Source organism: Lutra lutra, chromosome 7, assembly GCF_902655055.1.
Source record: "Lutra lutra chromosome 7, mLutLut1.2, whole genome shotgun sequence".
Taxonomy (NCBI): domain Eukaryota; kingdom Metazoa; phylum Chordata; class Mammalia; order Carnivora; family Mustelidae; genus Lutra; species Lutra lutra.
In genome coordinates, this window is record NC_062284.1 from 88,773,868 (window position 1) to 88,845,956 (window position 72,089).

The following is a 72,089-nucleotide window of genomic DNA, read 5'->3' on the forward strand; positions in this document are numbered from 1 at the left end:
TTGGTTATCCCTGCCTTGGGGTTCCTAAAATTAGTGTCTCCATTGACTGAAGTTTAACAGGTAAAGTAATGTGAACAAAATATGGTCTCATAAAAACAAGGTCCTGGGACTAACTTGAAAAGGGATTCACTTCCAAATACATAGAAGTATGTGGCTTCTGAGAGCATACCAATCTGACTCCAGTTATGACTTTTTGTGCTATTGATTATTCATTCAACAAACATTGAAATATTAACCACCGGAGAGGTACATGAAGTGTATTTTTTAAAAAATATTCCTATTTGACCTAAAGTGGACAAAATTTGAAAATCTCAGGACAAATTATTTCATTTTATAATGTATTAGAAGTGCCTATATTCCTGCAAATATTCTGGTATTCACTCAGGGAGCTAACTTTTGACAGTATTTCCTACTCTAATTTGATGTTTCTTTGGTGAGGCATCTGACATTTTTTCATAGCTCTTGTTTAATACTGACACTGTTCTTTTAATTATTGGAAAAGCCACAGGCAATGAAATGTAATTATAATGAAATGAATTATGGACCCCTAGACCAGCTAACCTTTTACCTTGTATAAAATTGTATAGTCTCAGCATTAAAACATCTGATGGTTATTTCTGACCTCCCTATTTGGATGAGGTGAGGAAGATCTGATTGAGAATTACCTGTTGTGCTGCCCACAAAACGAATTTTTGCAATTGCTCTCTGTATGCAGGTATAGTGTGATGTGTTATCCTGCTTCAGATGCGCTACCTGCGGGGAAAAAACCAAACTATCTTTTAAGTAGTTAGTATAGGGGCCCCTGGGTGGCTCAGTCAGTTAAGTGTCTGCATTCAGCTCAGGTCATGATCTCAGGGTCCTAGGATGAGGCCACATCAGGTTTCCTGCTTGGAGACTGCTTTTCCCTTCTCCCTCTGCAGCTCTGCCACTGCCACACTCTCCCTCTCACTCTGTCTCTCTCACATGGATTTAAAAAATCTTAAAAAAATATGTAGTCAGTATAGTCTTACTTCTTTTGTTAAAATTTAAGTAGATGTAAATGCTTACATTCTAGTACATATTTTTAGTACGTATATTTATCCCAGTCAACAAATAGTTTAGGGAAATTAGCAGTGAATTGATCTTGATGATAAATATTTAGCTGATACAACTAATTTTGAAATTTCATGAATAGATCACCTGGACAAAATGAGAGTTTAAAGGACTGGTACTTAAAAATTTCTTACTCTAAAGAATATTTTACCCACTCTGAGGGTTGCTTCTTGAGTGAGGGAGTTCTGAAGAGCAACTTTTTTACCTTCTTTAGACAGTTCTTCATTTGGCAGGTTTGGTGAAGTGGAATTAGGCAGATACTGAAGCTAATTAACTGCCAAGTTATTTAATAGAACCAATTTGTTCTTTGATTATTCTTATGTTCCTAATCTGTTCTTGAAGAATTAAATTTCACTCTTTTTTTTTTTTTTTAGGAGCTATTTAAAGGTCTGTCTTAGAAGGATATACTTACATATAAGCTTTAGCCTTTTACTTTCTCATCTTGGAACTATCTTCTGAATTAAAAACACATCAGAAAGGCGAAAGCTTTGCTGTAGAAGAGACTCCAAAAGTGATGTTTCTCAGCTGATGAGATGACAGATTCTCTACTGCATGGATGGGTGGGCAAAGTGGAGAAGATAGCAACAGGAAAAAATAGCAATCAAAGAGAATAGGCAGAAATTAGAAAGGAAAGGTCTCTAAGGAGACTGGGAAATGAAGGACATGGAGTTGAAAAAGAGGAGCACACTACCAGAGAATAATCACATAAACACTATTTCTGGGGTCTGAACTTTTTGCTTGCTTACCTCTAATGAAAATTTAGAAACAAAAACCTATACTCACGTATTTTTAGACAGATCTAATTTTTTTATAACTTTAGGTAGCTGTGAATATAATTTTCAGAATACTATAAATGTTGCCAATTCAATAAACTCTAATATATCCAATAAATTTTTTAAAGATTTTACTTATGTGAGACAGAGTATGAAGTGCCAAGTTGGGGGGGGGGCAGTCCGAGGAGAATAGGGAGCCAGAGCAGGCTGGGTCCTAGGACTCCTGAGATCATGACCTGAGCCGAAGGAGCACTTAACCTACTGAGCTACCCAATGCCCCTCCAATAAATGTTTTTAATGTATCTAAAAAATTTAGATATAACATTGATAAGCCATAATTTAAAAATACATAAATGATTATATTCATGTCAGTAGTCAAAAGCTTTTTATCATTTCTTGTTCCTTTTTGAAACTTATATTCCTTTCCATTTGTCCAGTTTTTTTTCTAAGGTAAGTGGTTTATGCTTGGAATTCTTTCATTGACTATATTTTGTTTTGCAAGAAATTATTATCTAAAATAAAATTAAATTTCCAGTGGCAACATGGCTCTAAATGTTAAATTTTCTTCTTGATTGTCATCATTATTCACAATTGATCAAAGCAGCATAAATATAAATGATGAATTGGGAAAAAATGGTTACTCAGAATTCTATTGGAAATGCATCTTCATGAATTAATGGTTTAGTTCTATACCTGTAATGAATATTATAGAATAAAGAATACTAACTTCTATTTCCATAGGTGGGACAAATGGAAACCTTATTTATATAAAAATGTAGAATAGCTTTGTTACAGAACTTACTTATAATAACAAGTGCTATTTCTACTGTTTCTTGTTCCTAAACTCAACTCCCTTCTTCTGTAGGATACAGGGGCTGGGATTCAGAATTATGTCTGCTAGCTGGCTTCTAGGGGAATACTAGATGGTAGGAAGAGGGGGAGAAAGGGAATTCCTGATTTCTCTATACTTACCAGTGACACCCCAACTATGGTGGTTGATCCTCTAGTTTTGCTTTGTGTGGTTTGTTGTTGTTGTGAGTATCTGATTGTTTGTTTGCTTTTGGTTTTTTAGGGGGTGGCTGATTGGTTGGTTGGTTGGTTGGTTGGTTCTAGAGTACCACAAAAACAACCCTGCCATGCCCTACTCCTCCTAAGAGGTACTGTGTTTAAGAATACCAACTCTTCCCCAGAGGTCTAGGTACCAGCTCAATGGGGCCCCTCTTCTGAGCCTCTAGGTTTGGGCAGATCTACCTCTGCCCTTTGGTAAGTCTAATCCTGGGGTTGTAGCAGTTTCCTGCAGTTATGTCTGAATTACATCAAATTCTTTTGCTCTGATAGCTTTAACAACAGTGAAACCAATTCCCTATACTAAATAATCTGTTTGAAATATCTAGTTTTATTTCTTCTTTTTGACTGGACTCTAGCTGACATAGGAATTCAGAAAATCAAATGACCTACTTACAAGTTACATGCTAAAAGATCACACCCATTACAAGTTATTTCTAAATTTGCAGTTGGCTCACAACTTAGTAGATTTGCTTCAGGTTTTGTTTGTTTCTTTGAAAGCCAAGAATCGGGGTTGGGGAGGGGGGAGAAAACCTCAATTCACAGAAGTATTTTATTCAATCTTTAGGACTATTTTTCTCAATTTCCAAATATAACTTACCAGTTTATGTAATGGTACCTTGTTTGTTAAATGTATTAAGGGATTGGGATCTATTGTTAATTTCAGTACACCTTTGCCACTATCATATTTTTGATAAAATGATTTTATCATATCATGTACTCTATAATTTGACCTAAGATGAACAGAATTATAAACCTAAGGTAAACATTTGCCATTAACCTAACTGAAAAAGTCTTTGTCAATAAATGAAGTAGGTAAACTAATTTAACCATTTTTAAATTTTTGGTGAAAAACTTATTTTCAAAATTTTTTCTACTAAGTAGTAATAGGAAATGTTTGTTTTCTCTATGTGGAATGTTTACTATGTTTTATTTGGAAAAATTTCCTAAGAGATAAAATGAAAAATAGGCCTTTGTTCTATTTTATGATGCCTTTGTTCTTATATTGGGCACTAAAGTTGTCCTGGAGGGTGGAGGAAGGAGAAACAGCAAGAAAATTGTTTCAGGTTTCTTAAAGATTTACTAAAAAGAGTAGAAAAATTTATTTTCTCCAATTTATGCTTCTAAATACTTAGGAGGGAATTTTTCTCATTCCTGATCGGAGAAACATATAATTAAAAAATTCTCAAAATGGATACCACTGCAAAATGAAAATCTAACTTATTCAAGAGGAGAAATATACTTAAAGTGTGGACATGTAACATGCGGTATGAATACACATATGGCTGAACGCTGCCATAGTGCTAGCCTCTAAAAAGTAGCATGATATCCTGGGGCACCTGGTTGGCTCAGTCAGTTAAGCCTCTGACTTTTTATTTTGGCTCAGGTTATGATCTCGTGGTCATGGGGTCAAGCCCTGCACCTGGCCCAAGGCTCAGTAGGGAGTCCGCTTAAGATTCTCTTTCCCCTCCTTCTGCTATTCCCCTTGCTTGTACACCCTCTCTCTTGCTCCTCTAAATAATGATAATAATAATAATAATAATAATAATAATAATAAATCTTAACACCCCCCCCAAAAGTAGCATGATATCCTTGGAAAATCCAGTGAAGTCAGAGTCACTGAGTCATGGTAGTATAGCATGATTTGATAGGAATTCCTTAGGTGGTTCAAATCAGTGTCTTTATAAAAGAGCTACTAATGTCTGAGTTGCAGGGTAGTTTGTGAGGGTCAAATGAAGTAATGTATATAAAGCACTTAGGATAATGTCTGGCATGTGATAGGCTTTCACCAAATGGTGGCTATTAAGATCTGCTCCCTACTTCATCTTTTACACTGTGGACATAGAATATGGGTCACCATAGTCTGGTAGGGTGTTCTCCGTTCATCCTGAAGCCATGCTGATCAGCTCTTGGTGTCCTTACTGTTTTTGTCCTAAGCCATTCTCCTTTGGGACATAATTCACTTCCATTTTATCAGGACGATTTTTATACCACTGGCTTTTGCTGGAAGTTTTGTTTCCTTCCAGCACATCTGCAAACTGTCCGTCTTTCCCCTGTCGTGTGCTTCTGCATGTCTCTTCTGTGACTGTGTCTCTTACTCATGTGCCTGTATCATCTGCCTGGATGCTGCTGTACTTGGAACGTCTTACTGTTTAACCATTTTCAAACTCACTAACTGCTATGAAGTCTGTATATCATTTGGTTCTCTAATTTAGGACATGATAAACTGTAGCACAGGGTATGACTTTGATATAACCATGTTCTTTCCCTTTTAAGTGACTTGCTCATGATCTTTTATTAATAAAATATTAGGATATTCTGTCTATCTTGCTACATCATCCTTTTCAAGTGGGTAGAAGAGGGAAAAATTAAAGATGTTGACTTGAATATTCAATGTCTAAAGACCATTATATTATTTTAAAACAGTTGAAATATAATGACTGCAGTTTTTCAACTCCAATTGCTTTCCCGTGCCGAGGGCATAAGGGTAGTGTTTAGTTCCCTTTTAACTGCATCTTAAAAGTTGGTATTTGAGGGATTGAAAAAAAAAAGTTCATTACTTACAATATTTTGGTATTAGAGTCAGAGATGAAATTATTTTCCCAAACAAATACCCTATTTGCATTATCCTCCTCATTCTTCTTTTGGACAACAATTTCTTTGATTTTTCTCTCTAGACATATCTCTTCCAAAACAGACTGGCAGGAAGGGTGGTGAAAAGCTTCAGTTAATGCTAGTGTCTCCCCTTCAAATTAATGGAGCAGTCAGACCAGAGAATAACCCTGGCTTTTGACTGTGAATCAGTAGAGTCAGTTGCTTTTAAGAAAAAAAGTTTCCCACAAGCATCACTAAAGGGGAAAGGAAGAAAATTTTAGAGGAATTAGGTCTGTTATAAACCTGGTATTTTAAATTTAAACCTCCTCTTTAGAATTACATTTTTAGGGGCCTCAAAGAAAACATATCTTCTAGTTCTTGAAATAGCTTAGGTGAATTTCTGTAACATTTTTTTCAAACCTGCTTGCTGATTCCCCTTCCCTCACTTGTTAGGTGTACAGATAATACTTTCTCTTCAGATTGCAGTACACTAAAAATGAAAATAATTACTATGAAGAACCCTTCCTCTGTTTCAGTAGGAGTGCAAGATTTCCATCTCCATGGTTTCTATTTCAATTTATCTTTTGAAATCAAATTAAATCTTTTCTTTCTTTGAAATGCCAGGCTCCATTTGTGGTAATAGTTTCTGACAGTTTTAGGCTTTTACCAAAACTTCTTAGTGAAAATGTGTTAGATTATCTCTTTATTCTTCACATTGTTACTTAAAAATGAAAGACAAAAACTTTCTTTTTATAAGAGAGTCTAACAGGATTGGCATTTCCTAGTAATGAGAATGTAGTATCATATCAATTTAATTACCCTACGTCTCAATTTTTCTGCTTATACTATAAGAAATAAAATTTATTTATTACTATAATCATACTGAACTTAAAATGAATACTTAAATGTGAATGATCATGGCTAATTATAAACCTTACATTTTTTTTAAAGAAAAGTTTAGAAAGTACTTTTTTAACATAACACATTTTTATGGTCGTAGCACAGTTCTTTATCCTTCCCTATATTTGTGAAAACATCAGTGTCTCTAATCTTCTAAGTATGTGGGCACACACACACACACACAAACACACTTTGTATGTTTACATGTGTTTCTTACATGATTTAATCAAACACATCTTTAATGGGTATAAACATATTTCAACTAAGGAAAGGGAAATTATGGATAATCTTATATTTGACTTTGAAATTCAGCCAAAACTATTTAGACAGTTCATAGATAATTTATTACTAGTGCTGATTTAGAAATCATGAACATTTTTGAAGCTGGAGAAATCTAGTTGCATTCAGGCACCCAAAATATTTTGCCAATCTTTCACTTCTAGACTCCTGTTTATAGCTGGCCCACAAATTCAGACCGTTGGGTACCAACCACCCTCTGTATTCCATTGACCAGGGATAGAACTCCTGGGCAAGGAAAGAGCAGTTCCTTCACTGGGATGCAAAACCTGGGCCCCGATCCCAGCATGCCTCAGTGTGTGAAGATAGGACATTCAGTGACCAGCTGCCTTTCTCCTGTTTCTTGGACTATGTTAGTATGCCCTTTGGCCATTATTTATCCACTATTCCTTAACCCATGTGTGGAGATTTGGGGACCCTAGTTCATGATAGGTGAAGAGTCAGAAGCTACCCCCTTACATGATGGTGCTCTCCTTCTTCCACAAAATTTAAAAAATAAAGTCTTAGCCTCAAATTCTAGCTAGCTTCTAATATAGTTCGACCTATTTTACTACTAAATTAACTTGGAACATAAGGGGAAAAGGGCAGACAGGGAGAAATATTGCGAATGATCATATGGCATATCTTATTCATCAGTCAGTGAACACTTGGGCCATTTCCATAATTTGGCTATTGTAGATAATGCTGCTATAAACATTGGGGTGCATGTATCCCTTTGAATTGGTGTTTCTGTATTTTGTGGGGGAAATACCTAATAATGCAATTCTGGGCCATAGGGTAGTTGTATTTGTAACTTTTTGAGGAACCTCCATACTACTTTCCAGAGTGGCTGTACCAGATTGCATTCCCACCAAGAGTGTAAGAGGGTTTCTCTTTCTCTGCATCTTCGCCAACATCTGTTGTTTCCTGACTTGTTAATTTTAGCCATTCTGACTGGTGTGAGGTGGTATCTCACTGTGGTTTTGATTTGTATTTCCCTGATGGTGAGTGACGTTGAGCACTTTTTCATGTGTCTGTTGGTCATTTGGATGTCTTCTTTGCAGAAATGTCTGTTCATGTCTTCTGCCCATTTCTTGATTGGATTGTTTGTTCTTTGGGTGTTGAGTTTGTTAGGTTCTTTGTAGATTTTGTATACTAGCCCTTTATCTGTTATGTCATTTGCAAATATCTTCTCCCATTCTGTCAGTTGTCTTTTGGTTTTGTTGACTATTTCCTTTGCTGAGCAAAAGGTTTGGTCTTGATGAAGTCCCGATAGTTTATTTCTGCTCTTGCTTCCCTTGCTTTTGGTTATGTTTCTAGGAAGGAGTTGCTGCTGCTGAGGTCGAAGAGGTTGTTGCCTGTGTTCTCCTCAAGAATTTTGATGGATTCCTGTCTCACATTGAGGTCTGTCATCCATTTTGAGTCTGTTTTTGTGTGTGGTGTAAGGAAATGGTCCAGTTTCATCCTTCTGCATGTGGCTGTCCAACTTTCACAACACCATTATGGAAGAGACTGTTTTTTTTTTTCCATTGGACATTCTTTCCTGCTTTGTCGAAGATTAGCTGACCATAGAGTTGAGGGTCCATTTCTGGGCTCTCTATACTGTTCCATTGATTTATGTGTCTGTTTTGTGCCAGTACCATACTGTCTTGATGATTACAGCCTTGTAACAGAACAGTCTGGAATTGTGATGCTGTCTACTTTGGCTTTCATTTTCAACATTCCTCTAGCTATTCAGGGTCTTTTCTGGTTCCATGTAAATTTTAGGATTATCTGTTCCATTTCTTTGAAAAAAAAAAAAGATGGTATTTTGATAGGGATTGCATTAAATGTGTAGATTGCTTTAGGTAGCATAGACATTTTCATAATATTTGTTCTTCTAGTCCATGAGCATGGAATGTTTTTCCATTTCTTTGTGTCTTCCTCATTTTCTTTCAGGAGTGCTTTATAGTTTTCTGAGTACAGATTCTTTGTCTCCTTGGTTAGGTTTATTCCTAGGTATCTTATGGTTTTAGGTAAAATTGTAAATGGGATTGACTCCTTAATTTCTCTTTCTTCTCTCTTGCTGTTGGTGTATAGAAATGCAACTGATTTCTGTGCATTGATTTTTATATCCTGATAGCTTACTGAATTCCTGTATGAGTTCTAGCAGTTTTGAAGTGGAGTCTTTTGGGTTTTCCACATAAAGTATCATATCAGTGCAAAGAGTGAGTTTGACTTCTTCTTTGTGATTCGGATGCCTTTAATTTCTTTTCGTTGTCTGCTGAGGCTAGGACTTCTAGTACTATGTTGAATAGCAGTGGTGATAGTGGACATCCCTGCCATGTTCCTGACCTTAGGGGAGAAACTGAGAGTTTTTCTCAGTTTTTTTCTCAGTTTTAACCCCTTGAAAATATTTGCTGTGGTTTTTTCATAGATGGCTTTGATGATATTGAGGTATATATCCTCTATCCCTACACTGTGAAGAGTTTTGATCAAGAAAGGATGCTGTACTTTGTCAAATGCTTTTTCAGTATCTATTGAGAGTATCATATGGTTCTTGTATTTTCTTCTTTTAATGTGTTGTAACCCATGGAATGATTTGCAGATGTTGAACCATCCTTACAGCCCAGGAATAAATCCTACTTGGTCCTTGTGAATAATCCTTTTAATGTACTGTTGGATCCTATTGGCTAGCTAGTACTTTGGTGAGAATTTTTGCATCTGTGTTTATCAAGGATATTCGTATGTAATTCTCCTTTTTGATGGTGCCTTTGTCTGGTTTTGGGATCAAGGTAATGCTGACCTCATAAGATGAGTTTGGAAGTTTTTCTTCCATTTCTATTTTTTGGAACAGTGTCAGGAGAATAGGTATTAACTCTTTTTTAAATGTTTGTAGAATTCCTGTGGGAATTCTGTGTGGCCCTGGGCTCTTGTTTTTTTGGGAGATTTTTGATGACTGCTTCAGTCTTCTTACTGGTTATGGGTCAGTACAGGTTTTGTATTTTTTCCTGCTTCAGTTTTGGTAGTTTATATGTCTCTAGGAATGCATCCATTTCTTCTAGATTATCAAATTGGCTGGCGTATAGTTGTTCATAATATGTTCTTATAATTGTATTTCTTTGGTGTTGGTTATGTGCTCTCCTCTTTCATTCATGATTTTATTAATTTGGGTCCTTTCTCTTTTCTTTTCTTTTTTTTTTTTTTAAAGATTTTATTCATCTATTTGACAGAGAGAGATCACAAGCAGGCAGAGAGGCAGGCAGAGAGAGAGGAGGAAGCAGGCTCCCCGCCAAGCAGAGAGCCCGATGCGGGGCTCGATCCCAGGACCCTGAGATCATGACCCGAGCCGAAGGCAGCGGCTTAATCCACTGAGCCACCCAGGCGCCCCTCTCTTTTCTTTTTGATTTGTTTTATTGTTCTTTTGGTTTCTATTTCATTGCTTTCTGCTCTGATCTTTATTATTTCTCATCTCCTGCAGGGTTTAGGCTTTCTTTGCTGTTCGTTCTACAGTTCCTTTAGGTGTAGATTTAGGTTGTGTACTTGAGAGCTTTCTTGTCTCTTGAGAAAGTCTTGCATTGCTATAGAATTTCCTCCCAGGACCCCCTTTTGCTGTGTCCCAAGGATTTTGAACAGTTGTGTTTTCATTTTCATGTGTTTTTTTAATTCTTCAATTTCCTGGTTGTCCCATTGATTCTTTAGTAGGATGCTCTTTAGCCTCCATATATTTGAGTTCTTTCCAACTTTCCTCTTGTGGTTGAGTTCTACTTTCAAAGCATGGTGGTCTGAAAATATGCAGGGAATGATCCCAATCTTTTGGTACTGGTTGAGACTTGATTTGTGGCCCAGGATGTGATCTATTCTGGAGAATGTTCCATGTGCACTAGAGAAGAATGTATATTCTGTTGCTTTGGGATGGAATGTTCTGAATATATCTGTGATGTCCATCTGGTCCAGTGTGTCATTTAAGGCCTTTATTTCCTTGTTGATCTTTTGCTTGGATGATCTGTCCATTTCAGTGAGAGGGGTGTTAAAGTATCCTACTATTATTATATTATTGTTGATGTGTTTCTTTGATTTTGTTATTAATTGGTTTATATAATTGGCTGCTCCCATGTTAGGGACATAGATATTTAAAATTGTTAGGTCTTCTTGTTGGACAGACCCTTTAAGTATGATATAGTGTCGTTCCTCATCTCTTATAGTCTTTGGCTTAAGATAATTTGTCTGATATAAGGATTGCCACCCCAGCTTTCTTTTGATGTCCATTAGCATGGTAAATTGTTTTCCACCCCCTCATGTTAAATCTGGAGGTGTCTTTGGGTCTAAAATGAGTTTCCTATAGACAGCATGTTGATGGGTTTTGTTTTTTTTAATCTATTCTGATACCCTGTGTCTTTTTATTGGGGGCATTTAGCCCATTTACATTCAGGGTAACTATTGAAAGATATGAATTTAGTGTCATTGTATTGCCTGTAAGGTGACTGTGATTGTATATTGTCTCTGTTACTTTCAGGTCTATTACTTTTAGGCTCTCTCTTGCTTAGAGGACCCCTTTCAATTTTTCCTGTAGGGCTGGTTTGGTGTTTGCAAATGCTTTTAGTTTTTGTTTGTCCTGGAATCTTTTTTATCTCTCCTTCTATTTTCAATGACAGCCTAGCTGGATATACTATTCTTTGCTGCATATTTTTTTCATTTCGTGCTCTGAATATATCATGCCAATTCTTTCTGGCTTGCCAGGTCTCTATGGATAAGTCTGCTGCCAACCCAATATTTCTACCATTGTATGTATGTTACAGACTTCATGTCATGAGCTACTTTCAGGATTTTTCTCTTTGTCACTAAGACTAGTAAGTTTTACTACTAGAGGATGGGGTGTGGACCTATTTTTTTGATTTTGAGGGTGGTTCTCTGTGCCTCCTGGCTTTTGATGCTTGGTCCCTTCCCATATTAGGGAAATTCTCTACTATAATTCTCTCCAATATACCTTCTGCCCCTCTCACTCTTCATTCTTCTTCTGGAATCCCAATTATTCTAATATTGTTTCATCTTACGGTATTACTTATCTCTCAAATTCTCCTCTTGTGGTTCAGTAGTTGTTTGTCTCTCTTTTGCTCAGCTTCCTTATTCTCCATCATTTGGTCTTCTATGTCACTAATTCTCTCTTTTGCCTCATTTATCCTAGCAGTAAGAGCCTCCATTTTTTATTGTATGTCATTAATAGGTTTTTAAATTTCTTTTTTTTTTAAAGATTTTATTTATTTATTTGTCAGAGGTCACAAGTAGGCAGAGAGACAGGCAGAGAGAGAGAGGAAGGGAAGCAGGCTCCCTGCTGAGCAGAGAGCCCCATGTGGGGCTCAATCCCAGGACCCTGGGACCATGACTTGAGCTGAAGGCAGAGGCTTTAACCCACTGAGCCACCCAGGTGCCCCCAGCTTTTTTTATTTCAACTTGGTTAGATTTTAGTTCTTTTATTTCTCCAGAAAGGGATATTATTTCTCCAGAAAGTGATTCTCTAGTATCTTCCATTCTTTTTTCAAGCCCAGCTAGTACCTTGGTAATCGTCATTCTGAACTCTTCAGACATATTACTAATATCCATATTGATTAGGTCCCTAGCTGTCAGTACTGCGTCTTATTCTTTGTGTGTGTGTGTGTGTGTGTGTGTGGTGAGTTTTTCTGTCTTGTCATTTTATCCAGATAAGAATAGATGAATGAGATAACAATATAATAAAAGGATAACAACAACTGCAGAAAAATATACACTAACCAAATTAGAAGAGAATGGAAACTAAGGGGAGAAGAATGGAGGGAAAAAAAAGAAGAAAAAATATGTATGACTGGTGAATAGAATAGAGACACAACTTGGTTTTGGGTGTATTTTGGTCTGTTAGAGGAAACTACCTCCAAAATTTTTAAAGAAAGAAATCAAAAATACAAAAATAAGGGTAAACATAATGAAGGGATGGACTATGACTTTACAGATGAAAATTTAAAAAGATTTTTATAAAGAAATTGGTAAGAAGTTGGTTGAAAAAAAGAAAAAAAAAGAGGAAAGAATATGATCAGGCTTTAAACTAGAACAAAGCCATACACTAGATTTAATGTATATCTTGATCTATTAGAAGAAACTGTCTCCCAAAATTTTAAAGAAAGAAAAACCTATATATAAACAAAAAATAAGGTTAAATACAATGTAGGGTTAGACTATGACTATAACAATGAAAATTAAAGGTTTTAAAAAAATATTGATAAGATAAAAGAATGTTAAAATTGGAAAGAGGAAAAATTAAAAAATAGAATAAGAAAAAAATAAAATTTAAAAACTTTATCTTTGAAAGACTAAAGAATTATGCGGAAAAAGCCATGAATTCTGTGTGTTGGTTTCCTCTAGAAATTCAGCAGTTCTCATTGATTGGTGAACTTGGTCTTCATTGGATGTTCTTGGTAATCTTCTGGGGTGGGGCCTGTTGCCATGATTCTCAAATATCTTTGCCTGAAGCAAAGTTCCACCGCCCTTGCCAGGGGCCAATCTGCTGTTTTGCTCTTGGTAGTTTTTTCTTCCTGAATGCTTTCTGTACAGCTCTGGAGGACAGGAATGAAAATGGCAGCCTCCCAATCTCCAGCCCCATAGGAGCTGAGAACTTGGGGCCCCACTCCTCAGTGTGCCCTCAGAGAAAAGCAGTCAATCCCCCCACCCCCACCCCCGTTTCCCTGGTGGCCGGCCTCACTCCGTTCTTACCCAGCTTGTGACTGAGCATTTCTATATCTGGCACACAGCTCCTTTTGGAGTCTCCAAAACCAGCTGATTCCTGACATGTACTCCTACGCTGCTCCTCCCAGAAGAGGAAGGAGGGGCTCTCTGTGGATCTGACACTTGTGGGGTCCCTGCTTGAAGAGCAGGGGCCTGACTGTGCCTTGGATCACAGTTTAAGGTAACCCCAAGCTGAGAGTGCACTCCTTAGCTCTGTTTCTGCAGCTGGCTTCCCTGCTCCAATACCTGGGAGCTCTGCCACTCTTAGACACCCCTGGTCTTTTTGTGACCCCACAGGTCCTGAGACCACACTGTCCCCGAGAGTGCTCCACCCACCCCCCCCCGGCAACCCCCCCTCCAGCCTGTGGAGCAAAGTCCCTCCATGGAGCAGCCTCTAAAATTTCTGATTTTGTGCTCTGTTTCTCTACTGCTTGCTGGGAGCCAGCCCCTCTCCCTGAGGTCTCTCTTCCTGTATATCGCTTTGGATTCACTTCTCTACATGCCCTACCTTCCAGAAAGTGGTTGATTTTCTGTTCCTAGAATTACTGCTCTTCTATTCAATCTCCTGTTGAGTTTTTACGTGTTCTGAATGGTTTGATAACTACCTAGATGAACTCCTAGGACTTGATATTATTTAGGTCTTCCACTCCTCTGTCATCTTGCTCCTTTTCCCCCATTCTTCTGGATATTGCTGTCCTCTTTTCCCAGCCCCATTTATTGAAGAGACTATCTTTTTCCCCTTGAGATATTCTTTCCTGCTTTGTTGAAGACTAATTGACCATATAGTTGTGGGTTAATTTCTAGGTCTGCATTCTGTTCCATTGATCTGTGTCTGTTTCTGTGCCAGTACCATACTGTCTTGATGATTAGATTTGTAATACAGGTTGAAGTCTATATTCTTGATGCCTCCAGCTTTGCTTTGCTTATTGGAGGTTGCTTTGGCTACTCAGTTCTTCTGTGGTTCCATACAAATCTTAGGATTGTTCGTTATAGTTCTGTGAAGAATGCCTTTGGTATTGAGGTAGAAATTACTTTAAAAATGTAGAATGCTTCGGGTAGTATAGACATTTTAACAATGTTTGTTCTTCCAACCCATGAACAATGAATATTTTTCCATTTCTTTGTGGCAACTTCAGTATCTTTCTTTCATCAGTGTTTTATAGTTTTCAACGTGCAGTGAAATTTGTTTTTTCCTGCATTAGATGTCTGTTCCAGTTTTTAAGAATCTGTGATCTATGAACTTAAGCTCAAATGGAGGAAAACAATCTCCATTTAGGGAATTATTTCCAACTACTTTTTTGGAGTACAAGTTTCCCACCTCTTTGGTTAGGTTTATTCCTAGGTATCTTGTTGTTTGGGGTGAAATTGTAAAGGGGATTGATTTCTTAATTTCTCTTTCTGATGCTTCCTTATTGGAGCATAGAAATGCAACAGATTTCTGTATAATATTGTATCCTGTGACTTTACTGAATTTATCAGTTCTAGCAGTTTTTTGTGGAGTCCTTCAGGTTTTCTATTTATAATACGATGTCATCTGAAAATAGTGGAAATCTTACCCTTTCTTTACTGATTTGAATGCTTTTTATTTCCTTTTGTTGTGTGATTGCTGAGGTTAGGACTTCCAATGCAGCTACCCCTCAGAACAATGTTTTACTTAAAATATAACCCCCGGGGGGCACCTGGGTGGCTCAGTGGATTAAGCCTCTGCCTTCAGCTTGGGTCATGATCCCAGGGTCCTGGGATCGAGCCCCACATCGGGCTCTCTGCTCAGCAGGGAGCCTGCTTCCTCTCTCTCTGCCTGCCTCTCTGCCTACTTGTGAGCTCTCTCTGTCAAATAAATAAATAAAATCTTAAAAAAAAAATCTATTAAAAAAATATATAACCCCTGGGAAATTTTACTAGTTACCAAGCACATTTAGATACAGCCTTAAGAAAAACAGGTACTGCAACAGGCCTCTGGGGGAGAGGATGGTATATGGCCTTGAAGCTGAGCAGCTGGGAATGCCTGGCCTGCTCAGGGCAGAATGCCGCCTGCTTCATTTTTCCGTTATCTCCCCTTTCCCCCACAGAGAGCACCTATGGTTACTTAGATAAGTCCTTTGAATGTGCTTGTTCAACTATAAACTTTATACTACTTGTACAGACATATTCTGCCCTCCTTCTTGTTTATCTACATGGCATATGACTAACGTTTGACCTTCATCGACTCTTCTGTTGGTTACTGTTTCTATCTAATAAAAGTGAGACTGTGGAGTTGCTCGGGGCAGCAGTCTTTTCAGACTGTTTTCCCCTGCTCCCAATCTCTTGCAACTGACTTGTTTGTGCCTAATTCTTCTCCCATTTGCCGACTGGAAGCAGCATTCCAGTACTATGTTAAATAATGGTGTAAGTGGACATCCCTGTCTTGTTCCTGACCATAGAAGAAAAATTCTGTTTTCCCAGTTGAGGATTGTATTAGCTGTTGTTTCTTCATATATGGCCTTCATTATGTGGAGGCATTTTCCCTATAGACCTAGTTGAGGGTTTTTATCATAAATGGATGTTGTACTTTGTCAAATGCTTTTTCTGCATCTATTGAAAGGAGCGTGTGGTTCTTATCCTTTTATTACTGTTATGTATCACATTGATTGCAAATATTGAACCACTCTTGAAGCCCAGGAAGAAATCCCACTGGATAGTGGTGAACAATTTTTCTTCATGTATTGTTGGATTTGGTTTGCTAGTATTTTATTGAGAATTTTTGCATCCATATTCATTGGGGATGTTGGCCTGTAGTTCTTTTTTAGTGGGACCTTTGTTTGGTTTTGGTATTAGGGTAAGGCTGGCTTCATAGAATGAATTTGGAAGTTTTCTTTTTCTGTTTTTTTGGAATAGTTTGAGAAGAATAGGTATTAACTCTTTATAAATATTTGGTAGAATTTGCCTGGGGAACCATCTGGTCCTAGATTTTGGGGGGATTTTTACTACAAATTCAATTTCTTGGCTGGTAATTGGTCTATTCAAGTTTTCTATTTCTTCCTGTTTCAGTTTTGGTAGTTTGTATGTTTGTAGGAATTTATCCATTTCTTCCAGAGTGTCCAATTTGTTCACATATAGTTTTTCATAATACTCTCTTAATGCTTGTATTTCTGTGGTATTGGTTGCTATTTCTCGTCCCTCACTTGTAATTTTATTTTATTTTAAATTTGAGAGAAATGCAAGCAAGAGAGCATAGTCTCATGATTCATTAGATCACGACCTGGGCTGAAACCAGGAATTGAACACCCAACCAACCGAACCCACCCAGGCACCACTGTGATTTTATTTACTTAGGTCCTTTCTTTTCTTCTTGATAAGTCTGGGTAGAAGTTTATCAATAATTTTTTCAAAGAACCAGCTCCTGATTTCATTGATCTTTTCTGTTGTGGGGTTTTTGTTTGTTTATTTGTTTCTGTATCATTTATTTTTGCTCTAATCTTTATTATTTCCTTCCTTCTGCTCGTTTTGGTTTTGTTTGTTGTTCTTTTTCTAGCTCCTTTAGGTGTGAGTTTAGGTTGTTTATTTGATACTTTTCTTTTTGATGTAGGCCTGTATTAGTATATTCTTCCCTCTTAGGACAACTTTTGCTGCATCCCAAAGATTTTGAACCATTACATTTTTCCTTTCTCCATGTACTTTTCCATTTCTTCCTTGATTTCCTGCTTGACCAATTCATTGTTTAGTAGCACGCTGTCTAACATCCATGCTTTGTGGTTTTGTGGTCTTTCCAGATTTTTTCTTCTGGGTGACTTCTGGTTTCACAGCATTGTGGTCAGAAAAGATACATGGTAGGACTTCAGTCTTTTTGTATTTGTTGAGACTTATTTTGTGACCCAGTATGTGATGTATTTCTGGAGAATTTTCCATGTGCACTTAAAGGAATGTGTATTCTTCTGTTTTAGGATGGAATGTTCTGAATATATCCAGTGTGTCATTCAAAGCTATTGTTTCCTTGTTTACTTTGTTTAGATGATCTGTCCATTGATGTAAGCAGGGTGTTAGACTCCTACCATTCTTATATTATTACCAATTAGCTCCTTTGTTATTGTATATGTTTGGGTGCTTTCATGTTGGGTGCATACATATTTCCAATTGCTATATCTTTTTGGGTTACTCCTTTATTATTATATAGCACTCTCCTTTGGTTCTTGTTGCAGTCTTTGTTTTAAAGTCTAGTTTGTTGAAGTATTGCTACTCTGGCTTTCCTTTAACATCCATTTGCCCAGTAAATGTTCCTCTATCGCTTCACTTTCAATCTATTGGTGTCTGTAGGTTTAAAAGGAGTTTCTTGTAGGCAGCATTTAGATGGGCCTTGTTTTTTGATCCATTCTCATACTCTAAGTGTTTTAATTAGAGTGTTCATTTAGATTCAGAGTACTTACTGATATATATTTATTGCCATTTTATTACTTGTTTTGTCATTGTTTCTGGAGATTTTCTCTATCCTTTGTTGTCTTGTCACTTTTTGTCTCACCTTTGCATTCAAAGAGTCCTCTTTAATATTTCTTGCAGTGCTGGTTTAATGGTCATGAGCTCCTTTAGTTTTTGTGTGGGAAAACTCTTTATCTCTCCTTCTATTCTGAATGATAGCCTTGCTGGATGGAGTATTCTTGGCTGCAGATTTTTCCCATTCAGGAAATTGACTATATCATAACACTTTCTTCTGGCTTGCCAAATTTCTGTTAAGAAATCCCAGCTAGCCTTATGGGTTTTCCCTTATAAGTTAAGGACTCCATTTATCTTGCTGCTTTTAAGATTTTTTTTCTTTTATCACTGTTTTGTAAATGTGACTGCAGTATGTCTTGATGTTGGCCTGCTTCTGTTGATTTTGATGGGAGTTCTCTGTGCCTCCTGGATCTGGATGTCTATCTCCTTCCCCAGATTAGGGAAATTTTTAGCTATTCTTTTCTGAAATAAATTTTCTTCCCCCTTTTCTCTCTTTTCTGGGCTCCTATAATATAGATGTTATTCTGTTTGATGGAATCACTGAGTACCCTAAATCTATTCTTGTGTTGCCAAATTTTTCTTTCTCTCTTTTATTCAGCTTCATTATTTTTTTATTATTTTGTCTTCTAAGTCACTAATTCATTTCTCTGCTTCTTCCAGTCTGCTATTCATTGCATCAAGCCCCTTTCCAATCTTGTTTATTACATTCTTCATCTCTGTTGGGTTCTTTAACTTTTTTCCTCTGGTGGTATCTCCCTGATGTCTTATAATCTTTTCTCAAGCCCAGTGAGTATCCTTATGATTGTTGCTTTAAATTCTCCATCAAGCGTGTTACTTATATATTTTGTTTTGATCTCTGGCCTTGGCCTTATTTTGTTCTTTTATTTGGGGTGAATTTCTCTATGTTGGCATTTTTTTCTTCTAAGTCTCTGCCTTTTTCTCTGTGTTAGAAAAGCTAGTTATGTCTCCTGATCCTGGAAGTAATTGCTTTTATGGACAGGAGGTCATGTAAGTGCCCAGGGTCTGGTGCTTCAGGAAGTGTCTCTGGTGTGTGGTCTGCTGCTGTGTTTTGGCCTCTCTTTCCTTAAGGCCAAGTTGTCTGCAGAGGCTGTCCTTGCCTACTGTGGGCAATGTTTGATCCCTGGTCTGAATGTGATGAATTTTTAACTAGGTGTGCTCTGGTTTGCTTGTGAAGTTCGGTCTTTTACCACCTCTGCTGGATCTGGGGCCCTACAGAACTCTTTAGTCCAGAGATGTGGTGTGGACAGGGGTTTGTGTTGGCCTTTTGGGGGAGGGGCCCACCATGCTGGGACCAAGGTAAACTTGACTGAGATGTTCAGTCCCATGGGGGTGCAGGGGTGTGGGGCTTGATGCATGTAAGTCAGGAAGGCAGAGTCAGTGCTACAGTGCTTCCCATACGTGGCTTTGTACTGAAGGGCATGGGTGGGAAATGGTGCTGGCCAGTTCCTTTATTCTTAGAGAGATGTTTTCATGAATGCTGGCTCTCAGGGACATGCTCTGAGAAGAGTGAATATTCTTCCCACTGTTTGCCCCAGGAGCTCTTCAGTTTGCTGTTTCCATGCTCTCTGCCCTCCACGTTTTTGCTTCTTCTCTCATGGAGCAGGGCAGTGCCCTCTGGGTTCTACCCCAGTCCAGCCTGTTGACTTTTAAAACTTTAGGCGTTAAGTCCCACTGTTGCATGAATTCACAAAATTCAGTTCCTCTCTTTATCCAAGACCATGGCTTTGGGGAAACATACTCCTTGTTCATTCCCTTGTATACTCCTCTATCTCTTTCTTACCATTTGCTGTCTCTGTCAAATAAATAAGTAAAATCTTAAAAAAAAAAGATGATTTCCCATCAGATCAATATTGAAGTCCTACTTGAACTCTATCTGTTATCCTGTCTGGCTGTCCTTTTACTGTGTCTCCATGTGTGCCTTTTATTAGACTTCTAAATTCCTGATCTCATATACATTTTTCAACAGAAGAAGCTCCTATTATCTGAAAACCCATCCTATGGTTCTTCAAAAATTCTATGCTGATTCTTTCAGTGTTGTTCTTTTAAATTTGTTCATATTTTTTTTTTAAAGATTTTATTTATTTATTTGACAGAGAGAGATCACAAGCAGATGGAGAGGCAGGCAGAGAAAGAGAGAGAGGGAAGCAGGCTCCCCGCCGAGCAGAGAGCCCGATGCGGGCCTCGATCCCAGGACCCTGAGATCATGACCTGAGCCGAAGGCAGCGGCTTAACCCACTGAGCCACCCAGGCGCCCAAAATTTGTTCATATTTTATGTAACCTTTAGGTCTCACAAACTTGAAGGCATGTGTGACAAAGCAGAGCTTCTACTTCTCACCCTCTGGTAAATGTCTTAGGGCCCTTGTTACTATCTCTGATCTGGAAACAACTGATAGCCTCCCTCAAGACTGGGCTGGTGGATCTTTTTTATATTTTACATCTGCCTATTCTTGCCTTTAACATTACTTTTCCTTTAGCATGTGAGTAGACTTTTTCCTTTATTCTAAGAATCTTTTTTTCCTCCAGTTTAATCAGGCCCTCTTCTTTTACCTTCTGTTCTTCAGGATACTGCCATTCTGCTATGATAGTAGGGCTGAAGTCCATTCTTATATTGCTCCAGTTTTCCTTGATTTCCTAGATAGCATGATTCCAAAGAGACTGTGCTTTTGAGGTCCAGGTATTGTCCTTTTTAATTACATTTTTTTTTGACTGTTGAATTTATAGTAATTTCTTCTTCACCCAACAAAGGTGATATAATTTTAGAATCTTCATTCCTAATCTATATATCTACCCAACATGAAGTGATAGATTGGGCCTCTGAAATGTAAAGGTGAGGCCAAAATTTACCTAATAACCAAATCCAGAGCTAATTTGAGACTAAGTGGTGTCCAATAATCATTAAGAGCTTATATTTAAGCCACATGAATCTAAAAGATTAGCTTGCTGCAGATTTTGTTGGCCCAGGGCATGGATAGGAAATGGAATGTGAGCATCTAATGTGGCCTGCTAAGGTCTAGCACTAACAATTAAGAAAAAAAATAATGTGGTAAAATATAATATAAAATTTACTATTTTTACCAGTTTTATTGAAGTATAATTGACATGTACACCTGAAATTAATGTTATAACATAATGATTTGACATTTGTACACATTAGGAAATGATTATCACAATAAGTCTGTCATTATATGTAGTTACAAAAATTTTTTGAGAACTTTTATAATTTACCCTTAGTAACTTTGAAGTATGCAGTACAATACTGACTATAGTCACCATGCTATACATTATATCCCCATGACTTATTTTATAACTTGAAGTTTGTACTTCTTGACTCCTCTTCACCCATTTCATGTACCCCCAAACTCGCTTCCCCCCTGGCAACCACTGTTCTGTTTTCTATATCCATGAGTTCTATTCTTGTTATATTTCACATCAGTGAGACAATACAGTATTTGTCCTTTTCTAACTTATTTCATTTAGCATAATACCCTCAAGGTCCATCTATGCTGTCAGAAACAGTGAGATTGTGTTGTTGTTGTTGTTGTTTTTATGGCTAATATTCATGTGTGTGTACCACATCTTTGTCTATACCACATCTTCATCAATGGACACTTAAGATTGTTTCCATATCTTGGCTGTTGTGAATAATGCTGCAGTGAACATAGGGGTACATAGATCTTTTCGAATTAGCATTTTTGTTTTCTTTGACTAAAAGCTGAGCAGTGGAATTGCTGGTCATATAGTAGTTCTAGTTTTTTTGTTTTTGTTTTTTGAAAAACCTCCATGTGGTTTTCTACAGTGGCTGCACCAGTTTACATTCCCACTAGCAATGCATGAACATTCCCTTATCTCAACATTGTTGCCAACATGTTAGTTCTTGTCTTTTTGATAATTGCCTTCATAATAGGTATATGGTGATATCTTGTTACAGTTTTGATTTCTATTTTCCTGATTAGTGATGTTGAATATCTTTTCATGTGCCTGTTGGCCATCTGTATGTCTTTGGAAAAATGTCTATTTAGGTCCTCTGCCTACTTCTTAAATCAGATTTTTTTGTTGTTGTTATAGTAGTTTTTAATGTATTGTTGGATATTAACTCTTCTCAAATTAAGTACATTCACATTATTGTGCAGCCATCAGAACTATTCATCTCCAGAACATGTTTGTCATTCTTAACTAAAACTCTATACCCATTAAACTGTAACTTCCCCATTTCCCCTTCTTTCCAGCCTCTGGTAACCACTAATCTACTTTGTTTCTATGAATTTGAATCTTCTATGAACCTCATAAGTAGTATCTTACAATATTTCTCTTTTTATGTCTAGCTTATTTTACTTAGCATAGTGTCTTCAAGGTTCATATTTTAGCAGCTGTCAGTTTCATTTTTAAGACTGAATAATATTCCATTGTATGTATAGATCATGTTTTCTTTATCAATATGTTGATGAACATGGGGTGTTTCCACTTCTTGGCTTTTGTGAATAATGTTTCTATGAACCCTGGTGGGCAAATATCTGTGAGACCCTCCTTCAATTCTTTGAGATATATGCCCAGAATGAAATTAAAGGATTATATGGTAATTCTAGGTTTATTTTCTTTGAAGAACTTCAGCACTCTTTTTCACAGCAGCCTTACCATTTTACATTCCCACCAACAAAGCAGAGGGTTCTAATTACCCTACATCCTCACCAAAACTTGTTGTTTTTGACAATAACTATTTTAATGGATGTTATTTGATTAGATTTTCAGTGCTCTAATGATTAGTGATGTTAAGCATCTTTTCATGTGTTCATTGGCCATTTGTATATCATTAGAGAAAAGTCTATCCAAATCTTTTAAAAAATTGGGCTGTTTTCTTTGAGTTGTAGTTCTTTATTCTCAATATTCTTAATCAAATATGGTTTGCCAGTATTTTCTCTCCTTCTGTGGGTTGCTTTTCCACTCCCTTGATAATGTCCATTTGAGGCACAAAAAAAAAAAAAACTGAAGTTTTTTTGTTTTTGTTTTTTTTGTTTTTTAAGATTTTATTTGAGAGGAAGAGAGAGCATGCATGTACACAAGCCTGGTGGGGGGTTGGGTGGAGGTGGTGGGCAGAGGTCTAAGGAGAAGCAAGCCCTCACTGAGCAGGGATCCGGATGTGGGGCTCAATCCCAGGACCCTGGGATCATGACCTGAGTCAAAAGCAGATGCTTAACTGACTGAGGCACCCCACTGAGAAAGTATAATTTATCTATTTTGTTGCTTTTGGGTATCATATCCAAGATTAATCATCACCAAATCCAATATTATGAAGTTTTCTCTGTTCTGTTTTCTTAGCATGAATAATTTGAAGGACTGAAACTTTCTATAGTGTGTGCCACTCAAAGACTTTAGGGCTGAGGCCTAAATACTCTCCTGGCCAGAAAAGAAGGAATCAAGGTAGAAGGAGCAGAACCTCTCTCAGGAAAACAAGACTTCTCTGGGAATCCCCAGCAGGCTTCTACTTCAGTCTATTGGCCGGAACTGGTTATGTTGCCACACCTGGCTATAAGAGTATTTGGCTAGGAAATACATAAAGGTAGTGGTGGTGTCTTTTAAACTGGACACATCACTGTCTAGAGTGAAGATAAAAAGAATGAACAGTTGAGCAATATGGTATCTACAACAGGTTTAAATTTCACTTGGTGTATTGAAACTTTTTCAGCAGAATTGTTCAAAAGTTTGTGGCATGTAGACAGAATTCACCAGAGTCCAGTGTTAACGTGTTAACTTAGCCTACTTTTATAGTTAAGTCTATTTCTGGGGGTGGGAGGTAGGGTTTGAGGCAGTGGCCAATGATGCATAGGGCAAGACTTACTTATGCCCATATCCTATTCTTTCTTGGGAGTTTATACAATGTGTTTTTTGTACTACATCTCTGAATGATAAATTTGGGGTGTGTGTGTGTGTGTGTTAAGATGAATTTAAGTTTCCATTCTTTTAAGTTTTACATATTAGGGTGAATTACTGTTGTGACCATGGATATACCACAGAATGCCAAGTAACTTGCTTATGCTGCAACCAGCACTTAGATTTGGTTGTCTGAATGGTGGTCACCCCTTCCAGGGGCCACCTACATCAAATAGGTACACCTAATTAGGCCAAGTGTAGAGAACCTCTTTCCCATAGTGATACCTCAGATCTTGCTCCCTCTCTAGAAATTCATTCTACTCTTTCATAATCTGGTTTGGATGCATTGGTGCCAAATATAGCTGCTCATTGGCAAACTGCTTCTGTCTGACCCCACTTTTTTCTACACAACTTCTGGATTTGATTTCCTTTCTGAATCAAAAAGCACATACATATATTAACTTTTTTTTTTTTTTTTGAGATTTTTAAAATTTATTTTACAGACAGAGATCACAAGTAGACAGAGATCACAAGTAGGCAGAGAGGCAGGCAGGCGGAGGGGGGAAGCAGGCTCCCTGCCAAGCAGAGAACCCGATGTGGGACTCGATCCCAGGACACTGAGATCATGACCTGAGCCTAAGGCAGAGACTTAACACACTGAGCCGCCCAGGTGCCCCATATATTAACTTCTTTAAGATAATACTTTTTTTTTTTTTAATACAAGATATTGTAGAAGTTGTGACTTTTCACATTTAGTCTTTATAAATCAAGTTATAAGAAAAGAAAGTCAAATAGAAGACTCAAGTCAAAAAATAATAATAAATGGAGGGAACAAACCCAAACAATGTTTTCTTGGGAATTTGTTCAAGACTAAAAGTAATTTGTTGTTTTGGATTTTCCTAATATTGAGTCTTAAATAAAATATAGTATTACCTCTGTGTAAAAGGAATTCTCATATTTACAGTGAACTATTTTACAGCTTCCAATTTTGTACAGTTTAATTTTCCCTTAAAGATCCTTTTGGACCTTTTTTTTGACCATTTTATATTACCCTGAAGTTATAGAAATGACAATGTGTTGTGTGGTTTCCTGTTCCTGCATGGCCCTCACAGCTGTGACCACTTACGTTTAAATGGAAATTTCAGTCTCTACATTCTTTAGCCTTGGGAACAAGGAGGCCTTAATAAAGAGAAATTCAAGAAATATAAGTGTAGTAACTCAGCATTTTTTATCCTTCTCACTTATTTTACTGATTTTATTCCTTAATCCTAAAACCTGGAACTTGGGTTTTTTTTTTTTCTTTCTTTTTCTTTTTCTTCTTCTTCTTCTTTTTTTTTTTAACGTGCATTGTGCCATTTTAAACTCCATTTCAAGAAACAAGTTCCTATTTCTCATTTTTCTTCCCAGTGTACTGATTTCTCTGGGATTAACTTCCTGTGTTTAATTTCTGGGCCTCAGCATTTGATTCCCTGTATTTGGGCAGGCTTCACTCCTGTAAGCATTAAGGGAACCTGGAATAAGCCTTCTAAATGTTAACCCTTTCTTTGTTTGAATATTAGACATTCCTTGTGAAACTGTAATGTGGAAGAGGAGCTCTTTTAATTCAATGCCCCACATTCTGGAGTGGCTTAATGGAGTGATGATTTATTGCAGATAAGTTTGAAATAAAAAAAAATGACTGTTTTGAAAGTATGTTATTTTTGCCTGCTCTTTGTTATTATATCCCAACAAATATTGACACATGTTCTTTTCTTACCACGCAGCAAAAAAGTATTAGTATTGCAGGGGCGCCTGGGTAGCTTGGTGGGTTGAGGCCTCTGCCTTCAGCTCAGGTCATGATCCCGGGGTCCTGGGATTGAGCCCTGTATCGGGCTCTCCACTCAGCGGGGAGCCTACTTTCCCTCTCTCTCTCTGCCTGCCTTTCTGTCTACTTGTGATCTCTATCAAATAAATAAAAATTAAAAAAAAGAAGTTAGTATTGCAGTAATGTTCTGTTTTGAGATTATGACAGAGTCTTCCTTATAAAATTATACATTTTGCTATGCACATTGCTTACATACAACTATGAATATTATGCTTTGTGGTTTCCACATAATTTTTTTTTTCCCCACTCAGGAACTTTTAACTAGGATGGCCAAAAGATAGCTTCTGTTTTGCTTTGATCTACAGTCCTATCCTTCTCTGGAAAGCAATTCTATGTCTCCTAAGTCTTTGTTTCTATACTGTAGCATTTATGTCTCCTTCAATATTCTCTATAACTTGCCAAGCTGATGCTTTATATTTTTATATTTAAGAGCTATATTTAGTTCTCATATTCTAAGGGTGGTGGGTTTTGTTGTTGTTGTTGTTGTTGTTTTCAAAAGTTTTGAGTCTGTTTTTTGGCCCCCAAACCTTGCTGTGATGATGATGGGGTATTTCAAATATATTTTGATGGGAAAGATCATATCTACATTATGTTCTAAACTGAAAACAGATTTCCCACTAGAGAAGAATGACAAATATATTTCTTCTGTATATCATCAAACTGTTTTTAGAGTAACTTGGGGGTTTGTTTTTCTGCCCATCCTTTTATTGATTCAGTAAATATTTATGGGATGTCAACTGGTACCAGACATTTTTCTAGGTACTTGGGATTCAGCAATGACCAAAAAATTCCTGCTTGTATAGAACTTAACTTTCTTGTTCAGTGGTTCTCAAACTTTGCTGCATATTAGATTCACCTAGGGAGATCTAAAAATTCCTAGGCCTTGCTCCATGCCGATTAAATCAGTCTCTTGGGGTAGACACAGGGGGTCGGTATTTTTTTTTAAACTTCCCAAGTGATTCCAGTGTACATATAAAAATGAAGCTCATCAGTCTATAGCAGAAGTTATCACATTATAACACTGGCCAGAGGATCTTGTTACAATTCAGTACAGTTTCTGAATCGGTACTCTGGGACTAGACCTAGGAATTTGCATTTCTAAGTTGCCTGGTGAAGCTGCTGCTGCTGGTTTGGAGACTCAACTTGAATAACTGACGTAGAGCCTTGACACTCAGTTCATGGTAGCAGATCTGCCTCAGCTTCTTAGAAGTACAGAATTTCAGGCCCAATCCCAGACCTAATGAGTCAAAAAATCTGTATTTTAATAAGAATCTCCAGATGACTCAAATGCATATTACAACTTGAAAAGATGTACTTCATTGCGCTTTGTCGCATGCATGCCATGTAAACTATAGATTTATTTTCTTTCTCTTGAACATACTCTTAGCATAAGTGGATAGTCACACAAGTTTTGGAGACAAAACAGTATTGTGGTGATTTACAATGAAGTAACCTGTTCTTTCTTTCTTTCTTTTTTTTTTTTTTTAAGATTTTATTTATTTATTTGACAGAAATAGAGAGCACAAGCAGGCAGAGGGAGAGGGAGAAGCAGATTCTCTGCTGAGCAGGGAGCCTGATATGGGACTCGATTCCATGACCCTGGGATCATGACCTGAGCCGAAGGCAGCCGCTTAACAAACTGAGCCATTCCAGGTGCCCATAACATGTTATTTCTTATGTCTTTTTCTACAAGGGGTGTATAGTGGCAAATACAAATGCAAAATAATAGGTTCAATTTTTCCGAGTTGAAAATAAGATTCTCTCATGGCCCCCACCTTTTCTTAAAACATTTACTTTAGAAAACTGCAAACTTCATTTTTTATCTCTTTGAAATGTATATAAAACCTTTAAAAAGACAAATAGCCTCTAGCCAACACCTGGGAAATATATCTTTGAAATACAATCAGGGGAGATCTTGCTTCTCTCTCCCCGGTTCTGTGAGGTGGTAGGAGCCTAGGTCACTTCCTCCATGTTGCAAAACTACATCTTTTCATAAAGCTATGAGAAATTATTTTTTCCTTTGGATAAAGCCACTTAGCTAATACAGATGGTCACCCCCAACTACTAAGTGAATTTGGGATGAACTCTGTGTGCAAATGGTTGGGTCAAATCCTCCTGATGACTAGTTCTTTCTCTTCTAGTGAGTTGTATCTGCATGGTTACATGAAGGGTGAGATTTCCTTGTGACTTTACAATCTCAGCAGATTGCCTGAAGTGCATATCACATTCTGGCTTAATGATTATTCAATTTTAATTTTTTTTTCTCTTCTACTTTTATGGAGAGATTTTTCTGGGTGGAAAGGAAAATCTGTTTTTAATTCTATTTCCCCAACAGACTCTAGTCAGTATTTTATTAACTTTCCAGATTACCTTCCTCCACCAGCCAGCCAGAGCATTCATTCTGCATTGAAATTTTTTTGAGGGGATGAGGATGAGAGCCATACTAGAATATACATCTTATAAAAATAAGAGTCTAATTTAGATATTCTACTTTCCAATCTTTAAAAAATTCTTAACTGTGGAATTGTTTAACCATATTTAAAAATAGAATAGTATAGGGGCACCTGGGTGGCTCAGTGGGTTAAGCCTCTGCCTTCAGCTCAGGCCATGGTATTGGGGTCCTGGGATCGAGCCCCGCATCGGGCTCTCTGCTCGGCAGGGAGCCTCCCCTGCCCCCACCTGCCTCTCTGCCTACTTGTGATCTCTGTCTGTCGAATAAAGAAATAAAATCTTAAAAAAAAATAGAATAGTATAATTAACTCCTCTGTACTCATTTCTAATCTTCTTTCATCCATATCCACTTTTTTTTTTTTTGACTGAGGTCTTTTAAAGCAATATCTAGATATCCTAACACTAGTGCTTGCTTCAGCAGCACATATACTAGATATCCTATCACTAAATCTGGAACTACTTCAACATGTGACTCTAATATACTTAAAAAAAACCCAAAAACCTTTCATTCATGGTAATCAAATAACACAAATGCCCATCAGTCGTTGAATGGGTAAACAAATGTGGTACACATATAGTGGAATATTTAACTATAAAATGAAGAAAGTGCTGATGTATACTATAATGTGGTTGAACCTCCAACACATGATGCTAGGTGAGAGAAGCTAGATAAGAAAAGTCACATATTGCATGATTCTTATTATATAAAATATTTTGAATAGGTAGATCTGTAGAGACAGACCTGGATTGGTCATAACCAGGTACAAGAGGGAAAGGGGAGAGGGGAGAAGCTGCTGAATAGAAAAAGTGTTCAGTATGGAGTATTGGAATGGTTTTGGATGTGGATAAGGTTAGTTGCACAACATTTTGAAAAATTTAGTCCTTGTCATCTTATAGGACAATAATAAGTGAAGAGGTTAATATTTCAAGCAATTACAAACTGAAAGGTCACAATGAGAGTAAACATTGTTCTGAGCGAAAATAATTGGGGAAATTCTTTAGAGCATAAGGTCAGGGAAGACCTTTCTGAGGCTGTAACATTTAAAATAAGGTCTAGATGTTGAAGAGAGGCTTCAAGCAGAGTCAAGGGTCTTCAGGTAAGGAAGAGGTTGACAAGTTTGAGGAACTGAATGCAGGTGTGGGTAATAGATGTCTGTGCAGACTTTCCCTATGAATGGACTGGGCCTGTAGCTGGCTTACAGTGTAGTTTAATAAACGGGACCTGTCATTCTTTAGTGAACTGAATAGTTGAGTCACCATCTACTCTTCCCTCACATTGTGGTAGGATGAGGATATTTGCATAGAGGCGTCAGGGATGATCTTATTTTTATTTATTACTCTGTTCATCTTTTATGAAGCAAAGAGGTATAAAAAATGTTAATACAGGATACATATTAGGTGTGTGTGTGTATATACTAGGTATATATGTTTAGCATATAACAAGGGTATATATATATATATCTTGCATATAACAAGGATATGTGCTAGCATACAGTAATAAGACTTTTTTTTTCCCCAGAGAAGGTTGGGGTGTAAAACCAGACCACCAAAAGAACCTGGGGCTAGGAGAAGGAAATAGGAGACTGGATGGAGAGGAATAGGGACATCAAGGGAAGGAAACCATCTCTTCTAGTGTATGGTGGATAGAAATGGGGTGGGTATCAACTCTTCCCTTCTAAGCTGTGTGCCACAAACAAAGCATTCTAGCTCTGGAAACATCAGCTGTGAAATAGAAACTATATTAATACTCCCACAGAAATTGTATGGGGTTCAGATGAGATAATGTTTGAAATTGGCTCAGCAGGTTGCCTGAGACAACGTAAACCCTTAAATGTTTTCTTCCACTGTGGATATTACAACTTTCTAGATATTCTTGAATTCATATTTTGTTCTTTTGTTTTTATAACTTGAATTCATATTTTGACTTTCTTTTGGCAGGGGGGCTTTAGCAGATGCCCCTTTCGAGAAGACTGTTGGAAGTTTCTGAATGGCCCAGATTTTCTCTTCAGCCTCTTACTACACTTTAAAGAAGTGAGAAACTTCTTTGTTACTAGGATATAGGTTACTGACTGTAGTCAGTACATTCATACTGGTAATCCAAACAGCAAAATAGTAATTGAATTCAACCATTATTCAAACATGAAGTTGTTTCACTGAATTAAATAGCTTAGATGCTTTTGTGTATGGAAGCTGGCAATGCTTAGAAGCATTTAGGTATCAGATGTAAAAAAGTGTGATATTAGATGCTTTAAAGAAGGATTGAATTAGATACAAATAATGTAGGTTTACTATTTCTAGCATCTTTAACAGCTACTCATTAGACTCATAGCACATTTTTTTTTTTATTACATTTTATGGCTCTTTCTTATATTTACAGAAACAGAAGTTTGGAAGGCAAAATGAGTTGCCCATAAGTAGTAAATTGTAGTAATAGGGTCAGAATTTGTTTGTTGTTTTGACTCCCAAGCCCAGTATTCTTACAACACATAAAGATCGGGTAGATAAAGCATATTCACTTACTTAGCAACTGAGGCTAAGCATAACTTTCCAAGTAGCAAATCTATAAGCTCTACCCTTATAGTAGGGGGTATTCACTATAGTACAACCACCCTAGATTTATAATCCAAAGATAATATCCTCAAATCTCAGCTTTGCCACTTACTGCTTCTGGGGGGTTGGATAAGTCACTTTGACCTTGAGATTTAATTCCCTTTGGTGAAGATAAAATTATAGAGTATAGTGAAGCCACTGAGAAAACTAAAATGCTCTGTAAATAGAACATCCCATTGATTACAAGATACTGATTTGAGATTTGTAAAATTTTAATTTTTGAGAATTATGACTTTCTATATATTGCATTTAAAAATATTTAAAGAATGCTTTAGTCAACTGTGGGATAGGTTTAACATTTTCACATGGGACAGTTTTGCCGTGAAACACTTTTAAAGTAGGCAGAGGATTCATTTTAAAGAATGCTCTTTATCCTATTGTTTGTTCAAATCCATACAATCAGAGGTTATTTAGAATTCTGTCATACCCCATGTATTACTCTTTAAAAGATCTTTAAAAACTATTCTGACTCCCCCTCTCTTCTGGATTGTAGAGGTTAATAAGTTCCTTAATATGTTAACTACTTAAAAAAAAAGACTTTTTTTTATTCGGTCCTGCAATATTTTCAATGCAAGTGTTCTTCCATTCATACCATTTGGGCACTTCAATTGCAGAAACAGTCGAAGTACTTCTGAAAATGCCGATCAGGGAATATCCTACTAATTGCTTTTGATCTGCCTTAAAGAGAGCAATTAGCAACAACTCAAATTTATCTTTGGGGATACTAACATTCTCATGACCAAACTTGAGTTTTTGGTCCTAAAATCTTATCAGAGAGAAAATGATGCTTCTAATCCCATGAACGCATTCAAAGAGTTATGCTGATATTTTTCTCAGATCTTCTCCTTTGAGACACCAAGTTGAGGTCCTTTTTCCTTCCTGAGGGGTTAGGTTTCACACGTGTTTATATTTAGTACCTGTGGGAGTCTAAATTGATGATTAATGGTTGAGAATCCTTTTCTAAAAAATGTTTGGCTGAAGGCGGAAAATAAAGTGCTGATTGGTTCATTAAGCAATTCAATCCCAAACCATAAAAAGTTTTAAGTTTAATCCTGCCTGAAGCCTGACTGATCCTGTCATAAACACTTTTCATAAACCTTCCACTTAAACCCGGTCTTGTGGTTTTATTAATCTAGCAATAATTCAAAATGACACCCCATGTAGCAATATAAATCTATAAGATGAATATCATAAAACTTGCACCATTACAACACCACGGGTAATTACGTATAAATGCAGTTTCCTTTAGTTAGGTATGTCTCCGTGAATTGCTGCTTTTGCCTTAGCTGAACAGATGTGTTGACTGTAATGCTGTCTCAGTGTGTTGGTATGCCTGAAGGAAAAGACAGAAATGCAGACAGTCCCTGATGATAAAAAGTTCTGGAGTTTGGAGAGCCTGATTTGCAAAACTCAGGGAGCAATTTAGCAAAGCCCTGTATTTGCGGAGTTTCTAGTCTCTGGAAAGATTCCTTTTCTGTGTTGCTGTGTGGAATTTTTAGCTCTTGGATTTAATGGCTGTATTGATATTCCGTGGATGTATCCGGGCTCATGTGCTTCAGGCACACTTTTAGAAACTCCAAGTCCCAGCTGTCAGACTTTTTTTTTTTTTTCTTTTTCCTTTTGAGGACAGGGGCTTTTTAGTTCTGAGTCTAGGGGTTAGATGAACTCTCAGACTAGATCATAACAGACTTAACAGGATTGGAGCAATACAAGATTTCTAAGGTTATTTGGAACAGAAGACTGCATGTTTATTTTAATGGGGCAGAGAGACCTTTCCAAGAATAAGCTTAGGAGTCCATAAGAGCTAGGAGTTTGTTTTCATATGCCTGCTATAGTCACTCAACTGCAGCGATCTGCTCTCAAATAAAAATAAGCCGTGAAGGAGTGTTCAGATACCTACTATTGAACCCATGGGACATTTAGGCTTTTATAAGACAGGCGTTGGAAAATATCTGAAGCCATAGCATTCCTCCTCTCCACCCCACTCCCCGACCCTGGCTTGTGCTTTATGGGTTTAGATTGACGATATATGAGAAAGATCTGCTTTGTGACAGGAAATGAAAACCAAGGATTACAGAGTATTTTAGCACTGTTACAACTATAATTCAGTAAAATACATATGTAATTGAGGATCTTCTCCTCGGCTAGTTTTTGAAATCCCTAGTGCTTAGTACAGCACAGTAGTTTTCCCTAAGATTAAAATTTGGCATTCTTACATGGAAACCTAAGACCTCCACAACAACTTTTATGCATTAGGTACTTACCAGATTTGTGTCTCAAAAAACTTGCATTCTTTTAGTCTCCCAAATGTAGCAGTATGTGGATAGCACAGCAATAATGTGAACTTGAATATCAAACAGTTGGCAATTGGAGCTGACCTTTGCCCAGCTCCTGATCTCCATAAAGGCAGACAGAGGGTGTGGTGGTAGGCTAAGGTTATGTGGTGGTGGTGGTGGTGGTCAGGATAGGGGTGGTTGGGGAAACAATGGACAGAAGGGTGAAATCCTGTGGGGAAACTTCAGGCATTCAGCAATCCTCTTCCTCAATAGTAGCAAAGGAGATAGGATCCTGTATTCATCTACTGATAGTCTCTGGACCCATTCTTTTTTGACTCAGGCTGAAATTCACCCCTTACTCCCTGGACCCTAAACTACCATATTCTTGGAGTCCCTGCTTCTGTCTTTGAAGCCCCTTTGATATTTAAATTGGAACAGAAAATTATCAGAGGTGTCAAATCGCAGCCAGAACAGATGGATTTCATTAACTTTGTGATGACGGAGGCCTATGTTTTACCCAAGGGTTTTTTGTTTTTGTTGTTTGACTCCATTTGTAGCTGTCTGTCAAAGTTTTTACTGGTGTACAGGTAGCCTCATTTTAGATATCAACCACTATCATTATATACAAACAATGGAAAAACTTTTAATAAATATTGACTATATAAACAATTTTCTGTTGAATTATGTGGACTATTACCATCAGGGAGAAATATTATAGTAAGTCAAAACTGTAAGCTCTGTATAGTACAGTATTCCTATACCAAAACAAATAGATATTTGCTAACTTTTCATCTTTATGTGATCGAAGCTACTTTCTGATTTCAACTTCCAGGTAGTGCAAAGAATTCTCTTATTTACATTTACTCATCACATTCAAGACTCTCCAGATCAATATCGAAGTACCAGAGACCCAAGAAATGTAAGAGCCAGAGTCACAACTGAATTTATTATCCTAATTTTGGGGCTATCCCAAAAGATACTTTTATTCAAATAATTATAATACATAATAGCAAATAATAGCAAATACTCATTGTAGTAAACACTTTGCAACTATTTGCCTAACCTGTTTAATTGAATGCAAACAGTTGGATATCTTAAATTAACACTGGCTATTTTCCTTAAACCTTTAAAATAAGACTGCTTGAGTTTGTTTTGTTTGGACAAGGAGTCCATGTACCTGTTTATCTACTTTGCCCTTCTCACGCCAGGGGGATAAAAGAGAGAAAATGGACTCTTCTTTAGAGCAAATGGAATTCACCCTTCCTCTTTTTACTACTTTTGCTAAAACATTACTAATCAGGAAAAAAGAGAAAGTTAACAGTTGGGAAATTCTTTAGAGCTTTTGAATGAATGGGGAAAAGCAGAAAGAACTTTCGTTCAGAAATAGAGTAGGATCATGGAACTCTACCTCTGAAACTAGTAATACACTATATCTTAATTGAATTTAAATAAAAAAAATTGAACTTGTAAAAAAAGGTATCAGCAATCATACTGTGTAATCAAATGAAATAAATGTTAATTAAATTAACAGCAACAAAAGAGATAAAGCAGGACTTCTATAAGCTCTTCCTCAAGATTCCTCCCTCAGGGTGGCAGGAGGGTTTCCCTCAATGGAAAGCAATTCTTGAACACTAGCTGGGGGTCTGCTAGTTCAACTCAATTCTGACACCATCTATCAGGAGATAGATAGAGCATCAGATTCTACAGGCTAAGGGCTCAGTCCTACAAGACTTCCCTCTACCTCCATCCTCAAAGTTTGTAAGCCACAAGTTGTTACCTATGCTTTTGACCAATAGGCTACAGATTGGACATTCCAACATCCTCTTCCTCAGATTTGATTAATTTGCTAGAGCAGCTCACAGAACTTAGGGAAACACTTAGCTTTACCAGTTTATTAAAGGACATAGTACAATATGAATCCACAGCCAGATGAAGGAATATGTGCGACAAAGTATGGAGAAAGGGTGTGGAGCTTCCATGCCCTCTCCACTCTCCCAGGACTTCTGTGTGAGTTCATCAGCATGGAAGCTCCCCAAACCTCTGCCTTTTGTTCTTTTTTTTTTTTTTTTTAATGAAGGCTTTCTTACACAGTCATGATTGACTAGGTCCAGCATATCTCCCTTCTCTGGAAGTGGAGCTAGGGCTGAAAGTTTCACCCCTGTAATCATATTGTGGGTGCTCCCGGTGACTAGTTTCTGCCTTTGAGTGGGGTCCAAAAGTCAGCTCAGAAACCTAGCAAAAGTCAGCTTTATGCTCTTATCACAGGAAATTCCAGTGGTTTGGGGAGCTGTGGACAGACACCAAATATATATGAAAACTAGGTTTTCATCATCTGAGGGACTAAATATATAGGAAAACTATACTTTTCTCATCTCAGTGATCAAATATATATATATACATGCATATATGTATATATGTATTTACAGATCACCATATCTTAGTGGTTCTTTTTACGTTCTTGTCTTTGGATAAGAACACAAGAGTTTTGTAGTTCTAGAATTTGCCATCTGTCTTACCAAATGGTGTTAAGGTAGGGAAGAGCAGTATTTAAACACACAATGTACTGTCAAAATGTAATATAGAAAAACCTATTTAAGTGTCTTAATATATTTTTGTTCTCAGGTCATAAATATTCATAGAAATCAATTGTTGTTCATCCTAATAGTCCCATACTTTACCATTTTCTAAGAGGGACAGAAGACTCTGGAAACCTTTACTTTAAAATGCTTTTTAAAATTTGTATTTTTTAAACTAACACAATAAAGTTCTTTTTGGTGTACAGTTCTGAGAATTATAACAAATGGGCAGTGTCCTTAACTACTACCATAAGGATATAGAAGAGTCTTATTACCCCAATTTATTTCCTCATGCTGCCCCTAATTCCTGGCAACAAATGATCTACTGTGTCTGTGTAGTTTTACCTTGTCCATAATGTTGTATAAATGAAATCATCTAGTATAAGGTTTTTTGATTCTGGCTTCCCTTACTTACTTACTTACTTCCCTTACTTCTCTTACTTCCCTTACTTAGTATACTTCAGGTTTATTTATGCTGTTGTGTCAATTTGTTTCTTTTTATTTTCTATTTTCATTCATCAGTTGAAAGATAATAGGGTTGTTTCCAGTTTTGACTAATTATGAAGAAAGTTGCTGTAAACTTTTTGTGTTGTAAATGGGGCAGTAAGTTCCCCTCCTGGATGCTTTAAGGAGCATTCCAACATGGTCACAGAAATTAAACTTAGACATATGAAATTCAAGGTCTTATTATACTCCTAGGTCCTATTAGAGGGAAACAGAGGGCCATACAGAAGGAGCTTCTAGGAGATGGGTTCAGCCAAGCAAGTGGGGAGCTGAGAGAGTTGAGGACTTGGTGGACAAATGCCTTTATTGGGTGGTCAGGGTGAAGTTTCCAGCAAAGGTGTGAGGGAATTCATTGGTGCTGTTGAATGCCACGAGGTCATAGCCAGGGGAGGGTTAAGAAGGGGATCTTGTAGCAGCAAGGACCAGCCTTATCATCTTGGTATACCTGGGTGCCTGGGTGGAGTGCTCACAGCCTTTTTTGAGGGATATTGAAGCATCAGGAAAATGTGAAGTTCTAAAAATTTATGATACATTTCTGCATGCAGGTTTTGATGTGACCACTGTTTTAAATTCTCTTGGGTAAATACCTGGAAGTGTGATCACTGTGTCATAAAGTTATACATTTTTAACTTGATAGGAAGTTGGCAGACTTGTCTAAAGCGAAGGTAGCCCTTAATTTTCACTGGAACTGTATGAGTATTCCAGTTGCTCAGCATTCTCACTAACATTTTGTTGTTGTTTCAGTTTCATCTTTCTTGTAGATGTATAGTCCTGTCTTGTTTTAATTTTCATTTATTTAATGACTAGCGATGTTCAACTTCTTTCCACATACTTATTTGCCATCTTGTAGTTCTTTGATGGAAGTATCTTTTCAAATATTTTATGCTTTTTTTTTTTTTTTTGGTTCTTATATTCTACATCTTTGTTAGATGTGATTTGCAAATATTTTCTCCCACTTTCATGGCTTATCTTTTCATTCTTTTGACAGTGTCTTACACAGAACAGAACTTTTGGTTTTGGATGAAATTTATCTTTTTTTTCTTTTATGAGTCATGATTTTAGTGTATTTAAAAATACTTTACCTAACTCAAGATCACAAAGAATTTCTGCCCTGTTTTTCTGGAAGTTTCATAGAAATTTTGGTTTATGATGCATTTTGAGTTGTTTTGTATATGATATGAGGGGTGGGTTGAAGGTTTTTTTATGCATTTATCGATTTATTCTCACCTATTTTTTTGAAAAGCTTATTTTTTTTCCTATTACCTCTGTGCTTCTGTTAAAATTCAATTTTTCTTACTTATGTGGGTCAATGTCTAGACTATTCTTTTATACTGAACTGTGTATCCTTTTGCCAATGACACTTTGTAGTGTCATTATTGTAGCTTTACAGTAAGTTTTTAAATTAATCATTTATGCTATAAATATTTTTCTAAGCACTGATTTGGCTATATCATACTAATTTTAGTATGTCATATTTTCATTTAGTTCAAAATAGTTTTTAATTGAGATTTCTCTTTGTCTTGTGTTATTTTAAATTAGTACGTGTTCTCTAACTTTTTTCTCTTGCAGAGTTGTTTTGGCTATTCCAGTGTTTTTCCCTTTCTATATAAACTTTTGAATTTTCTTGTCAATATCTTAAAAAAAAAGTTACCTGGGATTTGTTAGGATTTTATTAAGTGTTGTGTTATTTTGAAGATTTTCAGTTTAATTCTGTTATTAAAGGACATACTTTTTCTAGGTTCTTAATTCTTCAAATTTGTTAAGATTTGTTTTAAGGTCTATGCTTTTTATGATCTCTCGTAGGCCCTTTATCCTTCTCCCTATATTAGAGTTGTCACACACATATAATGTATATCCTATACATACATTAACAGCCCCATCAGGAAATATTCATTTTGTTTTCTTCAAAAAATGCATATTTTAAAGAACTTAAGAAGAATATTGTCCAAATGTTTAGCATTTGTTACTTTTCATGCATGTATCAAGTTCTAAATTTCTTGGTAACATTTCATGAACATAGTTACGATGGATGCTTTTAAAGTATTGGACTGATGATTTCAACATCTAGGTCATCGTGGGATTTTAATTACTTGATTGTCTTTTCCAATGAGAATTGATCAAATTGTGTTGTATTTATATGCTGATATATACATATTATATATAATATTATATATTATATAATTATATATTATATATTATATAAAATATTATATATTTATATATAATATAAAATATTATATAATTATATAATTATATATTATATAAAATATTATACATTTATATATAATATAAACTATTATATAATTATATAATATATAAATATTATAATATTTTGAATTTTACATCATGTGTTCCTTTGTCCTCCAGATAATGTTGATTTCTACCTCCTCACCCCAACCATCTTAAATTTTGAGGTAATCAACCTACAACCTGGGTAAGTTTAGACCATTCATTTTATTTCCCTTTCTGTGGGTGGGATTTCTAATATCAATTCGTTTTTCAAAATCTTTACTATGTTGCTTTGGCTAAATTCTGTGCGTGCCACTCAGGGCTTATTTTAGCAAGTAGATCATGTTTTGCATTATTCAGCTCTTATAACCTTTGTAGTGAATTGGGTTTGTATTGTGCATATAGCATATGCATGCAGGGGTGAGCCTAGAACTTGTGGTGGATCGTGGAATTCCCATCTCCATCTCTCTACTTGACAGGATCCCCCGCCCCCAACACACACACTTTTTGGCTTCTAGGATCCACTGTGCCTTGTTCTCTTTCTAGAAAGACAGGAATTCTCTTTTAGATTTTTGCTGTCTATGCCCACTGAATAGTTCCATAACGGGGGTCATCTTCATCAAAGCCAGGAGAGAAAAGATGATATGTTAAGTTTGTAGAGCTGCCATAACATATTGCCATAAAGTGAGTAATTTAAACAATAGAAATTTGTCTCATTGCTCTGAAGGCTAGAACTTTGAGATCAAGGTGTTGTCAGGGCCATATTCCCTCTAGCACTAGGGAGGGATCTGTTCCAGGCCTCTCTCCTAGCCTCTGGTAGCTTCTTGGTTGTGGCAGTAAGATTGAGATCTTCACATGGCATTCTTCCTGTGTGCATGTCTCTGTGATCAATTTTTCTCCTTTTATAAGGATATCAGTCCTATTGGATTAGGGACCACCCTAATGACCTCATTTTAACTTGATCATCTCTGAAAGAACACTATATCCAAATAAGGTCACATTTAAATACTAGGAGTTAGGACCCCAACATAAATTTTGGAGAGACATGATTCAATCTGTAATAGGTGAAGGTGGGGTGAGGGGCGGTACTCTAGGAAACTACTGTACTGGCCACTTCAAGTTTTGACTGTCCTTTTCAGTCTACTTACTACTTTTCAGAGTTTTTAGGTAATTGCCTTTTTGTATTTTGTTCAGATATTTTTACTGTAGTTGGTTTACTTCCAACTGGTGATTGTAACTTTTAAAAATAAAGATCTTTTAGTTTTAGGGTTGTACAAGTACTTCTTAGTTTCAAGGAGCTGTAACAACCAAAATGAGAACCACAGTTGAAATGATGGCAGGTTAAAAGTCTATTTGGATGAGAACTTGGGGTCCAATATGCATGATAGTAGTTTGGAGTTGAGATGAAATATATTCCAGTCTCTGAATCATTATGATTCAGAGCAACTCAGCCTCATACTCCAGTTCTCTTTCAGTGGTGCTACTCTTGATTGATTTCTGGGGTAAGATATTGGCAGTATGGGTAGGACTAGAAAAATAAGTTGTATATTATTTCAGTGGTTGCTATTTATGGTAAAGGTCCCTTCAATTTATCATATACTCATTTATGGCTTTCTGGGGTTACAAGGGTATATTAGAAATAGTTCCTGAGATTAAGGAGTCACAGTCTAGGAAGCAAGGGAGAAATGTGGGTAAATAATTGTATCGATATGCTAAGTGCTCTGAGGTAACTCACAAGGTAGGGATGGGGTGGGAGGGTTAGGCCAAGAATAGGAATAGGCCAAGAATAAAGAAAATTATTTTACTATGGGGATGGGGTTAAAATAGGGATTTGGAGAAGGGCTGGTTTAGGCAAAAACAGCCTTTAAGTGTCAAGGATGCTCTGTTATACATTTCTCGAATATTGATTATCAAGAAGCATTATGTATTGGTGCCCTTAGATGAGGGTGGCCAAGACAGAGATGAACAGGAACCTAAGGAAAAAACATATTTCAGACAAAGGACTAAAGCACTTGCTACTATTTTTGAGATGTTCTTCTAAGCATTGATCTAAGAAACAACACACGGGATAGAAATACAGAAAGACCTCAGGAGAACGAACTTTTATCCCCACAAGCACATTTCTATTTCTTTGGTTCATTACATTCAATAATTCAGAATGGTTCATTCACGGTTTGATCTGATAATAATCAGGCCAGGAAGGGGAAGTAATTTGTAAATGCCATCCAAAGTTAGGTTGTACCCTGAAGTCTTTTATTGGAAATCTTATTTTGTTTTGAAGTTAATTGGAGAACAGTTAATTGGACAAGGCAGTGGAGGAAGGATTAATTTAAGTTTCTATGAAAATTGGCACTGAGGACTTATGTGAACCATGGAGGGCTAAATTAGTAAGGTGTGCTCTTGCCAGTTATTATCTAGCACAACCATAGTGATATGTATCAGAAAGTGAGCCTGCCAACAGAACAGTTTGGGCTGTTCTTCTCTAAAAGGCTCTGTTATAGTATTTGAACAACCACAATTTCAGATAGCACATTCCAAAATTACACTGAATTGATCATGTTGCAATCATAGTTGAAAACAAAAAGGTTGTTCTCTGTAGTATGAGAGCAACCCGCAGCCTCAGAAGGGTGGAATAAGTAAATATCGATTTGAGTTGGGGCTCAGAGTCACTATTACCCCATCTGTAGTCCACATGGCTACTAATCTCTAATTTCTTACTTAAAAGGACACTGAAAATGAATCTTAAGTATGGAACAAATTCGAGAGTCCTAGAATTATGACAAGTACCTCATCAGTGCTTCCATTTTTACCTCCCTGAACTCCAGAGCATGCCCTGCATAATCAACAATTCAGAACCTCTTACCAAACCGTAATACAAAATATGCCTGCCTTTTCACACCTCCTTTCCTTTACCTAGTGTCCCTTCAGGGCACGTATTGCATGGAGCACTGGGTGTGGTGCATAAACAATCAATCTTAGAACACTGAAAAAATAAAATTAAATTAAAAAAAAAAAAGAAAGAAATGCACTCCCTGACTGTCCCAGCCACCCTGCCTAGAAAATCTATTTGTGCTTTATGACTCTGTTCAAACAAGTATCACTTCCTCTCTAGTGCCTTTTTGGCTTTCCTAGGCAGTTACTTACTTTTTCCCCCCTGTAAACTTATAGCAATTTAGTCATACTTCTATTATAGCCCTAGTTAAATTGCATTTCTGTTTACTTAGTTACATTTCTCCCATGTCTTCTTGGCTCTCGGCTCCTTTGTCATTGTTTACTGTTGTAGTAGAAGCTTAGTAAATTTTGATAGGTAAATATTTCAAAAAAGTAATCTTTAAAAAAATTAATAAACTAATATACTATACTTGGAAGGGAAATGTACTAAATAGACCTCATATGTAGTATTACTGTGCTGGATATTTGCCCAACCAGATCTATTATTTACCCTTTTATATCCTGCTATGTGTCCAAGAAAGCTGAACTTTACGGACAGAATTAATGTGGTCCCTTAGTCTCCTGGCTTTGGTTGAGTTTGGCCCAGGGGACCAAGGATAGGTGATCACAGAGTGAAAAAAGAGTGGATCTGGGTATTTATTCCCATAGCTTCCTTTTTGCTGTATCTTATGGGGTTGGCTAGGTCCCTCTACCAAAGGCCACACCTCCACATGATAGTCTACGCTGGGTTCTAGTCTCTGCTCCTTCTCTCTGTCCCTTAGGGCTATGGGTGGTGGTAATGGTCTCATAATGTTGCTAGATGGTCAAAATATAGCATCTCGTATTTCCTTAGTCTTATCCACACCTTTGTAATTTGTACCTTTGTTAAACTCCCTCTCCCCAATTATCCAGTATGTGTGTGCCAATTAGTATAACCTTTAGGTCAGATTTTTAAAAGGAGTGTTTCATGGAATAATTTTCCTTAGGTTATTACCGAATATGTGACAAAAGTGTCTATAATTACGAGTTTCAGAAATACTGAGTTCAGTAAGTTTTATTTAGTATTATAATACATTTCAGGCCCTGATAATCTAATATTCTGAGTGTGGGATATAACATTTGGTGTTCCCTAAATATTTTACCACTGTAAAGTATACTGTAGCTATCTTGTTATTTAGCATTACCATTAATGCCTCACAAAACTAGGTGTTGTTGTTTTTTTCCCCCAAAGTGAAGTTGCAAAAATGCTGCCTTAAGCTCACCAAAGATAGACTATTGTAAAATGTCAAAATTAGACTCCTTCTTATCATCAGTTTACCTATTTGTTGGGAAGAACATTTATTTTATTCTAGTAAAAATCTAGGACCTTAAATTACTATTTGGATACTGAAGTGGTTATCTGATTTTGTCTTTAACTCTAAAGAATATCCTGAACTACTCTGTACTATGTAACTCCAAGTGCCAGAGAAAATGATCACAAGTAAGAATTATAGGGATGTAAATATAGTCTCTCATAAGTTATTCCTTTTTGAAAGTAAAATAAATTGAGAACTATAAACTCCTTGTTAGCAGATGTGAACTGAGAGAGACTCTGCTAATTTGTTTTACTGCCAAGCTCATAACTATATATATCAAGACTGACAATATTTGTAAGGGCATTTATTACTTAGATTTTTCTCAGCAGGAATTACAAGCTTACCTTATAGTAAATTACCTCCTCTTGGATTGATAAATATGTATTATAGAATAAATTATTTTATCAAACTTAGTTCGATCATAAATTACAGATTTTGATGAAAATGTCAAAATGTTTGATAAACTAAGTGGCCATTAAGCTATTTAATTTAGAAACTTTAACATAATGAGAAGTAATAGTACATCTTATATTTATCCAGCATTACTTAAATGAACTCCTAGTAGTCTTGCTTCCAAGTCCAAGCTTTCAATTACTTGATAACTATTTTGAAATTGTAATGCTTGTATTACAGCACTTCTAATTTTTAACATTAGAGTTATAAAAGGAACAGTTTTTGCAAGTATATTTGTCAGCTATAGTATAGCTAAAAGATGATGGATATGCATGACAAAGAAACAATCCTTCTAGAATTATACAATTTTCCTGATATAGGAATAATATGATAGAAGCAACAATTAAAAACATAATGGAAGAAAACATCTCTCAGCCAAAAAGTAGTTGAAATAAAACAAACTGTCTTTCATATTGGAAATGCTCATTATATCTTAGGTGAGATTTAAGTGATTGATATCCAGTAATATTATAGCAAAATATTTGAGTTACAAGAATATGAAGATATCTTACAACTGTTAAGAAATCTGTACCAAGAAATGAGAACGAGGTTGTCCTTAGGTTTCATAGTAAAGATGGACAATGGAATTTTATACCCATTTGGGAACTCAGAAAATAAATTACTTAGTACTTTCCTTACAAACATTTTTTGAGGTGCACCAGGGTGGCTCAGTCAGTTAAAAGTCTGTCTTAGGATCAGCTCATGATCCCAGTGGCGCAGATCATGATCTCATGATCTTGGGATTGAGTCCCTCATTGGGCTCCCTGCTTAGCAGGGGGTCTGCTTCTCTATCTCCCTTTGCCTCCACCCCCTTGCTCATGTTCTGTCTCTGTCTCTCTCAAGTAAGTAAATAAATAAATAAACAAATAAGTAAAGTCTTTAAAAAAATGTATTTTTTGACCTCAATTTTTCATTCAAGTGAGAAATGTCTCAAAATTATGAATCAGGATGGGAGAGAAGATCTAAGATTTGTGAGTTAAAATGCTGTGTTTGCCACATATTTAGTAATAGCTTTGTGACCCAGATGAGCATTTCAGAAGATAGTTACCACAGAATTTGGTGAATGACTCCACTACTTTTGAGTTGACTGGCAGTATTGACATACTGAATCACAAGGCTTGGATTGTGTCCTTGGAAATGACATACTTAATCCTATAGAAAAAAAGGAAAGACTAAGGAGCTGAAATAGCCTGCTGTGTTCTGGTAAATCAAATTGGCAGTAACCTCCAAACTGAGCTGAAATCAGTGCCTCAATTTTATCATGAGATTTATTGGGCATTAGTCTGAATTTGATCTATAGAACATCTAATTTACTTTGGGTGTTAAACTAAGTGTGCCATTTCCTTTCAGATTCTATGTATTACAAAACAGAATCACTTTCAGAGATACAGACTCCACCTCTACAATGTATGGACTGTGTAGCAATTATTGGGGTAGAACATGTGTGTAGGTGTGGGGGTCCTCCAGAAAGAACATGTTGTCTTGGATAGAAACATGAACTACTAAGTCTCTAAAAGAAGTAACTTCGCTCCTGAGAAAATCAGTTGTGAGTGAAAGGACTGGTGAGAAGTCTCAGATGAAAATAAAACAGGCAGCTGAACCAATTAGAAAAAGTTAAATCACTTAGGTGGAAGCCAACTGAACTTGAAATTGTTTTGGAAGCTGAGATAAAGAAGGACATTTTAACAGAGGCTATAATAGGAGAATGCAGTATGGTTTCACTGCCTTATAAGTACCTCAGGTGGAAACAGTAAACTAATTCATTTTCTCCCCCCATGGCTGCTTTTAGAAAATCTCCCTAAACTAATCCTGCGTTAAGACTTGCTGTAATAACCCTATGCATGATTCAAGGTAAGTGACTGAGAAAGTGAGTGATGTAAATATGTTATTGGTTATAGCTAGATGACGCACATCTAGCAATATTACAAAGAGGCAATAGTGCTCACTTTTCAGTAGAGCAGAAAAATCATTTGGGGGTGTTGAGTGAATTTGTCTATTTTGAGATTTTGACTCAGAAAGTTTGGAGTAGAGTTATGTTAATTTGTATTTCTAATAAGCACACTAGTTAATTCTTCTATAAAATGTTTTAAAACAGCAGGATGCCATAGTTACTCACAAAATTAGGGCAATTACCTTAAATTTTTAAAAATTAGGATGATTACCTTAAAATGTGGATATGATTCGATTAACCACTTATGTGAATCTCTTAACACAAAACCTAGGACACTGTAAATGTATAATAAAGTCATATTCAAAATGGTGTAATACTTCTGCTATACTTCTTAGTAAAAAGTTTCTAGACCTGGATATATAACACAATTATGTAAATGTATTTATTGAAAAGAGACTAGAAGAATAATTACAGTTGACCCTTGAACACAGGTTTGAACCGCACAAGTCCACCTACACATTCCCCCACCCCCCAAACCAAACCAAACCAAACCAAAGCAAACCAAACAAGCACCACGTTACAGTTTTCCTTAGGGAATGGGCTCCTGGGTAGTTAAACAAACAAACAAACAAAAGACGGAAACTGCCTAGCAGCTCTAAGCAAATCTAGGCAGAGAAGCCCTGAAGGGGAGCCAGAGGAAGCCCCCAAATGGCTGGTGCGCTCTAGAGGCTCCTAATTGTGCTTGAGGATATGCCTTTAGAAGAGTTACTTGTTCAGCCCAACATGGGGGTGGTCAGCTAGCCTGGGAAGGTTAGTCAGGTGGTCACCTTGACAAGTTTTACCTCCTCCCCTAGGAAGTTGTTATCCGGGAAGTCAGAGATGGGGGTCTTCACAGGCAGAACCCAGGGTATGCAAATCAAAAAGGGGGACTAGTTCAGGTTCTTCTCCAGGACCATGGTGGCTTCTGTGGTATCCAGGTTTTTGTCCCATTCATCTTGGGAAAGCTTCTGTAAGTCCTGGAAGAGAGCATGGCCACAGCATTGTTTTTGCATCTTAGAGAGGCCTAGTACCCTCAGCTTCTCCTTGGCCAGCTCCTGGAAGAAGTGGCCTGTGTCCCCAAGAGCCACATCATCACAGCAGAAATAGGAGCCAAAGGGGTAAGTGTAGGAGGCCTATAGATGCATGCTGTGACCAGGTGCTTGATGGCCTCTACCTAAATGGAATAATTCTAACTAATTTGGGAGCTTATGGTTGATTTGGCAATAAGCTGAAAAAGTGGTACTGGCTGGTCCCAGAGGCAGAGAATGGCTGAAAGATGGTTTCCGGGTTGTGACTAGAAAAGAGGTTGGTTGGAGGGTGGTTTGAGGCTAGGGAAGGGGTATCCCTGGGTCTGCTGCATTCACACACAGTTGAAGAAAGAGACAGATCTGGGGTACTGCAAAGTATACCACCCACACATGGCTTTTTTTTTTTTAACTATATATTAATGTATTTTCTTACAATTTTCTGCACGTCATTTCTCTAGCTTGCTTTATTCTAAGAGTACAATATATTATAAAACAATGTAACATACAAAATATGGGTTAATTGACTATTATCAGCAAGGCTTCTGGTCAACATTAGACAGTAGTATTCATTTTTGGGGAGTCAAGTTATATGCAGATTTTTGACTGCACAGAGGTTGGCACCCCAAGCCCTGGATTTTTCGAGGGTCAACTGTAGTAATGTTAGTAGTTGCCATTAGCCTTTTAAAAAATTAAGTTATTTTGGGGCACCTGGGTGGCTCAGTGGGTTAAGCCTCTGCCTTTGGCTCAGGTCACGATTTCAGGGTCCTGGGATCGAGCCCCGCATTGGGCTCTCTGCTCAGCGGGGAGCCTGCTTCCTCCTCTCTTTCTCTGCCTGCCTCTCTGTCTACCTGTGATCTCTCTCTGTCAAATAAATAAATAAAATTTAAAAAAAATTAAGTTATTTTAATTCCAGTATAGTTAACATACAGTGTTACATTAGTTTCAGGCGTACAATATAGTGATTCAAGATTTTATACATTGGTACTTAGTTCTCATCATGAGTACACTCTTAATCCCCTTCACCAATTTTACCCATACCCCCACCAACCTCCCATATGATACTTTATTTTAAATAAGTACCCTCAGTTAAAATTATTTTTTAGATTTTGAGATGGGGGTGGGAAGGAGGAAGAGGGAGAAGCAGTCTGCTGAGCAGGGAGCCCATCATGGGGCTCGATACCAGGACCCCAAGATCATGACCTGAGCTGAAGGCAGGTGCTCAACCGTCTGAGCCACCCAGGCAGCCCTAAAGTTATTTTTTAACAAGGACATTTTTTACTTGAACCATACTTCAGGAGACATGGTTCTAAAAGATATATAAAATATTCCATCCAAGAAAAACAGAATACACATTTTCTTCAAATACATACAAAAGAATCCTCTGGTTAAATCACATAAACAGGTAAAGAGAGACATAACAAATATTACAAATTTAAGAAAACAAAAATCCTACCAAGTAGATTTTCCAGCCACAATAGTATAAAATTAAAGATCAACAATAGGGGCGCCTGGGTGGCTCAGTGGGTTAAGCCGCTGCCTTCGGCTCAGGTCATGATCCCAGGTCCTGGGTTCGAGCCCCACATCGGGCTTTCTGCTCGGCAGGGAGCCTGCTTCCTCCTCTCTCTCTGCCTGCCTCTCTGCTTACTTGTGATTTCTCTCTGTCAAATAAATAAATAAAATCTTTAAAAAAAAAAAAAGAAAAAAGATCAACAATAAAACAAAGGTGGAAAATCTACAATGTAAATATTAAGTATTTAATATGTAAATATTAAACACTACTGCACAAACAATGGGCCAAATCAGAACTCAAACAGCAAATCAAAATGTCTCAAAACAAAAGAAACCATATTCTAAAACATGGGATGCAGCAAAAACAGATCTTAAGAGTGAAATTTGTGATAAAATGCTTGTATTAAGTTGTTTGAACTTTAAAAAAAAAGATTTTATTTGAGAGAGAGAGCAGGAGCACAAGAAGGGGGAGGGGCAGAGGGAGAAGAAGCAGACTCCCTGCTAAGGAAGGAGCCCAATTCGAGACCCAATCCCACGCGACCTAAGCCAAAAGCAGATGCTAAGCCCACTGAGCCACCCAGGCACCCTTGAGCTTTTTTCCTAACATTACAGCACAAGGAACTAGAAAAAGAAGAAACACAGATGAAATTTAGTAGAGGAAGAAAATAATAAAGAAAAATCAGAAATAGAGACCAGAATAAGCAATAACATAACATTGAAAGTAATGACCTGTTTTTCCAAATATAAATTGGCAATATTTTAACTACATTAAGGGAAAAAAAAAAGATTCAAAAAGCAAAATGAGAAATGGGAGAGAAAACAATACAACAGATAAGCCAGAAATCCATAGTGCAATTGGATTACTATAAACAATTACATAGTAACAGATCAGATAATTTAGGGAAAAAAAAAAGATAATCCCTAAAAATGCACAAGTTATCAAGATTGCCTCATGGATCTTGAATCCAAGATGTAGGAAATCTTCTTAGACCAATAGTAAGAATGAAAGTTGAATTAGGAATCAAAAATTTCCCAGCACAGGAAAGCCCAAGACCATGTGGTTTCATCGGTGCATTCTACTATTAAAAAAATCAACAACAACAACAACAAAAACAAGACCATCTTCATCAAAATCTTACAAATAACGGAATAGAGGGAACACATTCAAAACTACTTCCTGTTTATCCTGCTTTGCCTCCCACTGTGTGTCCCAGGTTTCCACACTGTCTGCCACGTTGTTTGCTTGTCTTCTCTCCTGGAGCAGGGCAGTGCCCTCAGGCTCTATCCCAGTCTAGCCAGTTGACCTTTAAACCACCAGGCTTTAAGCCCTGCTGGTTTGGAGAATTCATGGAATTCAGCCCCTATTGTTTTCCAAGCAAATGGCTTTGGGGAACCACCCTCCTTGTGCATTCCTGGATATTTCTCTCTCTGTCTCTGTCTCTGTCTCTCTCTCTCCATCTCTCCCCACCCCCAACCCCCTTCTCTGTGACCATGGCTCCTTCTCCTCTGCAGTACTCATGATTCATTTCTCTCCTAAACTATGTCTCCACAATCCTTACCTTCCTTGATGTGGCCTCTTCTCTCCCTTTAGTGGTGGAATTTGTAATGTTAGTCTCCAGGTCTATTTCTAGGATCAAATCTAAGGATGACTTGATAGTTATCTACATGTGTTTGTGGGAGGAGACAAGCCTAGGGTTGTCCTACTCTGTTGACATCTTGTTATTCCTTTTTTCATCTTCTTTCCCCTTCCCACCTTTTCTCTGTATTGTGAATATAGACCAACAGTTATTACTTTCATAACAAAAATTAAACTTAAAGAAAACAAAGGCAGGCACTAACTAAGCTATATTCTTCATATAATAGGTCCCTATCTATCATCTTCATGATCTTAAGTAATTGTGAGTAAGGTCGATTGTTTTATTTCTAACTTAAAGAATATTTCTGGGTCTTGCAAACTTGTGTTTTATTTTTAACGACTCTGCAGGCTCTAAAATGAAGAAAGCAAGAACTCACAGTAGTGAATGCTTTGAAGACAATGAAATTTGAATTTTAAAATTTATCCCTTTTGAGAAGGAAATGAAAAGACCTCCCCCTTTAAAAAAGATTAATCCATGAGAAGCTACATAAAGGGAGCCCACTCCTCATGGGGAAAAAATGTATGCTATTGCTTGTATCATTTGTATCGCTTGCTACCATGAGAAATGCAGGTACTTTGAAGGGGATGGGTGGAAAATTATCCAAGACTTTGAAAGTAATAAAAGAAATCATGGTCTGGGGAAAAAAGAAAAAAAAAGATGTTCTAGACATGATTCACAGATTTATTGTAGTCATTTTGAAAGCATTGAAACAGACCAAATGTGTGGAGAAATAATTTCTGATTGCATACTGAAATTTTAAACTCACTCAGATAGCTAAGGTTTGTGTTCCATGTAGAAACTGATTTTGAATGCTAGGTTTGGGAATTGGATAGGAAAAGGAGGAGTTTCACATTTTGAGCAAGCTTGAGTGGCAGAAAGGTGGGAGAAACTTAGAAGCAGAAGGGGAAAAAATCTAAGATTAAAGTGAGCATTGGCCTGGGTAGCATGGTAAAATATAGATGGGATGGAAAAAGATCTGTCTGAGAATAGAAAGGGCTCACAAAGCATTCATTACAATTTAGGTAAAGCCTAAGTGGTTATTTTCTAAAACTAAAAGAATACTTATAGAATACTGAAGCAAGAGGCAGGCATTGGTATTTAATGAGGAAAAAAAAATCACTTAAGACGTTAGTTCTGTTTTCTATTCTGGTTTGTTCACTAAGAACCTTGGAAGTCACATAGTCTGACTAACGTGGTCAATGGCATTTTATCTATAAATCTTAGCGTTTGTCTGTATGGATATACATAAAATACCCTTCTAGTTTAAATAAGTATAAAATAAATTTATAAACAAATGAGTGCACTGAAGTTCCAAATCTTCACTACTTCTTTTCAATAGAAGCCTAGAAAAGGAGAGTTGAAATGGAAGTTAGAAGTTATTATCCCATTCAGTGAAGTGTCTCTGTACCACTTCCAAAAGTTAGCCAACCTGGCATCTGCTTGAATTAAGATATATCATGTATATGTTATCAACTCATTTACCATTTTAGTAATTCTATCAAAAATGAAAGCAAGGTTAATTGAGCACGAATTAGTCTTAGAGAACTTAATAGCTTTCTAGAATTTTTTAGGAGGGGTACTAATATTATACTTAATAGATAATAATTTTTAAAATATTCTGTTAATACTAAGCTTCTTCATAACTTTTTTTTTTTTAAAGATTTTATTTATTTATTTGACAGAGAGAGAGAGATCACAAGCAGGCAGAGAGGCAGGCAGAGAGAGGGGAGGAAGCAGGCTCCCCGCAGAGCAGAGAGCCCGATGCGGGGCTCGATCCCAGGACCCTGAGATCATGACCTGAGCCGAAGGCAGCGGCTTAACCACTGAGCCACCCAGGCGCCCCTTCTTCATAACTTTTAATTCTGTGATTTAGCAGTGACTAAACAATGGCAACTCTAACATCAAATCCTTTTTATCTCCAGTTGTAACTCCAGGTATGCCCTACTCTGATCCTCTGTCACATTACTGCCAGCATAGTTTTTCTTTTTCTTTCTTTCTTTCTTTTTTTTCAGAATACTTTTTCTTAAAAGTCTTTCTGGATGTCTCATGCTAACTGTCATTCAGTGATTCCTCATTGGCTTCAAAAGAAAAATTCAAATTCCATTCCATGGCATATAATGATGTCCCATAATCTGGATATTTCTGTGTCTAGATATTTTAGTTTCTATTGCTGTAAGAATGTTGCAATAAAGACCCCAAAATCCAGTGACTTAAAACAACAAATATGTATTCTCTACTAGTCTACAGGTCAGTTGGGGGTGTTTTGCTGATCTTGGTAAGGCTTAGCTTACCTCACCTAGATCTCATGCATCTGTGATTAGCTGGCAGGCACTCAGTGGGTGGCTCTTGGCTGGTGTGACAGTGGATCAGGCCATGAGTATGTTTTTCCAGAAGTCTGGATAGATAGGCTAAATAGAAAGAGCTTGTTTTTTTGGCTGTTGAGCAGAATTCCAGAAGAGGGAGTAGAAATTCACAGGCCTTTTGAGGCCTATGCTTGGTCCCAACTGCTACTTCAGTTGGCTTACATTGGCCAAGGTAAGTCATAAAGTTAGCCCAGATATAAGAGATAGAGGGATAGACTTTAAAAGAAAGAACAACAAATGAACATAGCAAAGTGTGTGGATATAAGGACAGACAAAAACTGGAGTTTTTGCCTCTAGTTCTCTGCACTTCCCTACCTCTCCATCTTTGATACTTGCTAAGCCCCAACTTAATCATTATGCCCAACAGTAGTGAATTTTACATAATTCTCTAAAAATGGTATGTCATTGCTTCCTTTGATCGTTGCCACCAATATTCCCTTTGCCTGGAATTAACTTCCGTATCTGACTGACTTCTTTACTTCAACAAAAATAACCACAACGATGATAAAGTATTAGGCACACACTGTATATTGGGCATCATTCTAAGTTCTTGACATGTAGTAACTCATTCAATTCTCATTTTGAGATAAGTACTATCTTTTGGATCTTACAGATATGAAAACTGAGATACAGCAGGGTTCTCTGTAGCTTATCCAAAGACACAGCTAGTTTTTGTGGTGAGGTCCGAATTTGAACCCAGAATATCTGAGTCCAGCCACCACTAACATCTACTGCCAGTAACTGATGTGACGGAGAGTGCCCTTTTTTTATGGAAGCCTCCCTTCTCTCTCTGGATAAGCGTAGGTGTTACTTCTCCTGTTTTACATATATTTCCTCATGATTAGCTCTAGCCCAGTTCTCACACTGTAATATTCTGTGGGGTTTGCTTCATTGCCTTTGCTCAGGATGACAATTCTGAAGGACAGAGGCTGAGTCCTTCATTTCTCAGTTCCCAGAACTTAGGACTGTTTGGCCTAGAATCTGGTGCTTTGGCTCGTATTTCTTGAATGAGTGAATTGGGTTTCTCAGCCATAGCACTATTGACATTTTCGACGTGATAATTCTTTGTGGGGGGCTGTCTTATGCATTACAGGATGATTGCTAACATGTCTGGCCTCTACTCATTGGGTACAAGTAGCACTCTCCCAGTTGTGAACAATCAAAAATGTCTCTAGAGATTGCCAAATGTCCGGGGGTGGGGGGGAATGAAATCATCCCTGGTTGAGAACCACTGAAATAAATGAAGGACCTAAAGCAATTGTTTTTAAAGTTGTCTGAACAGTAAAAAAAACTTCTGAAAGTCCCCAAACCCTTAGATTAATTAGGATTTCTGGGCATAGGGCCTAGGCCTCAGTAGGTTTTGGAGCTCTCCAGATGATTCCAGTGTGCAGCCATTTGAGAACTAGTCCAGAGGCTTGACTCTTAAAGAATAAATGTCTTACTAATTCTTCTTCACAAGTGAAACCTTCCTTCAGAAATGGAGCTGGAAGTGAAATCTCTTTGTTATGAAATCAGGGACTATATTTGATATTTCTTTAATGTTTTTTTAAAGATTTATTTGTTTGAGAGAGAGAAAGAGAGAGAGAAAGAGAGGGCAATAGCAGGGGGAGGAGAAAAGGGAGAAAGAATCCTGAAGTAGACTCCTTACTGAGCCAGGAGCCTGATGTGGGGCTTGTTCCCAGGACCCTGAGGTCATGATCTGAGCCGAAGTCAAGAGTCAGCATCTCAACTGACTGAGCCACACAGGTGCCCCTACATTTGGTATTTCTTTGAGTTTTCCTAGGAGGCTATTCCAGTGCTTTATGCTGTTGAATTTTTTTTTTTTTTGTACTTTTCAGGTGAGATTGAATTAGATAAAGAGCAAATCAGAATTAGCTATCCCCAAAGCCAAGGAAAGAGGGGCATAGTAGACTGAGTGGCATTCTTACCCATGGCAGTTGTTTGGCTAATAATGCTTACTCAAACCTCTGACTTTATATTCACCAAACTAACGGAGTGTGCTGTGTGCAGTACCTCTGTCCCTACATGCTGTTTGTGTGGTATATGGTGTAAGAATATTGCTGTTGTCTGATTTTACACTTCTCAGCATTCCAAATGTTTCTCTTAGGTTGAAGGGGATCTCTGTTACAGAGAACACTTTGAAAGGAGTTGTGAAAACTTTGTACATCTCAAATGGAATCAGAAGTCTATACACAGGCCACATTATAATTCTCTGTGCCTTAGCATAATTTAATTCCTTTTGGTAGTATTAAAAGTCCTTCTGTTCTCAAGCAATGTTCCACGTGTATTTATTGGAAAATTTGTATTATGTACTGAATAATTAGATCTTGGGAATTGGGGTTCTGCAGTTAATTCTTTATACAATGGGATATTATATAAAGTATATAAGTATAAAAGTATATAAAGTATGTAAGTATAAAGTATATAAGTACAGTATATAAGAAATAGAATTCCAGGAAGAGATTTATGATCATCTGAATTTATTACAGTGACTCAATGGCTATCACTCTTAAAAGGAATATAACATGTAATAAATTGAAATCAGTCTTTTTTAACCGAGTAAGAAGAAAACAGACAGTGGCAAGTGTTGGCCATCCATAACATAAAAAGGCAACAGATTTTAAAAACCACCAAAATACACTTATTATTTTTGGCTCCAATGCTACTTTAATTTTGTTTTAATTAAAAATCTCAATTCTTATTTAGATAAAATATCTTCTTAGAAGTACCAAAATATTATGCTACTGCCTAGCCATAATAAAGCTGGTTTTTAGAAGTAGATAATTGTGTCTCAATGAATAGTTTGAAGCTCTTGCTTATGTTAAGGCACCTTGGACTTTTGTGCTTTGATAAATTGTATTTTTGACTTTACATAACTCTGTCATAGGAGGGCCGTATTTTTTAAACCTTCATTGTAGAATTTTAAAATCAATGTTTTCAGCAGAAAAATATACCTGTAATCCTGGTGTTCAGTAAACTAGTGATGACAATCAGTAGGGAGTTTTATTACTCTAAATGACTGCCCTAATTAGACCATATAAATACAGATTTCATTCAGGGGTAACTATCTAGTTTCCTTGCTTTTATTTAATAACTCTATTGACCTGTGATTGTTTTCTTGGGAAATGTACTACTGTGCCCAATTTTTACTGAAATCTATCCTATAAGAAAACAATTTATCTTGAAAGTATAACCCTCTTTTATATTAATAAAGGGAAATATATTCCACAAATCAGATTTTCTTTTGTCAGGCTAGTGTGACATTTTCTGGCAGTGTGTTTCCTCAGTCTGAAGACCTCTTTAATCTGAAACTAATGAGTAGAATGAGTTGGTCAGAAATATAGCATTTGCCCAGGGGACATTAAAGTAGAGAGAGTCACCTGATTGAGATACAGCTCTGTGGAATGGTTGGAAATTGGTGTCCATAAATCAACCTATGGCATAAAAGTGATTTAATTAATGGGCAGGTGGCTAGTTCTCAAGCTTTTGATGCCCACTGGGCAGGCACTTCTGGAATCCTTTTAGCACTCCATTAGGAATATCTATCAACTTCAACCAAAAGGTAAGCTTTTCTCTTGAGCAAAATGTTCTCCCTTAGAAATGATAGGTAATATGCAGTTGCAAAGTAGCAAGTCAAACTCCAAAACAGTTGACACCAACCAAAATACATAAATAAAACTGTTTCACTCTTAATCATTAGTAGCACTTTAGTCCTGTCCCTTTGACCATCCTTTACCAGCCTTTCCGTAAAGCACAAATTGGTCTGTACTGAGCCGCAGAGAACACTCTATCACCGCATCTCAAGCACTTTAGCAAATATTTAACTTTTTTTTTTTTTTACATGGAATGAATTATTTAAATGGAAAATTTTTTTTTATATAAATAGGCGGAAATTTTTAGGATAATTTTGTTTTTTTAATGCTTCCAGTAAGAGTTCAGGATAAATAATCTTACAAATCTTATAAACAGGAAAACCACAGTAGACAAAACATCCTCAAGGTATCTTTACTTACATTTTTAAGCTTTAACAAAGATGTAAATAATTTATTTTTACTTAACAACAGGACAGAAAAGGTTAAGATAGAAATTTTCACAAAAAGATCCAGATCTACACTTTATTTCTGCCAAAGAATAGAGCATTACAAATACTCCCTCACCTGCACAAATTGTCTGTATCCCTGGCCTGCTTTTCCACTGTTGAACAGTCACTGAATACCTGGGCATGTCTGGACTTGCTCTTTCAGTGTAGACTTGCCCTCAAATTGATTTTTAAATTGCTTTAAAAGATCTGATGATATTTTGAAGGTGTCCAGATTTGGATTAATATGAGGTATAAGCTGTCTTCAGATTCTTTGTCCAACAGAACCAATGAATAGGGTAATAAACAAATGGGGCACAGCAAGAATTCTGAGTTCATTAGCCATCTTCATGAATTGCTAAAAGACTGTACATTTTCACAGCACAACTTGCTGCTGCAAGAAATAAGAGAGCACCAAGAACCAAGACATTTTCTAAGCCTTATACTCTCAGGAAATATGTAGATAACCCAGTTGAAATGATGATTAATTTATTTTGTGAACCAATGCACTCGACAGGATTCTACCATTTTTGCAGTATTTTTGATACCTCCAAATATCAAATTTCTAAGTAGATAGTTTTTCAAAAGCTATTTTCCCCATGAGGGAGGTACACAGAAAAGAAATAAAATGGTTTATAATTATTTGGGTTCTCTACTACAGCTGTTCACTTATAGAAGACTGCATCTTCAGACAGTTGTTTTTAACTAATTTTTATTTATCAGTCTTCAAACATTAACCTATTGATGGTTACAAAAGCTCTTTTTGGATTTACCTTCTGGTCTGTTGACTTACTGTTTGCAGTCCTTTGTTACCATCTCTGAGAGTGGGATGGACCAGGAATATAATGTGGTGGGCCATTTCTCTGATTATTAGTAGCCCTGCTATGTGTGGATGAAATAATCTATTCCACGACTGTCAACTGTGCATTAAATGCTTAATCTTCAACAAACATCATGCTAGGTGATATATATCAGTTCTGTATGGTCTTTAAAAGATTCCTGCAAAATAGGTACTGGTATACTTTTTTTTCCCTCTAGGAAAACAACTAAATATTATGAGGTATATATATAATTTTCTCAATGATCACATCTAGTAAGTAGCAAATCCAAGGCTGATTAATTTTAAAGCCCTTTCTTTTCCCGGTATGACACATAGTATCTTTGAGTGTAATTAGATTTGACTATACCATGGAATTGTCTATACCCCCAAATTTAGTCATTGGAATTAAATTGGGCTATGAAGGAGGGCAAAAGGTAAAGAGCCTTTGGAATCAATTGACTGGGTTACATCTCAGAACCTTATTTGACCTCACTGAGCCTCAATTTTCTAGTGGAAATATAATATCTAACTTTACAGGGCTGTTGAAATAATTAAAGGAGGTAAAAATTTATAGCACTCAATAGATTTGGTTTGATATGACAGAGAAATTTGGAAATGTTGAACAGTTCTATAGTTTGGGGGGATTTTCTTTCCTTCTGTTTCTCTTCCCATAAATTGTTTAACTATATATATATATATATATATATATATATATATATATATATTCAGCTCCTATATACTGGTGCTTTTCTAAGTGTGGGGAACTTATGAATGAATAAGAAACTTTGAAGATTTTGCTCCACAGGGAGTAAGTACCCTGAAGAAATTTGGTCTTTTGGAGGCTTGAGATGCAAATGCTTATAATATAATGTAGAAAACGCATGGGTTTTATGTGAACCTAAGAGAGTATGCATATAACCTAGTATGGTTAAGGGAAGCTTACTAGATTAAGTTATGCTCAAGCTGGATCTTGAACTAACATTCCTAGAAGTGAGCTAAGTGAGAGGGATACTAGGCAGAAGGAAAAATTAGAGCAGAGATATGGAGGTGCAAAACATTTAATGTCTCTGGATTGTGAAGACTGGAGACCATGCTGGAGAGAAGGCACCTATGATGTGCCTATGATGTGGGGATTATATATATATCTCTCCTAGTAAGAGGTGCATGAATATTTGTTATCTTGGAAATGGGGAGCTATAGAAGGATTGTGTTTAAGCATATAGATTTATGTGGCAGACCTACATGTTGGGTGGATTTGGGGGGAATAAAATGAGTAAAGGAGTTAGAATTTGTTACGGTAGTGGAGGCAGTGGAAGATGGTAATTTAAGCAGGGACAATTGGAGTGGGTGAGGGAGAAGAGAAGATGGATTTGGGAAATGCTTATAAAGCAAATTTAATGAATGTGAGAGGTAGGAGAGGAGATAATGATTACTGGTTCCTAATTTGGGTAAATTGGAAGGGTGGCAGCAGCATGAGCTAAGAGACAATAAGGAATGTAAAGGCAGGGGGGGATGCATCATCCCCAATCTCCCTTTAAGAGAACCTGTTACAGGGTATGCAGTGACTGATAGCTCCATCCGTAACACCTTTGGATTGGCTGCAGCAAGGGATGCCTAAGCCCCTAACATCCAATGGCTAGACACCATGGTAGTGTTGAAGCTGGGCCATTCTTGCCTAGTGTGAAACTCTTCACTGGTAATTTTTGCTCAAGGAATTGCCATTTGTCTGGCTAAGACTTTGAGCACTACACTGCAGTATGAGGCTTTTTCCTGATCAGTCCTTTCTCCACCACTTCCTTTCACATGTCAGACCTACTGCCTACTCTACTACAGACCTACTGCCTACTCTAGACCTAGCCCTTCTTCCCAAGGGTCTCCATGAAAACTCTTACATCTCTAATCCCTATAGTGCTTCTGCTTCTTGGAGGACCCAAACTAACATTAAGGAGCATTTAGACATGGGCAGGGTAAAAATGATGAGATCAGTTGCAGAAATACTAAGTTTGATATGACTGAGAGAAATGACCGATAATGGCTGGAGATGTTGGATAGCAGCTGGATAAACAAATTAGAAAACAAAACAGGCTTGACATGTAGATTTTGGGAGTGTTCAGCCTGTGGTGTGTAATCACAACTGGGTAGATGGAATCACTCAGAATAGGAATCATGTAAAAGAGTAGAAATTTTTATATTTATGGAACTTCAGAGACATTAGAGCATATGGAGATCAGCCTGTGACCTTCACTTTCCATTCTCTATTCCCTTTATCCTGTTTGTGCCACTTCCTTCTGACTGGATTGTGCCAGTCAGCTCCTATGAGCATAGCACATTTAAGACTCTTTGCTGCAGGATTAGTACCCATTCCTATGTTGGTTGTGCCTTATACCTCCATCCTTTCCAGAAGAGTGATGATTCTTAGTAGTCCTCTTGAGGTTACCGCTCAAGGATTCAAGTTCCAGGTCATTTTAGGTCTGATGCTCTTTTTTTAAAAATTTATTTTTATTTTTTTACTTTTATTAACATATAATGTATTATTAGCCCCAGGGGTACAGGTCTGTGAATCGCCAGGTTTAGACACTTCACAACACTCACCATAGCACATACCCTTCCCAATGTCCTTAACCCCACCACCCTCTCCCACCCTCCTCCCCACAGCAACCTTCAGTTTGTTTTGTGAGATTAAGAGTCTCTTTTGGTTTGTCTCCCTCCCAACCAGTCTTGTTTCATTTTTTTCTTCCCTACCCCGCAAACCTCCCACATTGTTAGGTCTGATGCTCTTAACCTTACAGTTGAAGGTTCAATTCAGTGCCTTAGGGCAGCAGGTTTCTACTGTAAATTTTCTGATTTTGTTTTCTACTTCTTGGTTTTATTCTGTATATTTTCAGAATTTCTAGCTTTGTTTTCACCTGACACGGTAAGAATTTCTGTATTTTTTTTCCACTTTTGGTAATTACTCTAGTTTTATAATCAGTCTTTTGTGGCAGGAAAATTCCTCCATCTTTGGAGTGCTAAACTGTAGTCTGAATTCCAGCTTCTCTCTGTTCTTACCTGAGGAGGCTCTCATAGTTCTTTTTATAGCCAGTTGACACTGCTTTGTGGCTTTGGATGTTTTCAGAAGGCTCTGGCATTTCATCTCATCCAGTCAGCAATAAATGTGAAGTGAATCCTGTAATACTGTTTGTGGTGGCAGGATAGGCATTTAGCAAGAAACATGTCTGGATCCACTTGTCTTTTGAACTGGCCTCATGTTTTTGGTGTATTTTACAGCATGACTGAAGGGGGAGTAGGATGGCCCAGTGCTGGGGGAGCAGGTAGAAATGTACAGTGTCCTTCTGTAGGAACTTCCTTTTAAAAGTTCACCTAGAAATGAAGTAGATTCTGGAATGGAATATACAAACTAAAGATAACATTCCTGCAATAGTCTTGATATGGTGGCTGCCTCTAAGTGTGAGCGTTGGGCATTGCAGAAGAATTACTTAGTTCCTCATGAGATATTATCAATGCATTTTTGATGCCCAGGATCAAAAGTAAATTATCTGCCAGTTCCAGAGGTCTGTTTCTCACCACTGCCTCCAGGTGAACTGATGTAACTGGCAACAGACTCAGTTATATATGTCTGGTCCCAATCTCAATTTCATTTGAGGCAATTGGAATCTCTTCTACATAAATCTTATGTCAAAGTCACCATGTGCCATTGCCCCCAAATTAAGTATTCTCCAAACCTGCAAAATTTTATGAACTCTCCCTCATATCCATATACATTTCATGGGACATGGATGGACTCTTTTTTTCCTCACAAAGACTTCTGGCAGTATTTGAAATACAAAGGAAGCCCTCACACCACAATGTTTTCGAGAAGGCTAATTAATAGAACTACCACATGTAAGTCAAGAATTAACTGGGTAATAAGAAGCTAGTGAAAGATCTGAGCAAAAGGTAAGAAGATTAGAGTGAGCAGTATGGTGTGGAAAAAAGTAGAAAACCTAGAACTAGGATGAGTGAGGATCTGCTGAGATAGTTTGAAAAGACTAAAGCTTTAAACAGTGTGATAAAGAGAAACTGGAAACCAGTTTCAGGAAACAACTGAAATTTGGTAGTCAGGAATGGTGTGACACAGGCTACCTCAGGCACAATATAGTTTCACAAACAACGTATTTTTGCAAATGTTGGTGAAAATATAGGACTATGAATTTTTAATGAATCTATCTATATACATAAGTAATGGTCATAATAGTGTTATTTCTGGAGCTGATCAATACAGATTAGAAACCCCTTGAGGCCAAATCTATCAAAATTTAGAGAAAATTTTTACCTGTGCTGAGAGTTAGATTTTAAGCCCAATTGTTTATTTAGCTGATGGTTACTCCTCTTAGGTCTCTGTTAGTGCATTAAAATACTTTGTCCACATGAGAAATCGCTTTTGTATTTGGTTTCCATTTGACTGCTTCCCTCCCCTTTCCTGTTTCCTCTGAAGATAATGGCTAGGTTTTTAAAAATCCCACTGATGAAATAATATTAATCAATGGAAATAGTTAAATAGAACTTCAGGTTAGGAAAAGAAATATTAGCATATGCATAATTTAATAATTTGCTCATTATTGATGGCCATTAGTCAGATAATCAATTTTATATACTCTAAGTATATAATTATTTTAAAATTATCTAAATGTTCACTGACTTCCAGAGTTTTTTTTTCTTCTGTGAGAATGAGGCTCTATGACTCATGATTAAACTAATCCAGGTTGAAAGAAGGTGATTTAATTATCTCTTTGTCCCAAATCACCTTTCAGTAAATTAAGCTAATAGAAAATAACTTAGAGAATTGGACGGAATGTGAATTTAGGCATGAGAGGCAAAAAGATTAAACACACCTGTTCTGGTGGTCCTTTTAAATATTTTCTGTAATTGTAATGGGTTTGATATAAGCAACTGTTGAAGCTGTGGACCACTGAGAAAGTATGGAAAATGGGCCAACACTGGAGGTCTGTGAAGTACAGTTGTGATCTTTGGCTTAAAACTTTGAGTATTGGGGGCACCTGGGTGGCTCAGTGGGTTAATCCTCTGCCTTCAGCTCGGGTCATGATCCCAGGGTCCTGGGATGGAGCCCCGCATCGGGCTCTCTGCTAGGCGGGGAGCCTGCCTCCACCTCTCTCTCTGCCTGCCTCTCTGCCTACTTGTGATCTCTCTGTCAAATAAATAAATAAAATCTTAAAAAAAAAAAAAAAAACCCAAAACTTTGAGTATTGGTTTCTCCATAAACAAAATGAGTATCACCCTAGGGTTGAGTAGGTATCTTTCTTACAACTCTGAGAATAGATGGTATTGGAATAGAGGGATTTTTGCAGATATGTAGACTTAGTCATTGAAAAAGGTATAGAGGAGAATATTTCCTCCTTCATCTTCTTCCCCAGAGAAAATAAGAACACTTTTGTTTGGAAATATCTTTCATATGTCCAGTTCTGGAGTCATAGTTGGAAAACCAGGTCTTTGGATATAGAAAATGAAGGTATACCTTCCAAGGGGCAACATGGTGGTTTCACTTATGTGCCCTTGGTTTTGCTGAAGTAAGCTTGTTGATAAGGCTTTATTCTTTTCCTTCATGCCTGCAAGTCAGGTATTTCTGACAATGAACAATTTTATTTTGTTAAGCTCTACAGCCAGGTGTCATTTGTTTTCTTCATGGACAACTGGAATACATCTAGATATTATCATTTTCTATTAATACAAACTCATTGAAAACTTAGAAAAGGGGGGGGCGCCTGGGTGGCTCAGTGGGTTAAAGCCTCTGCCTTCAGCTCCGGTCATGATCCTGGGGTCCTGGGATCCAGTGCCTTATTGGGCTCTCAGCTCAGCAGGGAGCCTGCTTCCCTTCCTCCCTCTCTGCCTGCCTCTCTGTCTACTTGTAACCTCTGTCTGTCAAATAAATAAATAAAATATTAAAAAAAACAAAGAAAAAAGAAAACTTAGAAAAGGGATTCTGATAAATATTCCCTAAAATTATATGAAACACTGTGGTATATATTCACATGTATATTTGTTTCTGTGTATTTTAAAGGGAATGTCCATAGCCTTCCTCTGATATTTAAGTGGAGTTTGTCATCATCCCAGATGTTTAGAATTACTTCTGTAGAATGAAAGAAATACAACTGACCCTTGAACAATGCCAGGGGTGTGGTGCTGACCCCCTGCACAGTTGAAAATCCATGTATAGTTTTGGACTTCCCCAAAACTTAATAGCCAACTGTTGACTGGAAATCTTGCCAATAACAGTTGATTAATATGTATTTTGTATGTTATATGTATTATATACTGTATTCTTATAATAAAATAAGCTAGAAAAAAGAAAATGTTGAGAAAATTGTAAGAGAAAATACATTTACAGTACTCTTCTGTATTTATATAAAAAAAAACACGTATGAGTGGACACACCTAGTTCAAACCTGTGTTGTTCAGGGATCAACTATAGTAAGAGCAAGAATGAAAACAGTCTAAAAATATAGTGAAAGTTGTTTCTTTAATCAGAAGTACTGATAAATTCCAATGTTTGTCAAGTTTTATTTTATTCTAAATGTTTCCATTTATATGTGTAACATTTAATGGCATGTTATAATTTTGTTACATAATGTTCCCAAACAAATAATGATATTCAAGGTTGCTGTGTAAAGGATATCTATTTTATACATTCAAGTTGAATAAATAGCTTTTTGTTGAAATTAATCTGGGGGAAGAACTAGGAGGAAATTACAGAATTGAACACTAATTTTTTCCTATAAATAAAGAACTTAAATCATTTAATCAGAATGATCCTAAAAAACACAGAAATTCTATAAGTGAGCAAAATATTGACTTGCAGTTTTTAATTATACAGAATTAGATACTTTTTGGGTAACAGCTTTGGAATATTGTCTGCATATAATGATGGTTAAAAGTATAGTCTTTGAATCATTCACTCTAATTTCAAATTCCAGCCTCAGTACTTACTGACAGTATAGCCCTTAGCCAAATAACATATTCTCTTTCAACAGTAAATGAGGCACTGCACTCAAGGTCTTTGTTTAGTGCCTGGTAAATGAAAATGCCTTATAAGAAGTAGTAGTAGTAGTAGGCCTTCCAGGAGGGAGACACAGAGCCTTAATGTGTCCATTTGAGAGGGTTGTGAGGGAGGTTTGAAAGAAGCTAAAGAGGGTTAGCCGTACAGAGAAACGGTTCAGGCTTTATTTAGTTTAGCAAATCAGCAGACAGTATCCTAAGAATCATTGCTGTTTAAAGGTAGTTATATCAAAGTTTGTTTCCTTATTTGATATCTTTATAGGCCTGAATAAAAGAATATTGGATGAAATACTGAAATAACAGAAATGGTGGCGGTTGATATTTAAATTTAAGTTAAAGATAGATTATTAACAGCTATGAGAAGATGCCAGGTATGGCAGAGAACCTCTTAGAAATAAGACTGTGAAATATGCCAAGTGTAAATCCCTGGAGGTAATACAATTGATAATCCACATAGGCATAAATTTTGTGAGACCATTCAGAATTGTCAGTGCTGTGTAATAATTGTTATATCGACTATACTGTGTCTAAAATGACTTATTTTACATGTGGCAAAATTTCACCTGTGAAATCTTTATGCTTGTGCACCAGGGAGTAGTTTATGTGCTCTATTTTTATGTTTAGTCGTGCGTGTTGAAAAAAAAAAAGCCTTATTTTAAAGGTAGTTATAATTCAATAATACCTCAAAAGATAGTATCTTTTCCTTTTCTTTTCCCTATTTTTGTGTCCAAGTATAGATAGACCCCAAATAAATGCTTGGGTCCATCTAATCTAGCGCCTGGGAGCTAACATTAATTACAGCAAATGTGTATCTAGCGTTTTTCTGTGTAGGCACTAAAAGCTCTGTGTATTATCTTGTATAATCCTCACTGATAGTCTGTAAGATAGGAACTACCATTATCTCTATACCACAAATGAGAAAATTGGGCTTTAAAGAGTAATTGTTTTGCTTAAGCTAGCATAGTTAGTGAGTGGTAGAGCTAGAATTCAAACTCATGATTGCCGAACTCCTATGCTACAACATGATACTAACCAGCATCTCAGGAGGAGAGGTGAGGTGAACCATTGAATGTAATACCCGTTATCAGTAAAAAAACCCAAAAATACACACAAAAAAACACTTGCACCTATGTGCCCTGGAGCCACTTGTAGGACAATTTTGCCCAAAGTTAGAATACTGTCACATCCTTGTGTTCATAATATACCATGTGCTTTATCTCCAAACTCCTGAATATTTATAAGCTCATCAATTTACTTCCACACACAGGAATAGGATTCATTCTTTGTTAGAGCCAGGCAGTGCTCTAGGTACTTGGGATTCATTTATCCCTGAGCAAAACACAGAAAACAAAGAAACTTTAATTTCTTAGAGTAATTTCGTTGGTTTCAATATAAAGGAAACTGAAAGCCAATCAGAAAAAGAAAGGACTTCTAACAGTTGAACAAAACTGGGTAACTGTTTAGTGAGGGTTAAGTCAGCTCATTAAAAAAAAAATTATAATTGACAGTGCTGGTTTTTTTTTGTTTGTTTTGTGTTAAGATTTATTTATGAGAGAGAGAGAGAGAGAGTGCACGCACAAGTCGGGGAAGGAGCAGAAGCAGACTCCCCACTGAGCAGGGAGCCTGATGCGGGGCTCAATCCTGCCTTTAGCCAGGTAATGATCCTGGAGTCCTGGACTGACTCCTGCATCAGGCTCCTTGCTCAGCAAGGAGTCTGCTTCTCCCTCTGACCCTCCTCCCTCTCATGCATGCTCTCTTTCTTATTCTCTCTCAAATAAATAAATTTAAAATTCTTAAAAAACATAAAAATTAACACACTTAGCACTTACTATTAGGTAGTATACTATGCACTTGATACATATTAATTGAATAAAATGACTTTATCCTTATAATTCTAAGAGCTAGGTACTATTACTATCTTCAGTTTATAGTTGGGGAAACTGAGGTGCAGAGGTGAGGTAGCTTTGTCATTGTCATATATATGATGGGTAGTTTCTATGTATGGTTAGAACGTTTGTGTTCACCCTGCCTTCTACTCCTCCCCCCAAAAGTCATATGTTGAAACCCAAACCCCCCAAAGGGGGTGTGTGTGTTAATAGGTGGGGCCTTTGGGAAGTGATTAAGTAATGAGGGTAGAGCCCTCATTGCTAGGATTTGTGCTTATTTTATAAAAAAGACTCGACACGAATCCCTCACCCCTTTTGCCATGTGAGGATACAAGAAGTCAGGCTCTCACCTGACCATGCTGGTGCTCTGGCCACGGACCTTCAGCCTTCAGAGCTGTGAGAAATAAATTTCTGTTGCTTATAAGCCACTCACGAGCATTTTGTGTGGCCTGAATGGATTAAGACAGTTGTACAATGATATGCCAAGGACAGAGAACTTGCCTTGTCTTATCTTGTTACACCAGGAGTGGTCCAGCTGTATTGGCATCACCAAGGAGCTCATTAGAAATACAGCATCTCAGGCCCCACCCAGACCTGCTAACTAAATCAGAACCTGCATTTTTAACAACACCATGAGGTGATTTTATTGCACATTAAAGTTTGATAACCATTGTAATGGATATAATTTTCAGGTTTTTGCTTTGTCTTAAAGGACAAGAAATAGCCTCAAAAACCTTTTGGCATATTTCTCCTGTCTCTTTAAGGACTGTTTGGCCGGCAGATCTGATTTTCATGAAAATTTCTTTCCTTTTCCTTCCCCAAGTAATAGTACTAACAGTAATAATAGTAGTAGCTAGGATTTGTTGCGTGTATTCTGAGTGCCAACCACTGTTCTGCTTAATGATTATCTCATTTAATCTTTACAATGAACCAAAAAAGTTGGTATTCTTATTTTAGGTGAGGAACCTGAGGCATAGAAAGGAGGTAACTTGTCCAAACTCCTACAGCTAGCAGAATCCAAACCCAAATCTGAGTCCAGACTCAAGTGGCATCATCTCAGCCTGCATGGTCTTTCAGCTAATTAAATGTATTCTATTCCTCCTATAATAACTTAATTTCTTATCTGATCCTCCTATTAAAAAGGAAAATGTAGAGAGAGCCTATAAACTGGGGGCAGCAAGTAGAGTTACCTAAAGCTTCTGGGCAATATAAGAATTCCACAATGAAACTCTTTAGAAAATGTCTTAATAAACAACTGGCATTTGCTCAGTATGTATATAGGTCTGTATCATAGGATATATATATATATATATATATATATATATATATATATATATTTTAAGATTTTATTTATTTATTTGACAGACAGAAATCACAAGTAGGCAGAGAGGCAGGCAGAGAGAGAGGGGGAAGCAGGCTCCCTGCTGAGCAGAGAGACCGATGCGGGGCTTGATCCTAGGACCCTGAAACCATGACCTGAGCTGAAGGCAGAGGCTTTAATCCATTGAGCCACCCAGGTGCTCCAGAAGGTATTACTTTCTTATTCCTTTGGTATAATTTGGACTATCTGAACTATGGCAGTACCACCTGGAGTGATGATGGAGGCTTCTGGGGGAAGTGTGTTAAGAACTTGACGGGAAATAGCAGAGTCACTGTGAATGAAACAAAGCAGGTGTTACCTGTTAACCTTAGAGCATGAGTTTGTTGAACCTTTGAAGTCAAGGGATCCTAGAGGACACTAACTGTGATTCATCCCAGGGAGGCTAAGTTGGAAGATATTTCCCAAATGTCTTTCCATATATTCTTTGACTTGAAGCTTCACTCATAGACAAGTGAACGTTTTCCAAACTCTCTCTTCAGTTCAATGAGAGCTGTTTCTGTTGTTGAGTAGTGTGATTTTTTTTTCCCAAAAGCCAAGGCAAGGATCATAATTTGTTAGCAGCTGCTCTCCTTTTCTTATTTTATTAGTTTTATCTATTCAGTGTTTCATCATGTGTTTTTTATTTGTAAGGGTCTGACTCAATTAGGGCATTCAAGTGCTTTAGCCTTGTATATTAAAGCCTATCATCAATAAATTCAAATGGGATTAACCTTGGAGTGACATCTTCATTTTTATGATAATATGCGGTCTGTGAATCCTTTCATATCATTGTCCACAGCATGATCAGACTCTCATATGTAAAGACCTTGGAACTTTAAATAAGTTAGTTGTTCATCTCCAGCCACTTGGATTCATTTATTTATAAATGGTTATTTCAAGTTTTCTTTCATTTGGCTCAGGCTGTTGATTGATGTTTCTTGTGAGTGTTTTCCTCTTCAGAAAGCAGGAAGATAGTTGGAACATAACTTCCCAATAGCCTTTTTAATATGAGAGCCTGTTTAGTGTATGGCTCTTTGTGTAATCACTTGTGCATGACTGAGCTTAAATAGTTTGCAGACCTTGCTGATGGATTACAGAACAAGCAGTGAACTGGCAATTCTTTTTTAAGGGATTAGGTGACTTTGCACTATAATGGATTGTGCATTTCCCCCCTTGTTTCACTTTCTTAGGTGCTGTTTGGTGATCAATTTTATGGTATATAATGAGAAATTCCATAGATGAGTGCACATGGTGGATAGTACTTTCTGGTAAAAATGACATTCTCATCCAGTAATAATGGGCATGGGGAAGGAGCTTGATGGTCTGTTTATATGTGTTTTCAAAAGGAAGGCTGAGGAACTCAGTTAAGGAAGAAGTAACTCCAGTCCCTTCTGGCCTAAAACTGTCCCATTTGCAGTTCATGGAATTATAGAGACCCCCAGGCTGCCATGGTGCCCTCAAGCCAAGTTTATGTCAAGCCCTCAGCAACCTGCACCTTTTTTTTTTTTCAACTATTCATCTTACTGACAGTGGTTTTTTGCTTTATGTTTGGCAAACTTATTAGGACGCAGGTACTATTAGACATTTAACATAAGGATTGGTATTATTTGATTCTATTATCTCAAAAATTTGTGCTATTGGTTACTAAGGAGCAGTGAAAAGCAATGTACAACTTCTTGTTGCCAGAAAAGATAAGATTTTTAATACCTAGGAGATCTATATATGTGTGTGTGTATGTGTGTGTGTGTAGTTTATATATATATGTATATATATAAAAAAATAATTTATAGAGATATAATTAGATTTTCTTCCAAAGATCTACTCTTTGAATTCAAAACTCTTTCCAGCTTTTTAAAATGTATTAGAAAGGGGAAAAAAAAAGGGTAATGGAGATAGCAACTGGCAATTGAACAAACTTAGCTTTTTATTTTTTGTGGCGGCAATACATTCAGTCTCCAAAGTCTGGTTCCTTTAAAACTGAGGCAAGTTTCAAGATCTTTCAAAGCCCTTTCAAAATGAAGATAATAATGTACGTTTCTCATAAGTTTGTGGAACTTGTAGTGAGGTTTGAATGAAATGATCCATGTATACCTGCTAACCTAGTACATAGTAAGTTTTCTAAAAATGTTAGTTATTATTAAGTTCCTGATACCATGCCAAACCCACTCTATAAATGAGCTTATTTTCCAATTTCATAAATGATGAAATATTCTTTGAAATGTTAAGTACAATTTGTAAGGTCACAGCTATTGGGCTCCTACCTTATACTACAATAGGTGTTAACTATAATTCTCTATTTTTTATTTATTTTTAAAGAGTTTTTATTTATTTTTGAGAGAGATCAAGTGAGCATGAGTGGGGATGGGAGCAGAGGAAGAAGCGGACTCCCTGCTGAGCAGGGAGCCCCACACAGGACTTGATCCCAGGACCCTGAGACCATGACCTGAGTGGAAGGCAGATGTTTAACCAACTGAACCACTCATGTGCCCTATAATTCTCTGTTTATTGTTTTACATAGTTTTTAGATGGACCCCCCACACACACAACTTTATCAGGAAACTGAGAATCAGAGTTTTTATATGTTAATAGATCTCCAAGTTACTAAGTCACAAAGCTAGGATTTGAGGATTTGTTCTGCCCAGATTCCAGATGTTTCTTATCTCACCCTGCTTCTCTGAATACCATGTGTGATTATGGTGTCTGGGGAAAGGGCTTCTGTATTTAGCAGCACTTTTTCATTAGTTTGGCTGTTGTTATTTGCATTCACTAAACATTCCAGTGAAGGTTGAAAGAAACCAGCTTTAGGATAAGCAAAAATACTGATGAGGTATTGTTACACAACTACCAAATGGCTACAGAATAAAAAGACTGGCAATACCAAATGTTGGTAAGGATGTGTGGAGTACCAAAGCTCATACACTGTTAATAGGAGAGAAATGATATAACCACTTTGGGAAAAGGTCTGACAATTTTTAAAACTAAATATACCTACCTATGACCTGGCAATTCTACTCCCTAGGTATTTATTTACCCAGGAGAAATCAAAACTTACTTTCACAAAAAGACTTTAAAGCTACTATGAACATTTTGGTATTTATAATGGCCAGAAACTAGAAAAAACATAGACATCCATGAAAAGAGATTAGATAAACTGAAGTAAAATCTTGTAAGAGAATACTAATTAGCCATAAAAAGTAACAAGCTGCTCTTCTACATGATGTATAGATGAATCTCAGAAACACTATGCTGAGTGAAAGAACCTTTATACAAAGAGCACATACTCTTTGATTACACTGTGATGTTCTAGGACAAGTAAAATTAATTGATAATGGTGCTTTCCTCTGCAAATACTGATCCACTTCCCAGGAAGTTAAGGAAACACTTGTGGATCATGTAGCACTCAGGTGTCTCTTAAATGAAAGTATACCTTGGTTACTGTGGAGAACTTTATGGAGGGTAACTGGCTTACTGTTTATGTCCACGTTGGGGAACTTTACTCTGTAACTTGAGTTATCCAATTAGAAAAGCTGATAAGAAATTGATCTCTGATCCCATGAATCACTAAATTCTGCACTTGAAACCAATTTTACCGTATATTTTAACTAACTAGAATTTAAGTAAAAGCTTAAATTTAAAAAAAAAAACAAAAAAGAAATTATTTCTGATCCTTTCAGCTGATGCCAATGATACCACCACAGCCCTGGAAGACATTCAGGCCAACTTGAACTCACAGGTCTGGGTTGTTTTGGAAGATATAATTACCATTGACATCTTCTTAGGGACTAGTGCAGGGTCTGGGTAAATATAAATACATCTGCTGTACATAGATTAATGCCTTGGGTCAAGCAGAAAGGTCAATATCGACAGAGGTTTAAAGAGAAAACTACCAAAGGTAGGCTGGTGTTTTGTCAGATTTTTTTTTTTTTCTTCTTAAGCTAACTGGGCCTGGGCCCCTGAGTGGGTCATGGTCAAGATTAGTACTGCTTGAGGGTGCCTGGGTGGCTCCGTGGGTTAAGCCTCTGCCTTCAGCTCAGGTTGTGATCTCAGAGTCCTGGGATCGAGCCCCACATCGGGCTTTCTGCTCTGCAGGGAGCCTGCTTCCCCCGACCTCTCTCTGCCTGCCTCTCTGCTTACTTGTGATCTCTGTCAAATAAATAAATAAAATCTTTAAAAAAAAAAAAGAAAGAAAAGATTAGTACTGCTTGAAGTTCTGTTGATAATAGACTTAATTAAATATGGTATTAAACTGAGTGGATTTGGTTCCAGCCACTAGTGACTGACAGAGTGGTGCAGTAATAGAACAGAAGCCAACGTAGTGTGGAAATTTGTGAAAGAACTCTCCATGTGTCTCTGGTATTTCAGCATGTATGAAGAGTGAAGCACTAGATTCCTCCATTCTAGACCATCTTTTCAACATTTTTACTGCCCACAAGAGATTCAGGATTCATAAGGAAACAGTATAAATTTTGAAACTAGCTGTTATAGTAGGGCAGAACTAAGGCTGGTTTAAAAATTTTTTAAATTTATTTATTTTAGGGGGAGAGAGAGAGAGAGAAGCATGAGTTGGGGAAAGGGCAGAGGGAGAGAGAGAATCCCGAGGCAGACTCCCTGCTGAGTGGGGAGCCTGTTGCTGGGATCCATCCCAGGACTCTGAGATTATGACCTAAGATGAAATCAAGAGTTGGTGGCTTAATGCACTGAGCCACCCGAACTAAGCTGATTGATCGGAAAGGAAGTCCTCCTACCCAAAGGAGAGTCAGCAATACATAGAGCACCTTTCAGGCAGCTGTCTTTGAGCCTACTTCCGGCTCTCTCTTCATAAGCAATGTATTGGAAGTCTGTCCCATAGAGCATACAATTTGATGAACATACTTCCTACCAATTCACATTTTGTTAAATGCCCTCATCCTTCCTCTTCCAAAAATCGTGTGTTCATAAGCACTCCACCCTCATTGCCAAACTATCCAGAATAGAGAAGATTTGAGATTTTATGCTGCTTGCAAGATAACAGGTTAACATGGCACAGTTTCATGGTTACTGATAGAAGACATGACACCACTGAGTCAGAACTAAGGACTGTTTATTACAGTAATACTAATAGCCAGAATATCAGTATTTTCCTCAATTTCCATAGTAAAGAGAACCAGATGATGCCTGAACATGCAGTAGGTTGCATTTTAGAAAGAAATCCTGAGGTTTAAGGTGCCTAAATCTTTCATAATGGGCAGTTCCCATGCGTATGTTACTCTACTCCAGAGGGAGATACTATCTCTGTCTTCCAAGGTCGTTCAAATATGAAAGTTCTCAAAAAGATAGTCCAGAATAAAGAGTAGTTAGTACACAGCTTACTGCGTACGCAGAAGTGTGGTAGACCCATGGAGAATGCTTCTAGCAA